The sequence below is a fragment of the Lactuca sativa genome, chromosome 6 (genome assembly GCF_002870075.4).
Source record: "Lactuca sativa cultivar Salinas chromosome 6, Lsat_Salinas_v11, whole genome shotgun sequence".
Lineage (NCBI taxonomy): Eukaryota > Viridiplantae > Streptophyta > Magnoliopsida > Asterales > Asteraceae > Lactuca > Lactuca sativa.
Window position 1 is genome coordinate 9,288,820 of NC_056628.2, and position 72,089 is coordinate 9,360,908.

A 72,089-nucleotide genomic window follows, 5' to 3' on the forward strand; every position below is an offset into this window, starting at 1 on the left:
ATTTTCAGCAAGGAATCACAACATTCACATCATTATTTCATAATTCTAAAACCAAATAACGATTTTTAGCACATTCAACAACATTTTGAAACAATAAAGACCATTTTCAGCAAGAATCACAACATTCACAACAATATTTCATATTTCCAACACAAATTTTCATATTTTAATCAAGAAAAAAAAACTTGATTTCATCATTGTTATAGATTTTCAACAACATCCAACAAGAAACTTATGCAAGAAAGGAAAAGGAATCAATAAATTTGAGAAAAAAACAAGCATTTTTAGCAATATCTAAATCAAATTTAAGAAAAAACAACCATTTTTAGCAAAAGGAATAAAGAAATTTGACTAGATTATAGATTTTTCAGCAAGAATAAACACCAATTCTATGTAAGATTTGAAAAAAAAGGAAACAGTGCGTACCTTTGATAGCTACCAAGTCCGACAACCAAGAGAAAGAATTAGCGCAACGCTGAAGTCCGGTGTTATGGTCGGCGGAGAGCACCGGTGGAGTGCGGCAAGGAGATCGGTGGTGAAGCGATGGTTGAGGCATCGATGGTGAAGATGGGTTCGTTCAAGGAGTCGACTGGAATAGAAGTAGCGGCATTTTTTTAGGTCAAAAGTCCGCAGATGTGAGAAGTGGGTGGTCCATGTCTGTGTGGTGAAGACCTCGGTCAGACGTTTTTAGATCTTAGCCCTTCGAAAAAACAAACACTATGCGAGGATAAAAGTATGCGCGTTGTTTGCAGGGCGCAGACAAAAGTGGTGCTGCAAATCTTTTTAAAAAAACAAACGAATCCTAAGTCTTCAAGCACGTGGTTAGACCAAGTCTTCTAGGTTGACCGATGCATGTGTAATGTGTTGATCCAAGGAGGAGATCGTATCAAAAACTCACACAAACAAATCGAATTTTGGGGATGAACACACACATAAATCGATTGCTAGAAACTTTTTTAGTTTTCAATTTTAGATTCAGAGTTGTGTCTATACATACGATGAAAAAAAGAACACAAACCCACAAACTAAGTTCAATATTTGTTGTAGGTTGTTGAGTTCTAGAGTTTCATGTTCCTGAAGATCTTCAAACGGTGTACACAAAAAAAGGACACACGGGTGTTCGACTTTTCCTTGATTGATGTGGGTGGTGACGGTGAGAAAAAAATAGATAGATAAATAGATGGTGGAACCCATCATCGGGGTGGTTATGTTTACTTATTTATTATTTTATTTTTTATTTCAATTAAAACCATTAAAAAAATAAATTAAATTAAAATTATAGATATGGATGAAAGACTAACCAAACAATATACCAAAACCACATGCACCATACATGTAACCTTTATTATAATTATTCTTAAAGTGATAAATGTGTCAAACGTGTAACGTTTATTATAAGTGTTCTTATAGTGTTATATAGATAAATCATAATTAAATCAGATAAATCATGAAGACGAATCACATAATTTTATTTTAAAAAAGAATCCTTGATATACAATTATTCTTAATTAAAATTACAATCAAACATAAACTCCATTAGCATGAAACATAAACTCCATTAGCATGTTTAGTGTTTACAACACATGGTCAATATCCCTGGGTTATCCAAAACACTCTTTTGTACTTTAGTTGGAGGCACATGGTTTCACATGACGATAGCTACAGATGAATGGTCGTGATCTATTGTCCGCCGAATTGAATTGTTCGATATGTGACAACTGGACATTTTATTTATTTGCTTTTAAAGTTAATTACCGACAAACTAAAAGATGGTTGTTTTATTACAAACAGAGTAAACCGTATACATGTCTAGTATTCAGGGGGTGTTTGGCTTGGCTCCAAAAGATTTTTTCTGAAAAGTTACAAAAAATCAACTTTTTTGATTTTTTCAAAAAATTGATTTTTCTTACGTAGCTTTTTGAAGTTTTTTGCCAAATATCTTTTGCCTATGATCTTTTTCTAAAAGGACTTTTGGTCATTCAAAAGCTATGTCAAACACCCCCTTAATATAGTTAAACGAATTGTTTTGTAAAAACATTTTTGTTGTAATTTTTTTGTTCTAGTTTTGTTTCATCTTCAAACTAAAATAAATATACTACCATTTATACGTAATTTTTATACGGCTATTTATTTATTTATATAAATACTAGTGAGATTACATCAATCACGGAACGTGATTATGCAATTAGAAGCTCTTCTAGTTTGTTGTCCATAGGATGTCATAGTTTGGAAGTGACATTCCTTTCAAAATAAAAATTTCAAATTATTTGTTCGTTATTATGATAACAATTAATTCCTAGATTTTGTAGCCTCAAATGACGGTCATTGGAACTTCTTGTCTTGATATTGAGCTTGTTACGCAATCCACAACTCGAAACAACATTTATTTCCATATAATATTTCATTTTGTCCAAAAGTTTAGCGCATTCACAATGCATTGAATTCTTTAGATTGAATGAATAGACACATGAATTGTTATATAATACATTGAATCCATTTCATCCACTAACTTTCAGGCATACCACATTAACATCAAGGATGTTGGAGATTGTAATGCAAACTAATAGCACCGAGATTATGTCCTTGCATGTATACTGTCAATTTTGTTTTCTCGTATTTCTTCAAAATCTTACCCACAAAAGGTCTCCAACCCTCCAACAAGTCACTGTTATTATGTTATAATAAAGACAAATTTCACAAAATACATAGGTTTTCGGAAAATTTTGATTTGAGTTGTTCGATGAGCGGTATGCCGCTGTGTCTGAGGCTACTGGTGCTGCAGCTACCACAACCGTTATTACTCCAGGGTTTCAGGGGAAAGGTTTATTCAGGTACCAGTACTTTAGCTATACGAAATCCCCAAAGTTGGATGGGATCAAGGACTCGATCATAGCCATGAGATAGATTTTTGACGTGGAGGGTTGTTTCTTCAATTGTTCATGTCTAGAGGACTGGAAGGTCAGCTGCACCTTGAACCTTCTTTGACTAGGCAAGAAGGAATGGTGGAAACTAGTGACCGGTTCCTATACTCCTGAACAGAGGACTATTGTTACTTGGGAGCGGTTCTAGGAGATGTTTTTCACGAAGTATGTTCCCCAAGTGGAGAGAGAGAGAGAGAGGTTGACTCAGGAGAATGTGTCATTGAGGCAGACGACATAGTCGTTGAATGAGATCACTAAGATGTTTATTAAGAGGGCTCTTTTTTGTCCTAAGTATTCTGCCTTGGAGAAGGCTCAGATGGCACCGTACTTGAGCATGCTCAAGATTGAGATTCGACAGTTGGTGTCTACCCGATGTTATAGTACCCTTTCCGAGCTTCAGGATGCCATACGGAGGCGGGTGATTGAGATTGAGACCCAGGCGAGGGAGGATAGGTAGGCTTTGGTGCGGCCGCAGCCTGCGACAAATTGGTTCAAGCTCGTTGTTTCACGATCCGGAGTTCAGAGGGGTCGTAGTTGTGGCAAGTGCGGGAAGGTGCATGAGGGTCTTTGTCGATCAGCTACTCGATGCCACAAATGTGGCATGCAGGGACATTATGTGAGAGATTATCGCCAGCAGGCCCCATGTAACACTTGGTTTCGAATCGCTTCATTATTCGGGGTTGTAACTCGATCATTAGTTATCTTAAGGCTTCAGACCTTGGGGAAGAGAGAATTAGCCCCTTTTGGATATGGGTATTATAGATTAAGTGATCCGAGTGGTCGATTGTGTTTCGGGGCCCAAGGGTATAATCGTAATTTGGCAGTTTGGGCCTTTATGAATTTTGGGTTTTTTTTCGGGAAGTCTTAAGGCAAGGGTGAGTTGTTAGAAGTGTAGGGCTTATCGTCACCTTTCAGTGGATATAAAGTTTGTCTAAATTGGACTTAGATCGAGGGAGTTATGGCCAAATGAAGTTTAAGTGTTTTGGAGCTTGGTCGAGTACGCAGGGTGTACTTACCAAGTACATTGGGCGTAATGGCTGGTCTGATTGCGGGTTGTTCTTGAGTACGTCGGGCGTACAATGGGGTACGCGGGGTGTACTCCCTTCAGCTAGAAACCTTTATTTAAGCTTCTTTTATTCTTTTAGCCTCATCTCTTATCAGTCTCCATTGTTGGATAAGGTGTCTAAGTCCATAACTTATTTGGTATATACTTGACCCGACCCGGCATGGTCCATTTGGGTTGCACTTCACCCGAACTATTTATGGATAATTTTATGAGAGTTATACACATATGTTTATTAATATATTACAAGTTATAATATATTAATATGAAGTCATGTTATTTAATTAGTCTTAGTCTTAAATTAATTATGAATTAATTTAGAGATTAAAAGGAAGACTAATTAGATTATGGGCTATTGGTTTTATATGGTGTGGGCTAACACTCATTTGTTAATGGGCTAGGCTTGGATGGAAGTCCATGGATGATCCATGGAGCTTTTAACCCATGGATCCTTGGAAAAGGAAAGGTCATGGGTTATTAGGGTTTCACCCTAACCATGTACACTATATAAGCATGCTTATGTTGCATGAAATAGCCACTAGTGTGTGTGGCCGAAAAGTACAAGTGTGTGTACACTCTCTAGAGTTTTCCAAGTGTTTGTGGTGATTTGTGATTTCCATTTGAGGCATTCACACTATTGGTGCTTGGCTCTCAAACTCCAAAGGAATCAAACTCATCAAAAGGTACGTAATCTCATTTAACTCTTTTATGTTTAAATGTTCCCCATGCCATGTTAGATAGGTTATGAACCTTGGAAAATTATTATTTTGCATGTATTTAGACAAACATAGATCCAAGGTTTATTAGGGTTGCATGCACACTTAGGAAGTGTTAGATTGCTCAAAACCCAACAGTGGTATCAGAGCCTAGGCTTGCTTGTTTGATACTTGATGCAAAATAGTGAAAAAGGTTGAAATTGTTGCTGTCTGGCTGATGGACTCGCCGAGTCCATGGGGGGACTCGCCGAGTACAAGGAAAAATTCATCCTACTCGCCGAGTAGGTTCGTGCACTCGGCGAGTAGAATGATCAGAATGCAGAATTTCGACTTTTGCTGCTGGAAATGGACTAGAAACATTACCCTAAACTGTTTTGGTGTTTTAAAACTTGTTTTAGTTGGTGTAATGGTTTTTCTAATCCATTTACAATAGCATGTATCAAAATTCCATGATTTTATGTGTTCATATAATTCTTGAAATTTTGATGATCATGTTCATGTTCTTATGAATTTAGAAGATGATAGGAATTATTTGCTGAATTGTTTAGAATTAATTCTTGATCATTTATGTGTTTTAACGGAGTCCATAATTTGTCCTCAAGTTATGGATATCCAAAGGTCACTTTTCTTTAACACACATTTAAACACATAAGTTACATAAAAATGAAGAGTCTTCATTTTTATGAACCTTTAATTCATAAGTTATGAAATGAAAAGTTTTGGATAGTTACAAAACTTGCCCTCAAGTTTTGGAATTTGTAAAGTTTCACACACTTTAATAAACTTTAATTCCAACCCTTATAGTTTTAATAGTTAAAATTCAACCCTTATACTATTTATAACATTAATGGTTAATTATTATATATATGTATAAGAATAAGTCGTTCTACCGTTAGTAGGCCTCATTCACAAAGCCGGTCTATAAGGTGGGTATAAGGTTGTTGCCTATAAAATGGCAACTTAATGGGTGTCCACTCTCACCTACCGCTTGCTTGACTAGTGGAGGGTCGTTAGCCGAACGGGTAGGACAATGACTTTAAATCCTCATTAAAAGTATAATGATTATTATAAAGTAACTAAACCTTTTTAATTCCCAATCTTAGTTATTTTAGGAAAAATGTGAACATGGTGCTAGTCCATGGAATTCACACTTTGTACCTTACCAAGTCGTTGGTGGAGCGTGTGTGGTTAACCGGCACACTAACTTGGACTAGTAAGGATCACGAAGGGTGACTTAATGTTTGTCATAGATCAATGGAGCGTGTGTGGTTAACCGACACATTGATTAGGTGATAATATTAAGGGTACCAAGTGAATTAGCATGGTTATTCACACATTGTTTTGTGATCCTCGGCATCCCAATCACAAAACTTGAAGGGAACAATCGAGATTGAAACATGCCATTGAAAAGTTCAATGAATCTCAAAAGAATCTAGGAATTTCAAATCCAATTAAAACCTAATAATTCATTTTGTTTTTCATGGTGGAAATTGGTGAATCGTCATTCACCTACCTTTCAAATATATTATTACTTAGATTACGGCATCCCTCTTCTAAGTATAATATATTGTGATTGGATCCCAGCCTTAATATTACATTTGGGTGTCTTATTAAGGATTCTATATATCTAATCTAAACTTGCTTTCTTCTTTCAGATGTCTTTCAACACTAATGCTTCAGGCTCTAACCCAACTGGTTCTTTCTCTCTCATGAATATTTGTGGGAGGGTCATCTTTGATGGTTCCAACTTCATGGATTGGATTAGGAACATCAGGATGGTTACTCGTTATGAGGACAAGGAATATGTCCTCGATAAGGAGTTAAAAGAGCTTGATGAGTCTACTGCTACTCCTGAGGAGATCGCTGAATTCAGGACACATGAGAGAGATGCTACTAAGGTGGCATGCATCATGATGGCCACGATGACAGCCGAGCTCCAAAAGTCCTATGAGGACTTCTACCCTTTTGAGATGCACCAAGACCTGGTGGAAAGGTACCATCAGAGTGCTCGTCAGGAGCGGTATGAAATAATCTCCTCCATAATAACTACCCGCATGAAGGACGGTGAATCCGTCGCGGCTCACATGCAAAAGATGCAAAGGTATGTGGACCGTTTTTTGAAGCTGAATGTGAACATCCCTGAGGAGTTGGCAATTGACATCATTTTGCACTCCTTACCTTCTTGTTATGACCAATTTCGTATGACATATCATATGAACAAGGAGGAAGTTACCCTCAGCAAGCTTCAAGGACTCTTCAAGACCGCTGAAACCGGTCTTAAGGGCAAGGCGGTTGTTACCTCTACTACTCCTACTCCAACATCTACCCCTGTTTTGGCTATCGGGCAAGGCAAAGGGAAAAAGAGGAAGCACCCTTCGAAGGGTACCAAGGGAAAGTCTCTTGAAGGCTCCTCATCGAAGACCAAGAGCGGTTCTGTCACTCCTTCTGCCATTCCCAAGGATGCTGATTGCTACTATTGCCTAGACAAGGGGCACTGGAAGCGAAACTGCCCTAAGTACTTGCAGGATCTAAAGGATGGGAAAGTGAAACCCACCCATGCAGGTATTTACACTATATTGTCTAATTACTCAACATATTCTAACTCTTGGGTGCTTGATACAGGATGTGGTATTCACATATGTTCTGATTTGCAGGGCCTAAGAAGAAGTGAGGATGTGGAGCACGAGAAGATAAACTTGATCATGGGGAATAGGAAGGCTTCACCTGTTTCCAAGATTGGAGTTTATACTTTGTTGCTTAATAATGGGTTAAAATTAGATTTGAATAAATGTGTGTACTCGTCTGAAATGGCGAGGAATATTATTTCTTTTCATGCTTTGTACAAACAAGGTTTTACCTTTTCGTTTGATAATGAATGTGGTGGTATTAATGCGTTCTTTAAAAATGTGTTTTATTTTAAAGCATTACCTTGTGATGGTGTGTATGAAACTGTGTCGATTGTAGACAAATTAGGAAATAATGTGTTGTATATTGATTCTTCTACTAGCCTAGATAAAGAATCATTGTGGCATTGTCGTCTTGGACATGTAAACAAGAAACGCATAGGCCAACTCCAAAAGAGTGGAGTCTTGGAGTCATTCGACCTTAAATCGGATGATAGTTGTGAATCTTGTCTACTTGGAAAGATGACAAAATCACCCTTCACTGGAACTTGTGAAAGGGGTGAGGGTTTGTTGGACCTAATACATACTGATGTATGTGGGCCATTCAAAACCACCACAAGGGATGCTAATCGGTATTATGTGACTTTTATTGATGATTTTAGTAGATATGGGTATGTCTACTTAATCAAACATAAGTCAGAAACCTTTGAAAGGTTTAAGGAATTCAAACAGGAAGTAGAAAATCAATTGGGCAGGAACATTAAGATGCTTCGATCCGATCGAGGTGGTGAGTATCTTAGTACCGAGTTCCTTGACTATCTTAAGGAGTGTGGGATCGTCTCACAATTGACTCCTCCCAGAACACCATAGCTGAATGGTGTAGCTGAGAGGCGTAATCGAACCTTGTTGGACATGGTTCGCTCTATGATGAGTCGAGCTTCGCTACCAATCTCCTTTTGGGGGTATGCCTTAGAGACTGCCGCCCATATCCTTAATCTAGTCCCTACAAAGAAGGTTACCAAAACAACTCATGAGATGTGGACTGGGAAGGTTCCCAATTTAGACCACATAAAGATTTGGGGTTGCGAGGCTTTCGTGAGGCATGAAACTCATGATAAGCTTGAACCCCGAAGTGAAAGGTGTATTTTCATCGGCTGCCCACAGAAATCCTTCGGTTACCTCTTCTACAGACCCAGTGAGAATGTGGTCTTTGTAGCAAGAAGAGGGGTCTTTCGTGAGAGAGAATTTATAAGCCAAGGAGACAGTGGGAGGCAAATTGATCTTGAAGAAATTCAAGAAGCAATTGGTGAAGGAACCTCAGACACTAGCAATCAACCTGAGGAGGAAACTCCTGTTGAGCAAGCTGACATGTCTGTACCTCCGAGGCGTTCCACACGGGTTAGGAACACACCTTCGTTTTATTATGGCTTTCATATTACTACGGAGGGTGATACGTTTATCAGCGATAGTACACTGGTAAATTTGGATGAACCTAGCAGTGTTAAGGAAGCCATGGCAGGCCCGGAGTCTGCTAAATGGAAGGAGACTATGGACAGCGAGATACAGTCCATGTATGACAATCAAGTTTGGAACTTGGTTGACAATGTACCAGGCCGTAAAACAGTCGGGTGCAAATGGATCTTCAAGAAGAAGACCGACATAGAAGGAAAAGTGCATACTTATAAGGCTCGACTGGTTGCGAAGGGTTTTACTCAGACTCAAGGTATTGATTATGATGAGACCTTCTCGCCGGTAGCAAAGATTAAGTATATTAGGGTTATGCTAGCCATTGCTGCATTTCATGATTATGAAATATGGCAAATGGATGTCAAAACCGCTTTCCTTAATGGAAAGTTGGCTGAGGATGTGTACATGAATCAGCCAGAGGGTTTTGTCAGTGCAGAGTACCCTAATAGAGTATGCAAGCTTGAGAAATCCATTTATGGATTAAAACAAGCATCTCGCAGCTGGAATCTTTGTTTTGATGAGAAGGTCAAAGAGTTTGGCTTCTCGAGAAGTGAAGATGAGTCTTGCGTGTATGTCAGAGCTAGTGGGAATATAGTTAGCTTCTTGGTACTGTATGTGGATGACATACTACTTATAGGAAATGACATCCCAACCTTGCAGGAGGTTAAGTCCTTGCTTGGGAAGTGCTTTGTTATGAAGGACCTAGGGGAGGCTGCCTATATCCTAGGGATAAGGATATTAAGAGAAAGGAGTAAAAGACTAATTGGACTTAGTCAGAGTACCTACTTGGATAAGGTGTTGAAAAGGTTCAACATGCAGAATTCCAAGAAAGGAGATTTACCGTTCCAAAGCAATGCCAAAATGAGTAAGACTCAGAGTCCGAGTATAGAGGCAGAGATAGCTGAGATGAGCCAATTACCGTATGCTTCCGCTGTTGGCTCGATCATGTATGCTATGACTTGTACCCGCCCTGATGTGGCCTTTGCTTTGAGCATGGTCAGCAGGTATCAGGGGACCCTGGCAAGGCTCATTGGACCGCGGTAAAGAACATTCTCAAGTACCTGCGGAGGACTAAGGATTGGATCCTTACCCTTGGTGGGAGTGATGACTTGAGAGTGTTAGGGTATAGTGATGCTAGTTTTCAGACTGATAGGGATAACTTCCGCTCTCAGTCGGGCTGGGTCTTTACCTTAAATGGAGGGGCAATTTCTTGGAAGAGTTCCAAGCAGGAGACGGTGGCTGATTCGACTTGTGAATCAGAGTATATAGCAGTGAGTGAAGCAGCGAAGGAGGCGATATGGCTGAAGAACTTCATCGGAGACCTTGGAGTTGTACCGGCTATTAAGGAACCTATGGAGATTTTCTGTGACAGCAATAGTGCGGTTGCCTTAGCCAAGGAACCAAGAGATCATGGCAGATCCCGACACATTGACAAAAAATATCACTTCATTAGACACAAGATTGAAGAAGGACTCCTCGTGGCAAAGAGGGTATCGTCAGATGAGAATCCTACAGATCCCCTTACGAAGGGACTGACGAGGGTTAAGCATTTTCAGCATGCGAGGCGCATTGGGTTGAGGGACGATATTAGTTTTACAGATTATATAGTTTTCCTAAAACTTGTAAAATGTAATCGACATTTGATGATGAATAAAATTTGTGATTTATTTATGAGTAAAGTGTTACTATCATTGTCAATTATTTACTATTGTTTCAGTTTTGCATGTTTTGACTTCCAGAATAATTAATTTATTCAAACCTCCACAATCGGTCATACGTCGGAAGTAGGTATGAATCAAGATTGTCATGAATTGGGTTTGTAGATGGCTAAAGGTGTTTAGACATGGCAATGGTTGCTGCAACGTTCATGAGTACCCATAAGTTATGAGTATTGGTATAAATCCACGCTCACTTGTATCACTTCATGGAATTTATCTCGAGTGATCGTGAGACGATAATATCATATAAGTCTTCAAACCTAGAGATATGAGTTGTTATCTATGAGTTGGTTATGCATTGATTGCACGTAAACGCATCAGTAACTTGATGTTATAAAACGTGCCTTTGTGTACAATTTAACAAGTAGTAGAACAAGCATATGAGTCGAAGTTTATCTGTTCCTTCTAGAAATAGAAGCGATATCTAGGCCCCTTGATGATTTTGTGTTGACCCATGCACCGGGCCTGGTCAGAACTAAACTGATGTGTTCAGTAAAGTTCTTTGTCAAACAAATCGGAGATCGAGAAACAACTGCCAGAAAATAAGCAAGACATAGTTCCATGTGTTTGTCCGGCTGATATCATGAGAACAAAGGATTATATGATCACTTGTCTTAAAATGGCGCTTCATAGTTCAACAGAGTTTTCGAGAGCTACAATTGTTGGTTGGTTCCTGAAGTTATATAGGCAAATACAGTTATTAGACTTATCCAAGTGGGAGTCTGTTGGATAAGGTGTCTAAGTCCATAACTTATTTGGTATATACTTGACCCGACCCGGCATGGTCCATTTGGGTTGCACTTCACCCGAACTATTTATGGATAATTTTATGAGAGTTATACACATATGTTTATTAATATATTATAAGTTATAATATATTAATATGAAGTCATGTTATTTAATTAGTCTTAGTCTTAAATTAATTATGAATTAATTTAGAGATTAAAAGGAAGACTAATTAGATTATGGGCTATTGGTTTTATATGGTGTGGGCTAACACTCATTTGTTAATGAGCTAGGCTTGGATGGAAGTCCATGGATGATCCATGGAGCTTTTAACCCATGGATCCTTGGAAAAGGAAAGGTCATGGGTTATTAGGGTTTCACCCTAACCATGTACACTATATAAGCATGCTTATGTTGCATGAAATAGCCACTAGTGTGTGTGCTTGTGTGTGGCCGAAAAGTACAAGTGTGTGTACACTCTCTAGAGTTTTCCAAGTGTTTGTGGTGATTTGTGATTTCCATTTGAGGCATTCACACTATTGGTGCTTGGCTCTCAAACTCCAAAGGAATCAAACTCATCAAAAGGTATGTAATCTCATCTAACTCTTTTATGTTTAAATGTTCCTCATGCCATGTTAGATAGGTTATGAACCTTAGAAAATTATTATTTTGCATGTATTTAGACAAACTTAGATCCAAGGTTTATTAGGGTTGCATGCACACTTAGGAAGTGTTAGATTGCTCAAAACCCAACATCCATAACTCCTAAACCCTAATGTCGACCCCCAAACACCATCTTGGAGTTCTTACGCTCTTGTGAATGATTTTGGAGTGTTCTTGAGCATTTTGAAGAGATTGAAGGTTGGTGAAGGATCATCACTTGGAGTTGGGCTTATAGTTCCAAAGTTTTCTCATCTTTTGCAACCTATTGAAGGTAAAAAGCTCTCATCTTGGCATCTCTTTACTTAGAACTTGTTTGGGGTGGTTTATGGCACATTTTGGTCCCTTTGGTTTGTATTTATGAGATTGAGCATGCCCCAAGAGTTTGGACACTAGATCTGGACGTTTTAGGTGTTCCTAATGCATAAAAATGTGATCTTGATAGTTGATATCAAAACATACATGTGTATTAGCCTATTTGTTGAAGTGGTAAAGTAAGAACTTGGATTTGGGACCCATTGAGCCATGCAAAAGATCAAAGTTAACAACTTTATGGATTAAGGCTTGTTTCGGAACTAGATATGGGAATTAGACATTTTGGCTTAAGGGATTAAGACACTTTCTAAGTTTGTTGTGGGCAAAGTGAGTACACGGGGCATACGTCCTAGTACATGGCGCGTACTGAGCCAAGTTGTAGTACGATGAGTATACCAACCGAGTATGCGGGGTGTACTCAGTCTGTTGGGATTTTGTTGATGTGATGACTTTTTGACCTTGGACCATTGACCAGGGTTGACCATTGGATATTTTAGGCCTTTTAGGTTATTGGGGCTTCTCGGGTTAGGCCCATGATGGGTTTGGGCTCAATATGGATATTTGAGCCTTATTAGGCCTTGTGGTGCCATTTAAAGGGATTTGGGCTTATGATGCTAGTGGATTTGTCCTTGGATTTTTTTGGCAAAATAAGGAAAGGGGTAAAATGGACTTTTACCCTAAAGGTTGGTCTTTGGATAGAATAACTGTTTGGGTCAAGAATCAATTATTAATGGAATGTTATTTGATGATGTCAGTGCAAGGTCTCCGGTAGCAGCAGTTCGAGTGTTCGGTTATCTTGGTTCGAGATGAGTCTCCTCACTGTATCTATGGTTCGAAGGCACCAATGCCGACCCATTGGCTTATGTATTGTTGAAAGACCAAGGGGTGGCCCTTGGCATTGAATAAAAGACCTAGAGGTGACTCTTGGAAAATCTGTATGCAAGACTAGGGTTCGAACCTTGGAAGTTAAGTAAATTGTATGCTTGTTGTCTTTGTAATGCTTGAATAGAAGACCAGGATGTGGCTCTTAGAACTTCTCTGTAAGACCCAGGGTATTAGCCCCCGGGTTGGCAAGGAAATACCATTACACGGCTCGTGACACAATGACAAGACTACGTTTGGCACATAGTAATCTCTATTGTATGTATGATATGTGTGATATGTATGGTATGTGGTATCTTGGGGAAATCACTAAGATTTGGGCTTACAGTTTGTTGTTTATGGTTTCATGTACTTCCGGTTCAAAAGGGAAGGGCCCAACTTGATTGCATTGCATACACCGATGCTTTTCTGCAACATAGAGATTTTAAGACTGTACTCTGATAACTGTTTATTTATGAAATACTTTTAAATGTTTGAGAAAAAGGGAATTGGTGTTTTGATTATGTTAAAAATGAAATTCTTTACCTTGAGGTTTTGGAATGTTACACCCCAGTACCGAGAAGCAGGATTTATTACCAATATGATAAGGTGGGCCACATGAAGGCCCAATATACTTTGCTTGCTGTCGGGCCGGTGCAGGCAAAGCCATTGAGACGATGTGGTTTATCTAAGTCTCCACCTAGAAATTAGAGTTTTTCGAACGAGTTTCTGCCCTGACGGGTCGAAGGTCAGGTTTGCTCCCTGTCTTCTGAAAGACAGAGCTCGAGATTGGTGTAAGGAGATAGATTTCGTTTTGGGAGGCAAAGCCATTGAGGCGATGACTTGGGATGAGTTTGTGACCCACTTTAGGGCAGAGTTTGCACCAACTCTTAAGGAGCAAGAGTTGGCGTGGGAGTATCAGAACCTTCACTAGACAACTAAGACTGTGGCGGAGATCACCTCCAAGTTTAGGGAGTGAACTTATTTGGTTCCATAGTATGCATCTGATAAGGAGATGAATAAGAAAAGGTACCATGATATGCTGTGAGATGATATTAGGGAGTTTGAGAGCTTTTCAGCTTGTCAAAATTTGGAGGACATGATTGCTAGAGCTCAAGAGTGAAATATTGATTTGGAGCACCTGGGAAAAGGAAGCCAGAGCAAGTGTAGACAGTTAGGGTCCTACGAAGAGACCCAAGACTTATGAGTAGAGATTGAGGGGCCAGTAAGGCCGAGGTCAATGCAGAACTTGTGGGATGCAGTGATGGGGTTTGTCGATCTAGGGGTATGGGTTGCTACAAGTATGGCATGATTGGTCATGTCAGCATAGATTGACCCTAGAGGACGAGTCTGTTATGTATTCACTGCAACCAGGTGGGCCACATACTGGAGTTGATGAGAGGACCAGTGAGGGAACATGCTACATCCACTCTGAGGATGACTGATAGTCACGAGGGTATAGTGGAGGTTCCTGTGGTGAGGATTCGAGCATTGCAGTCATAGGTCGAGGGGATTCGGGTTTGTGACATCCCCAAAATCTCGGCCAGAAAAAACCGATTTCATTTATGCTTTTTAAAATAATTTCAGAGTAAATCCTTTTGATTTAAAAGATTTGCGGAATTTGTTCCCCAAAACAAAATATGATAAAATAATATTTATTAAAGCATTTCATCAAGAGATGCATTTTCATTATATAATCAAAACGCGGAATGTCATGTTCCGATACAGACCATAAAGCATAAACGATAACATTACAAGTCATTCAACAAATATATACGTATACAGACTTGTAAACAAAACAACTCGATGATTCATCCAACTTATGCCCTTGCGCCACTTCCTGTAATACAAATAAAACTGAGTGGGTCAGGCTTGGGAGCTTGGTGAGCATATAAGGTTTTCAACCCACAATAAATAATTATATTTAATTTCACCAACCAACAATAATCCGATTACCCATTCCCGTTGTAAAGCCCCAACTCTGGTATATTGTTCTAGCGGCATTTATTTAAAAGTTTTATTGAGGGACTCAGCGAGTCTATGGCCTGACTCGTCGAGTTTTCGTGCACGTGTTAGACGGCAACTCGGCGAGTCCATATTCGGGACTCGGCGAGTCTGCCTGCCTAGAAGAAACCCTAAATCCCCGGGTTGCTCACTATTTAAGCAATGCTATGTGCCCCAAACTCGCCTCCTTCACCCTCAGAGAGCTGTGAGAAAACCCTAATCCATCCCTTATTGTTTTAAGTGCTTTTGTGTGTGGATTTTGAAGGCTTGAAGAAGAAGAAGAAGAAGAAAGGAGCAAAGAGAAGAGGTGTAGAGCAAAGATCCAAGGGCAAAATCAGAGTTCATTGAGCCGGGGAGATACCGGAGCAACAGCAGTTAGCTTCCAGAGCCATTCACACAGCAGCCAGTTCACGAGGTGAGTTTCCTTTCAGTAGGAGCGGGTCTACGGCCACAATGCCGGCCCGTTAAGTTAGCAGTAGTCTCGGACTTTAGTCCGATGCAGTAGTTAGAGTGCTTGATGTCTTTGTGATTCAAGCATGTTTGTATTATGTGTTCCGGACTCTGTTCCGATGCAGTATGCAGTATATGTGTTTATATTAGTTGATATGTGTTATGCTATGCCATGATCAGCCAGTTTCGGACTTCGGTCCGATGCAGGGGACAAGGTCCCAGTCAATTCCGAACGTCGGTCCGATGCAGTCAGTTCCAGACCTCGGTCCGATGCATTCAGTTCCGGACTTCGGTCTGATGCAGTCAGTTCCGGACTTCGGTCCGATGCAGTTAGTTCCGGACTTCGGTCTGATGCAGCTAGTTCCGGACTTCGGTCCGATGCAGTGGGAAAGGCCCAGTATGTGTTTTATATGTATTGTTTGGTATGTGGTAGTTTGGGGGAGCTCACTAAGCTTCGTGCTTACAGTTTCAGTTTTGGTTTCAGGTACTTCCGTAAGCAAAGGGAAGAGCTCGGGATGATGGCATCGCACACACCACAGCTTCAGTTTTGTCCTGGGAGTTGATTTAGTTTTTGGATACAGTTGTGACACAGTTTTTCTCACAGTATTTTATTATGGTTTTTTAGACACGCAGCATATGGTTTTATTATGTGATACTCAGTCTCGTGGGTTTTGTTATAATAAAAATCGAAATTTTTGGGTGGTATTTTTGGGTTGTTTCAAGTTGGTATCAGAGCCTTGGTTTGAGGGATTCGAATACACCTCCGAGTGCATCTGAACTCAAACTAAGGGAAAGATAAAAAGATTTTCAAAAAGAAAAAAAAAATGTTTTCGAATGAAATTTTGAAAAGCACTTAGAAAGAAAAGAATTTTCAAACAAGATAAGGGTGTGGTGCATGCGATCAGCCGAGCTCAAGTAAGTACTCCCAAATTACCAATACAAGTTTTATTATTATGATTAATTGTTCCAGTTTCAGTAGAACATCATGCTAGTATAGGACTAAGGATCTAGGAGGATGCCTTATGTGCCTGCTATATGTGTTATAGCTTTATGAGAATTGCATGCTAGTATTGAGTAGACAGCAGTAGGATAGCCTGTTTAGGTTATGCCTGGTAGCGCGAGCTTAGCATTGTATGCTAGTACAGTTTCTTGCTATGAGAATAGTTTTGCCTGAGTATGTTTCCTTTATCCGAATGCTGCTTGCTTTGTGCTTTGTGGGACTCTGAGTGGTGGGAGTTAGCCATTAGGTGAATACGTCACATCACATGTGAGCAGGGTTGAATAATCTCAAAGTGCTGGATTTGGCCCTATTGCGCAGCTCTTGTCTGAGTCCAACCGTTGTAGGGACGAGTCTTTTACTCAAAGGATTATCCGAGCCTCATTGCATGTGATGGTATTCAGGTGGTGGCTAATTAGCATTACAAGGAGGCCTTCAGCAGCTGAGGACTGGTTTGAGTGGAGTCAGAGATTTCCCTAGGGCAAGCCTAGGATGAGAGTAGCAGAGATCAGTAGTAGTAGAAGTGACTTGGTGGAGTCAAGGCAGTTCTTGAGGAAAGTACGGATAGATGTGGAAGGTAGTATGGGCCCGTACTACTGAAAGCAGAGGATCCGTACTCGAATCAAGGAAGGCCGAGACAAGACCAGGAAGCTAGTAGTAGTATCAATGATCCCTTGAGATATTTCAGTTTTCTGATGTTGCTAAGATGTGTTTCAGAATGGTGGTTTTGCGTCCGAGGACAGCAGCCGGCAGTGGAGGTGCCGGGGAGGGATCAGGATCAGGCTCGGGGGACGAGCGCATGGATGAGCAGACCAGAGAGTTTCTTTCTTCAGAGATTACTCGTATCATTTTAGAGCAGACTCCTATGATCTTCGGTTCGATCAAGGAGGGTATCCTAGAGCTGATGGATGAGAGATTGGGCACCTTCCGTGCCGAGGTGGCGGCCATGATGGGGTCGCGTACACTTACATTCAGGGAGTTCAGGGCATGTGGAGCTCCAGACTATCATGGGGCGTGGGACCCCATAGCGAGTACTAGATGGTTGGCGGATGTGGCCAACGCGTTCCGCACTAGCAGGTGTCCCGAGGGGGACAAGGTCAGATTGGCGTCCTGTCTTCTGAAGGACAGGGCACGGGATTGGTGGGAGGAGGTCGGACATACCATTGGAGATGATGGAGCGTTGGATGCCATGACCTGGGCTGATTTCTCTACCAGGTTCAGGGCGGAGTTTGCACCAATTATTGAGGTGCAGTTAGCCAGAGAGTTTCAGGACCTCACCCAGACTACAGAGACCGTGGCGGAGATCACCGCCAAGTTCAGGGAGAGGGCTCTTCTTGTTCCTCAATATGCGGCCGATGAGGAAACGAAGAAGGCCCGTTATCATGAGATGTTGCGGAGCGATATCCGTCAGTTTGTGAGCCGGTCCAGCTGTAAAACGCTGGATGACATGATTGCTAGGGCTCGGGAGAGGGAGATTGATCTCGAGATGGAGAAGAAGAGGAAACCGGAGGCGGTTTCGGGTACAGGCAGTTTGGGCAAAAAGCCCAAGGTTTCTGATCACAGATCCAGGAGTCAACAGAGCCACGGTCGATGTGGCAAGTGTGGGAGATTGCACGAGGGGGTGTGCAAGGCAGGGAGTTCTGGTTGCTACAAGTGCGGTCGGACTGGGCATTTGAGCAGGGATTGTACGGCCCCTGCTACTGCCGTTGCAGCATCAGATCTGATTTGCTTTCAGTGCAATCAGAGGGGACATAAAAAGTCCCAGTGTCCGAGTTTAGCTGCAGTTGGGAAGGTGGTTGCACCTGCCCCTGCTACTTTGAGGATTACAGATGGCCGGCAGGGCCGAGCCGAGGCGCCAGTGGCGAAGAGTAGGGCGTTTCAGATGACAGCAGAGGAGGCGCGAGCGACTCCTGATGTGCTGACGGGTATGTATCTTCCCTTCATCTCTTTATTATTATTGATTGATTTTTGCTTATGATTGTATGTTTTATATAGGGTCGTTCTCTGTGAACGACATTTCTGCTATGGTATTATTCGATTCGGGGGCTACCCGATCATTCGTATCGCTTGCGCTTAGCAAGAGATTTAGCAGAGCTCCAGGGGAGCTGGATTGTCCACTAGAGATTGAGATAGCATATGACAGGACCGTGAGGGTCGCCAGAGTGCATAGAGGGTGTTCTCTTCAGTTGTTTGACGAGCAGTTTTCGGTGGACCTGGTTCCTATTCCCCTGCGAGGGAATAAGGTTATTGTGGGCATGGATTGGCTAAGCCCCAATGGGGCGGTGATTGATTGTGAGCTTCAGCTAGTGAGGGTTCGCACTCCCAGTGGGGGAGAGTTAGTGATTCAGGGCGAGAGGCCACAGCACGGACCGACCTTTTGTTCCACCGCAAGGGCGAGGCGCTATTTTCAGCAGGGTTGCGCTGGTTATGTAGCTTATCTCTTGAATGCCCGGGAGAAGGGCAAGACGACAGTTGATGATGTTCCGATAGTGCGAGACTTCCCGGATGTATTTCCCGAGGATTTACCGGGGATACCTCCTGAGAGGCAGGTTGAGTTTAGGATCGACCTGATTCCTGGTACGGCTCCGATAGCCAAGGCACCGTATCGCATAGCTCCCCCCTGATATGCAGGAGTTGTCTACACAGCTGCAGGAGCTGCTAGACAAGGGTTTCATTCGGCCGAGCAGTTCGCCTTGGGGAGCGTCGATCCTATTTGTGAGGAAGAAGGATGGGTCGCATCGTATGTGTATAGATTACTGGGAGTTGAATAAGGTAACGGTGAAGAACCGTTACCCACTTCCGAGGATAGATGATTTGTTTGACCAGCTTCAGGGAGCGTCTTGGTTCTCCAAGATCGATCTACGCTCCGGGTATCATCAGATGCGGGTTAGGGATGAGGATGTGCAGAAGACTGCTTTCAGGACCAAGTATGGTCATTAAGAGTTTGTGGTGATGCCATTTGGGCTCACCAATGCCCCAGCCGCGTTCATGGATCTCATGAATCGCGTGTGTAGGTCGATGTTGGATCGGTCAGTGATAGTATTCATAGATGATATCTTGGTATATTCCAAGACGCAGGAGCAGCACGAGGAGCACCTGATGGAGGTGCTAGAAGTTTTGAGGAGGGAGAAACTTTTCGCAAAGTTCTCCAAGTGTGATTTCTGGTTGCGCGAGGTGCAGTTCCTTGGTCACCTCGTCAACCAGAAGGGTATTTTGGTGGATCCGGCCAAGATAGAGGCCGTGATGCAGTGGGAGGTCTCGAAGTCTCCATCTAAGATTCGGAGCTTCCTAGGGTTGGCAGGGTATTACCGGAGATTCATTCAGGATTTCTCCAAGATAGCAGTGCCGCTCACCCGACTGACCAAGAAGTCGGTGGTATTTCGTTGGGGGCCCGAGCAGCAGGCAGCGTTCGAGACCCTCAGGCAGAGATTGTGCGAGGCTCTGATCCTTACCTTGCTAGAGGGAGTAGAGGACTTCGTAGTCTACTGTGATACCTCAATCACATGTATGGGAGCAGTGTTGATGCAGCGAGGCCATGTGATAGCTTACGCCTCGAGGCAGTTGAAGCCTCACGAGGCTAACTATCCTACCCATGATTTAGAGCTGGGGGCGGTTGTGTTTGCCCTCAATATTTGGAGGCATTATCTTTATGGGGTCCGTTGTACTATCTACACGGATCATAAGAGTTTGAGGTACCTTATGGATCAGCCGAGTCTGAACATGAGGCAGAGGAGGTGGTTGGATGTGCTGAAGGATTATGATTGTGAGATCCTTTACCATCCAGGGAAGGCCAACGTGGTGGTCGACGCCCTAAGCCGCAAAGTGTCGGCAACCCCTATCAGAGATTTGTGTTTGAGGATGACAGTGATTACTCCGTTGTTGGAACGGATCAGGGAGGCTCAGGTTGAGGGCCTCAAGGAGGAGAGGTAAAAGTGTGAGAGGATATTGGGCCGAGTATCTTCATTTGATTGTGATAGTCGGGGATTGCTGACACTTCATGGGAGAGTGTGGGTACCGTACTGGGGTGGGGTACGGCAGGTGTTGATGGATGAGGCTCATAAGTCTCGATTTTCTATCCACCCAGGGGCGACGAAGATGTATAGAGATCTTCGACCCGATTATTGGTGGCCCTGCATGAAGCGGGATGTCGCTTGGTATGTTGAGAGGTGCCTGACCTGCAGGAAGGTCAAGGAGGAGCACCATAGGCCTCACGGCTAGATGCATCCGTTAGACATTCCCGTGTGGAAATGGGAGGACATCACCATGGATTTTCTCACCAAGCTTCCCAGGACCGCACGAGGAGTAGATTCGATATGGGTAGTAGTGGATCGATTGACGAAGAGTGCTCATTTTATCCCGATCCAGGAGAGTATATCAGCAAAAAAGTTAGCCGATATCTATGTGCGTGAGATCGTGGCACGTCATGGAGTGCCGGTATCGGTAGTGTCAGACCGAGATGTCCGTTTTACATCCAGATTCTGGAAGCAGTTTCACGACGAGATGGGTACTCGTCTTCATTTCAGCACCGCTTTCCACTCTCAGACGGACGGGCAGAGCGAAAGGAGGATTCAGACTCTCGAGGACATGCTCAGGGCGTGTGTTTTAGACTTCGGTGGCAGTTGGGATACGTATCTTCCGTTAGCGGAATTTTCATATAACAACAGTTATCATGCGAGCATTGATCGACCTCCCTTTGAGATGCTTTATGGGAGGAAGTGTAGGACCCCGATTTGTTGGGGCGAGGTCGGTCAGCGAGTCGTTGGGAGCACAGAGGTGGTGCTTAAGACGACCGAGTTGATTCAACAGGTCCGTAGTAGACTGCAGACTGCGCAGAGTCGGCAGAAGAGCTACGCCGACAGGAGGCGTTCAGACTTGGAGTTCCGGGTGGGCAATATGGTCCTCCTGAAGGTCTCACCCTGGAAGGGTGTCATCAGGTTTCGGAAGAGGGGCAAGCTGGGCCCCATGTTCATTGGTCCTTTCAGGGTTTTGGCCCGAGTGGGTCGGGTCGCTTATCGGTTGGATCTTCCTGTAAAGCTTAGCCAGATCCACAACACCTTCCATGTGTCTCAGTTGAGGAAGTGTTTGGTGGATGAGTCTGCAGTTGTTCCCCTAGAGGATATTCAGGTTGATAGTAGCCTGAATTATATTGAGAGGCCGGTCGTGATTCTGGACCGGAAGACAATGACCTTGAGGAACAAGGCAATTCAGTTAGTGAAGGTTCAGTGGCAGCACCGGAAGGGGTCTGAGTGGACGTGGGAGGCTGAGGAAGAAATGAGAGAGCACTACCCGGAGTTATTTGCAGATTCAGCCGTAGCAGACTTCGAGGACGAAGTCTGAGACAAGTGGGGGAGAATTATAATGCCCCATCTCTGGTATGTTGTTCTGGTGGCATTTATTTAAAAGTTTTATTGAGGGACTCGGCGAGTCTATGGCCTGACTCGTCGAGTAGGGTCGAGTTTTCGTGCACGTGTTAGACGGCGACTCGGCGAGTCCATATTCGGGACTCGGCGAGTCTGCCTGCCTGGAAGAAACCCTAAATCCCCGGGTTGCTCACTATTTAAGCAATGATATGTGCCCCAAACTCGCCTCCTTCACCCTCAGAGAGCTGTGAGAAAACCCTAATCCATCTCTTATTGTTTTAAGTGCTTTTGTGTATGGATTTTGAAGGCTTGAAGAAGAAGAAGAAGAAAGGAGCAAAGAGAAGAGGTGTAGAGAAAAGTTCCAAGGGCAAAATCAGAGTTCATTGAGCCGGGGAGATACCGGAGCAGCAGCAGTTAGCTTCCAGATCCATTCACATAGCAGCCAGTTCACGAGGTGAGTTTCCTTTCAGTAGGAACGGGTTTATGGCCACAATGCCGGCCCGTTTAGTTAGCAGTAGTCCCGGACTTTAGTCCGATGCAGTAGTTAGAGTGCTTGATGTCTTTATGATTCAAGCATGTTTGTATTATGTGTTCCGGACTCTGTTCCGATGCAGTATGCAGTATATGTGCTTATATTAGTTGATATGTGTTATGCTATGCCATGATCAGCCAGTTCCGGACTTCGGTCTGATGCAGGGGACAAGGTCCCAGTCAGTTTCGGACTTCGGTCCGATGCAGTTAGTTCCGGACCTCGGTCCGATGCAGTCAGTTCCGGACTTCGGTCCGATGCAGTTAGTTCCGGACTTCGGTCCGATGCAGCTAGTTCCGGACTTCGGTCCGATGCAGTGGGAAAGGCCCAGTATGTGCTTTATATGTATTGTTTGGTATGTGGTAGTTTGGGGGAGCTCACTAAGCTTCGTGCTTACAGTTTCAGTTTTGGTTTCAGGTACTTCCGCAAGCAAAGGGAAGAGCTCGGGATGATGGCATCGCACACACCACAACTTCAGTTTTGTCCTGGGAGTTGATTTAGTTTTTGGATACAGTTGTGACACAGTTTTTCTCACAGTATTTTATTATGGTTTTTAAGACACGCAGCATATGGTTTTATTATGTGATACTCAGTCTCGTGGGTTTTGTTATAATAAAAATCGAAATTTTTGGGTGGTATTTTTGGGTTGTTTCAAGTTGGTATCAGAGCCTTGGTTTGAGGGATTCGAATACACCTCCGGGTGCATCTGAACTCAAACTAAGGGAAAGATAAAAAGATTTTCAAAAAGAAAAAAAATGTTTTCGAATGAAATTTTGAAAAGCACTTAGAAAGAAAAGAATTTTCAAACAAGATATGGGTGTGGTGCATGCGATCAGCCGAGCTCAAGTAAGTACTCCTAAATTACCAATACAAGTTTTATTATTATGATTAATTGTTCCAGTTTTAGTAGAACAGCATGCTAGTATAGGACTAAGGATCTAGGAGGATGCCTTATGTGCCTGCTATATGTGTTATAGCTTTATGAGAATTGCATGCTAGTATTGAGTAGACAGCAGTAGGATAGCCTGTTTAGGTTATGCCTGGTAGCGCGAGCTTAGCATTGTATGCTAGAACAGTTTCTTGTTATGAGAATAGTTTTGCCTGAGTATGTTTCCTTTATCCGAATGTTGCTTGCTTTGTGCTTTGTGGGAATCTGAGTGGTGGGAGTTAGCCATTAGGTGAATACGTCACATCACATGTGAGCAGGGTTGAATAATCTCAGAGTGTTGGATTTGGCCCTATTGCGCAGCTCTTGTCTGAGTCCAACCATTGTAGGGACGAGTCTTTTACTCGAAGGATTATCCGAGCCTCATTGCATGTGATGGTATTCAGGTGGTGGCTAATTAGCATTACAAGGAGGCCTTCAGCTGCTGGGGACTGGTTTGAGTGGAGTCAGAGATTTCCCTAGGGCAAGCCTAGGATGAGAGTAGCAGAGATCAGTAGTAGTAGAAGCGACTTGGTGGAGTCAAGGAAGTTCTTGAGGAAAGTACGGATAGATGTGGAAGGTAGTATGGGCCCGTACTACTGAAAGCAGAGGATCCGTACTCGAATCAAGGAAGGCCGAGACAAGACCAGGAAGCTAGTAGTAGTATCAATGATCCCTTGAGATATTTCGGTTTTCTGATGTTGCTATGATGTGTTTCAGAATGGTGGTTTTGCGTCCGAGGACAGCTGCCGGCAGTGGAGGTGCCGGGGAGGGATCAGGATCAGGCTCGGGGGACGGCAAGACTTTAAGCAAAACCGAATCTCCAACTTCAAAATTCATCGGTCTTCGCTTGTTGTCAGCATAGCTCTTTTGACGATCCTGAGCTGCTAACATTCTTTCCCTAATTATTCTCAACTTTTCAGCAGTTTGATGGACTATCTCCGGTCCCATAAACTGCTTTTCCCCAGCCTCAAGCCAACAACACGACGTACGACAATTCTTTCCATACAAAGCTTGATAAGGTGCCATCTTAATGCTCGAGTGGAAACTATTATTGTAGGAAAATTCTACCAAAGGTAAGTGTTCATCCCAGTTACCTTGGAATTCCAGGGTACATGCTCTCAGCATATCTTCAAGTGTTTGTGTCATCCGTTCGACCTGACCATCAGTCTGTGGATGGTAAGCCGTACTTAAATACAACTTGGTACCCAATTCCTCCTGTAGACTTTTCCAAAATCGCGAGGTGAAACGGCTGTCACGATCTGACACAATCGTTAATGGAACACCCTGAAGCCTCACAATTTCCTTCACGTAAGAATTTGCAAGCTTATCCATAGACCGTTTCTCCTTGGCTGCTATGAAATACGCACTCTTAGTGAATCGATCAAAGACCACCCAAATCATGTCGTGACCATTCTTTGTTCTGGGCAGTTTAGTGACAAAATCCATAGCAATGTCTTCCCACTTACCCATAGGCACAGGCAATGGTTCTAAACTCCCGTACGGTTTCTGATGTTGTGTCTTGACTCTAGCACAAGTCACACACTCAGCCACATACTTTGCTACATCAAGCTTCATCGTTGGCCACCAGTAGTAGGGTTTCAGGTCCCTATACATTTTAGTGCTACCGGGATGAATCGAGTACATGGTCTTGTGATCTTCTTCCATCAGAAGATCTCTAACTCCTCTTGACTTAGGTATCCAAATCCGATCTTGGAACACCTTCAATCCATGACTGTTTACACCGAACACCAATGTTTTGCCCAAACGTTCCTCCTTTCGGTCATTCTTCTCAGAAGCTTACTCTTGAGCTTTCTTTATATTCTCCACAATGGTCAAGACAACTTCAATTCTCAACGCTCTTGGCCTTTTCCTTTCAAGAATGACTTTTTGACTGAGAGCATCAGCAACAAAATTTGCTTTACCGGGGTGGTAAAGTATCTCACAGTCGTAGTCCTTAAGTAATTCTAGCCAGCGTCGTTGCCTCATATTCAATTCTTTCTGATTAAAGAGATATTGGAGACTCTTATGATCAGTGAAAAGTTTGCACTTCATGCCATAGAGGTAATGTCTCCATATCTTCAGAGCGAAAACTACCGCTGCCAACTCCAAATCATGAGTCGGGTAGTTCTATTCATGCTCTTTCACACCCCCGAACCAGACGGCGGAAACATCTGAGGGCTCTTGTGACTTAAATTGAATACCATCACAATGAATATACATGAATCATAACATCATTCATCACCATGCATTGAAATAATACAACTGATATTGTTTATGATGGGTTTGAGCCATAAGAACTTTCCTATGTGCACATGCAAACCCTAATGCTTGGATCTAGGTTTCTCTAATTGAACATGCAATATATCCAAGACTTCTATTGATAGATATAGTATAAACATTCAAATCATAACGTATGAAATTAGATCTAAAGGAATACCTTGAATTGCTTGCTTGAATCTTCTTGTCTTTGGAGCTTAGAGTCACAATTGTCACTCCTCTAATGACTTACAAACACCAACTAGTAAGAGGATGATAATAGAGAGAGATGAGGGTGAGAAAATTGGCTCTAGGGTTTCTTGAGATGCAAGAGTGCCGATTTCCTCCACCCTAAGGGTCTATATATACTATTGGCTACTAGGGTTACACCTTAAACCCTAATTGAATAACTTAGGCCCTAAGCAATCCAATAATCCCTATGTACTAGGCCTTGGACGATTTCTAGGCTTCTCCAAACCCTAAAATCGTCCACCGTCTCATCCATAAAGATTCATAGCCCAAAATACAACTATCACACATTTGACAGTTTATGTCCCTTTATTCAATTAACCTGTTTAAGTCACCAAATTAATTCCTAATTAATTTATGACTTATATTAATCAAATAGCAATATTATTATTCCTTATATTATTCTCATAATATATTAATAATATTTCTTCTCTCATTATAAATCATCCTGTCAAGTTGCTATGGTGAAGGCAACCCAAAAGGACCATGCTCAACCGGGTCAAGTACTTACCAAATATAGTTATAGCCTTAGACACTAATCCAACAGTCTCCTACTTTGATAAGTCTAATAACTATAAATGCAAACACAAACCGATTAGCAATCGTAGCTCTCAAAGATGCTATCAACTCTGATCTTATCAATCTTTTGTCCTTTAGATAAGGGATCGTATAGTCCTCTGTTCAGATATCATGCGGACACAATCGTAGTCCAGCGTTTAGTTTCTCGATCTCAGATTTATTCGACATAGAACTTAATCGAACACATCAATTCAGTTTAGACCGGGCCCGACACATAAGTCAAATCAAATCATCGAGCGACCGAGATATCGCTTTTACCCTCTTAGGATAAAAGTAACAGATAAACTTCGACTTATATGCATTTACTTATTCGCCAATCAATCATACACAACAATGCGTTTTATAACATCAATTTACTGATGCGGTTTCGCATCATCAATGTACAACCAATTAACAAATAACAAACCATATATCTAGGTTTTAAGACCATATGATGTTATCATCTTGCGATCACTTACAATATATATATATATATATATATATATATATATATATATATATACCTCAAAGTGATTCCAGCAAACACGGGTTTGTTCTAATGCTCAAAACTAATTCATAAGCACTCATGAACGTTGCAACAAACCTTTGCTATGTCTAATACCATTTAGACAATCTACATACCAATTCATGACAATCTTCTTTTATATCTACTTCCAACATATGAACGATTGTGGATCATTTGAATAATTCAATTATTCTTAACAACTCAATTATTCAGGAAGTCAAAACATGCAAAGGAAACAATAGATAAACAATTAACATAAGACAGTAACTTTACTTATAAATAATACTCCTTTATTTAACCATCAAATGTCAATTACATTTGTCTATTACAAGTTTCTAAAACTATCTAATCTAAACTAATATCATCCTTCAGCCCAATACTCCTTGCATGCTGCAAGTGCTTAACCCTACTCAGTCCCTTCATAAGCGGATCTGCTAGGTTATCTTCTGATGATATCCTCTTAACCACGAGATGTCCTTATTCTACTCGATGTCTAATAAAGTGATATTTTCTGTCGATATGATGAGATCTACCATGATCCCGCGGTTCCTTGGTCAAGGAAAACGCTCCTTCATTATCACAGAAAATCTCCATAGGCTCCTTTATGGCACTTACAACTCCAAGGTCACCAATGAAGTTCTTCAACCATATTGCCTCCTTCGATGCTTCGCTCGCTGCTATGTACTCTGATTCGCACGTTGAATAAGCTACTGTTTCCTGCTTGGAACTTTTCTAAGTTACTGCTCCTCCATTCAAGGTAAAGACCCAGCCCGACTGCGAACGGTAGTTGTCTCTGTCGGTCTGGAAGCTGGCGTCACTATACCCTCGCACCTTTAAGTCATCACTCCCTCCGAGGACTAAAAACCATTCCTTGGTCCTTCGAAGGTACTTAAGGATATTCTTGACTGCAATCCAATGGGCTCTGCCAGGGTTCCCTTGATATCTATTGACCATGCTCAAAGCAAAGGCTACATCAGGACGAGTACAAGTCATAACATACATGATTGAGCCAACTGCGGAAGCGTAAGGTACTCGGCTCATCTCTGCTATCTCGGCTTCGGTACTTGGACTTTGAGTCTTACTCAACTTGACATTACTTTGTATCGGTAATTCTCCCTTCTTCGAATTCTCCATACTAAAATGTTTTAGTACTTTATCTAAGTAAGTGTTCTGACTAAGTCCTATAAGTCTCTTATTTCGTTCTCTCACTATCCTAATACCCATGATATAGGAAGCCTCTCCGAGGTCCTTCATAGCGAAGCACTTCCCGAGCCAGGACTTAACCTCCTGCAGTGTCGGGACATCGTTTCCTATGAGCAGTATGTCATCGAAATACAAAACGAGGAAGCTTACTATACTTCCACTGGCTTTGACATATACACATGATTCATCTTCGCTTCGTACAAATCCAAACTCTTTGACTTTCTCATCGAAGCAAAGATTCCATCTGCGAGACACTTGCTTAAGTCCATAAATAGACTTCTCAAGCTTACACACTCTATTTGGATGATTCGGATCAACAAAACCCTCTGGCTGAGCCATGTAAACATCCTCAGCCAACTTCCCATTAAGGAAAGCGGTCTTGACATCCATTTGCCAAATCTCATAATCATGAAAGGCGGCAATAGCTAGCATCACTCTAATAGACTTTATTTTCGCAACTGGTGAGAAGGTCTCATCATAGTCAACTCCGGGAGTTTGAGTAAAGCCCTTCGCAACCAATCGCGCCTTATATGTGTGTACGTTTCCATCCATGTCGGTCTTCTTCTTGAATATCCATTTGCACCCAACGTTCTTACGTCCGGGCACATTATCAACCAAATTCCAAACTTGGTTGTCATACATGGATTGGATCTCGCTGTCCATTGCCTCTTTCCATTTTGCAGACTCCGAGCCTGCCATGGCTTCCTTATAGCTATTAGCTTCATCTAGATTTATTAGTGTACCATCACTAATATACGTGTCCCCTTCGGTAGTAATATGAAAACCATAAAACTGGGGTTGAACTCTAACTCTTTCGGAACGTCTAAGTGGTAAGGACTCGTCAATCGGTTCAACCGGAGTTTCCTCCTCGGGTTGAGCGCCAGCGGTAGAGGTTCCTTCATCAATCGATTCTTGAATCTCTTCAAGTTCGATCTGCCTCCCACTGTCTCCTTGGCTTATGAGTTCTCGCTCTCGGAAAACCCCTCTCCTCGCAACGAAGACAACATTGTCATTCGGTCTATAGAAGAGATATCCAAAGGATTTTTGCGGGTAGCCTATGAAAATACATCGCTCACTTCGAGGTTCGAGCTTGTCGTGAGTATCTCGTCTTACGAAAGCCTCGCAACCCCAAACCTTGATATGTGCCAACGAGGGAGCTTTCCCTGTCCACATCTCGTGAGGTGTTTTGGCAACCTTCTTAGTAGGGACTCGGTTAAGGAAATGGGCGGCAGTCTCTAAGGCATACCCCCAGAATGAGATAGGTAGTGAAGCACGACTCATCATAGAACGAACCATCTCTAACAAGGTTCAATTACGCCTTTCTACCACACCATTCAACTGCGGTGTCCTAGGTGGCGTCAATTGCGAAACTATTCCGCATTCTTTGAGATAGTCGTGGAATTCAAGACTTAGGTACTCTCCTCCTCGATCGGATCAAAGCATCTTGATTTTCCTGCCCAATTGATTCTACACTTCATGTTTGAATTCTTTGAACTTTTCAAACGTTTCTGACTTAAGCTTGATTAAGTAAATATACTCATATCTATTATAATCATCGGTAAAAGTCACATAGAAGCGGTTCCCATCCTTTGTGGTGGATCTAAAGGGTCCACATACATCGGTATGTATGAGATCCAATAAACCCTCACCCCTCTCACAAGTACCAGTGAAGGGTGACTTGGTCATCTTTCCAAGTAAACAAGATTCGCATGTGTCATCTTCCCTAAGGTCGAATGACTCCAACACTCCATCCTTTTGGAGTTGGGCTATGCGCTTCTTGTTGACATGTCCAAGACGACAATGCCACAAGGATGCTCTATCCATACTATTGGAAGAATCCATACACAACACATCATTTCCTAGGTTATCTACAACCATAACAGTTTCATAAATTCCATTACAAGGCATTGCTTCAAAGTATAAAACACCATTTAGATAAGCATAAATAGAACCATTCATATTATTAAATGAATATCTAAATCCTTGTTTAAACAACCCATGAAAAGAAATGATGTTTCTTGCCATATCTGGTGAGTAGCAACAATTATTTAAATCTAAATTAAATCCATTACTAAGCACTACAGAATACACTCCAATCTTGGTAACAGGCGATGATCTTCTGTTCCCCATGATTAGATTTATTCTTCCGAGCTCCACATCTCTACTTTTTCCTAGTCCCTGCAAATCAAAACAAATGTGGTAACCACATCCTGTGTCAAGAACCCAAGAAATAGTGTGGGATGAATTACTAGATTTAATTATGTATATACCTGCAAAAGATGTCTTGATCTTTCCATCCTTGATGGCCTGCAGATATTCCGGCCAGCTTCTCTTCCAATGCCCTATTTTGTGGCAATGATGGCACTCTGCCTCCTTCCGGATAGGGTTGGGTTTAGCAGGATCAACCTTGGTCCCACTAGAAGAGGAACCATATCGGGACTTTCCCTTGCGGTGGCTCTTTGACTGAGCCTTCCTCTTTTTGCCCCTTCCCTTCCCTATAGCCAAAAGCAGGAGTAGCGGGTGGATTGGGAGTTTGTGCAACAGACTTGTCCTTAAGGTTGCTCTCAGCAACCCTTAGGAGCCCTTGGAGCTTGCTTAGGGTGACCTCTTCCTTGTTCATGTGGTAGGTCATCCTAAATTGGTTGTAACACGGAGGCAAGGAGTGAAGGACCATGTCGATAGCCAAGTCTTCCCCAAAGTCAACATTCAACTTGCAAAGACGATCGACATACCTTTGCATCTTTTGCAAGTGCACGGTTAGCGATTCTCCACTTCCCATTTTAGTAGTGATCATGTTAGTGAAGATCTCGTAACGCTCCTGCCTCGCGTTTTGGTGGTATCTCTCCAATAAGTCTTGATGCATCTCGTACGGATACATGTCCTCATAGGACTTTTGGAATTCGGCATTCATTGTGGCTATCGTGATGCAATGAACCTTCGTTGCATCACGCTCATGAGTCTCAAAAGCAGTCATTTCACCCAGAGTAGCGATTTTTGGATTGATCTTTTCGAGCTTCTCATCAAGGACATACTCCTTGTCCTCGTAGCGAGAAATCGTGCTAATGTATCTTATCCATTCGCTAAAGTTCGTTCCATCAAAATTCACCTTTTGGCAAAGGCTCATTAACATGAACGAGCTAGCAGCAGCGTTGTTGGCGCTCGACATCTACAAAATAGAAAAGGACAAAGTTTGATTAGAATTGAATCCCTAATTATCACCCAATATGAAAAATTAGGGCTAGGATCCAACAACATTATTTACACATTAGAAAAGGGATGCCGTAATCCAACGTGCAAATAGTTTGAAGGTAAGTGAATGACGATTCACTAATTCTCCATCATGAAAACAAAACCTTAAGTTTTAAGTGCATTTAGAATTCCTAGATTTCGATGAGATTCATTGAACTTTTCAATGGCATGTTTAAATCTCGATATGCCCCTCTCGTTTGTGACTGGGATGCCGAGGATCAAAAAGTGGGTGTGAATAACCATGCAAATTTACACGGTGCCTTCATTGTTACAATCACCTATTCGATGTGCCAGTAAACCACACACGCTCCACCGAACTATGATAAACAATGAATCACCCTTTGCCACCTTTGCTTAGAACCAATTAGTGTGCCGGTAAACCACACACGCTCCACTAACTTCTTAGCAAGGGTGCAAAGTGTAATTTCATGGGTTTGCATCAATTCACTTTTCCTAAAGTAACTAGGATTGGGAAATTGAAAAACATGTAGTTACTTTGTATTTTAATATTATACTTTTAATGAGGAGATAGGGTTGCCCTATCCTACCCGTTCGGCTAACGACCCTCCACCAATCAAGCAAGCGGTGGGTATGAGTGTACACCCATTAAGCGCCATTTTATAGGCAGCAACCTTATACCCACCTTATAGACCGGCTTCGTGAATGAGGCCTACTAACGGTAAGACTAGCATTTTAATTATACATACATATATATATATATATATATATATATATATATATATATATATATATATATATATATATATATATTAGGCTTGTAATCATATAGTAGTATAGGGTTGAATTTTAAACTTGCAAAATTCTAGGGTTTGAAATTTAAATTGTCTAAATTAAACTTTTAATCACAAAACTAAATTTCAAAACATGAGGACAAGTTTTAAACTTTTCAAAACATAAGGGATCAAATGAAAAATAATTTAAATTAACCATTTAATCTCATAATTATCCATATTTGATTTATTTAAATGTTTCTTGCAAAACAATTTGCCAATTTAATTAACAATAATCAATTAATATCATATAAGGAAATTATTATTCAACTTATTGGTAAATATATTTAGTTAGGTCAAGAATATACTCACATATATGTTAAAATTCGAATTTTATTGACCCATAAAGATTCAGGCAAGTTTCCATAAGAAAATAGCAAGAAATCCCGAAACTAGCTCCTTCTGACGCTCGAACTCGCCGAGTACCACAATGGACTCGCCGAGTTGAGGCCTACTCGCCGAGTCCACTATGGAACTCGTCGAGTTCATCAGGCAGAGGGACAAAAATCGAATTTTGCACTCAACAAGCAATCAACCAATGCATTAATTCAATAGAAACCAATCAAGGCTCTGATACCACTGATGGGTTTGAGCCATAAGAACTTTCCTATGTGCACATGCAAACCCTAATGCTTGGATCTAGGTTTCTCTAATTGAACATGCAATATATCCAAGACTTCTATTGATAGATCTAGTATAAACATTCAAATCATAACATATGAAATTAGATCTAAAGGAATACCTTGAATTGCTTGCTTGAATCTTCTTGTCTTTGGAGCTTAGAGTCATAATTGTCACTCCTCTAATGGCTTACAAACACCAACTAGCAAGAGGATGATAATAGAGAGAGAGGAGGGTGTGGAAATCGGCTCTAGGGTTTCTTGAGATGCAAGAGTGCCGATTTACTCCACCCTGAGGGTCTATATATACTATTAGCTACTAGGGTTACACCTTAAACCCTAATTGAATAACTTAGTCCCTAAGCAATCCAATAATCCCTATGGACTAGGCCTTGGACGATTTCTAGGCTTCTCCAAACCCTAAAATCCTCCACCCTCTCATCCATAAAGATTCATAGCCCAAAATACAACTATCACACATTTGTCAGTTTATGCCCCTTTATTCAATTAACCTCTTTAAGTCACCAAATTAATTCCTAATTAATTTATGACTTATATTAATCAAATAACAATATTATTATTCCTTATATTATTCTCGTAATATATTAATAATATTTCTTCTCTCATTATAAATCATCCTGTCAAGTTGCAATGGCGAAGGCAACCCAAAAGGACCATGCTCAACCGGGTCAAGTACTTACCAAATATAGTTATAGCCTTACACACTAATCCAACAGTTTACATCCAGTACATTGTTTTAGACATTACAATTTCATAACATAAACTGTTCGATAGATAATCTAAGCAAAACACCATGACATAATTTGGTACTTATTCTTCGTCTTACCTGTTACTTGAGAATACAAGTTATTATGAAAAACGTCAACATATGAAATGTTGGTGAGTTCATAAGTAATGTTGTAGTAAAATGATTTGGTGTAGTTTGTAAAACCCAGAAAATCCGATATTTTCTGAAAAGATCATTGTTTATAAAAAGTGTGAAGATCCGTGAATATATGCTTGTTGATTGTTAAAACATGTATAATTGTTGAACTTTTGTATAAATCACGCAAGTGAAATTGTTGAACTTCCCGGGAAAACCCGACGTTTTCCCAACACATAAAATACGGTGACTTGTCTATTGTTATACCAATACGTCGAATGATTTTGATTACCCGGGTGGCATTGGATTAATTAGGGTTGTGAGTTGTTATAATCACGCATTAGAGAAAATGACTAGTTTGTAACTATTGTTTACGAACGATCCTTAAAGGCGTCGACCGTTACTACTCACTTAATCCACCCACCATGATTACTCTTGTTTATCGTCCTGAATCTGTTTACTTTGATTTCTCATAAGCCCAACAACCGAGGAGATAGGAGAGTACGAAGTCCCTTTATTTCCATGAGTTATTCAAGGCTACTGGGAATGCGAAAGACACTTGGCCCCACTTGCATTTGACTTCTCCACCTCGCTAGCAGTACTAATGAGCCATTAGGGCCCAATAACACATTAGAGCTATTGAAAGTCCTTTTACGTGGAATTGGGTTATAGAAGGCCTAATATCACGTAAGCATATTCCCTTTGGGCCCAAAGATCATGTTGATAGGCTAGCAAGGTCCAACAAGCATGATTTGAAACTTCTAAGCCCAAAGTTTGTAAGTTAGTTCATCATAATTATCGCGTGTTCATTGAAATGCATGGGTTTATCGATTTTGTTTTGTTATTGATTCGAGACCGAATCAATTTGTTTTGTAACGATATTTGTTGTTGAAAGTTTAATTGTTTTCCGTTTCGTCGATAGTCGTGGATCTTGTATTTTGTATTATTGACTTAATTTGTTTGAAAATGGAGCTTGGTCCTTTTCATTTCCTTCCTTTTATAAAAATAACACTTTTGGTCCTTTTATCTAAAAGAATTTCATTTTTAGTCCTTAAAACACTTTTCTTGACACTTTTGTATAATTTATTTGATGAAAACACGATTTTAACCCAAAGTTTATTTAGTTGACAGCTTTAGCCCCTCTAGAATAGTAATTCTCGGTTAAGGACCCATTTTTCACAACTTTTACAGTTTTGGCATAAAATATAAAAAGTTTGCATTTTTAGTCCTTTTTGATAATGAAAAGCATTTTTGAACCTTATAAACATTTTGTTATGTTAATTACCCCCTGTTTTATAGAAAATTGCATTTCCAGCCCCTCAAACTTATAAATTTCGCATTTTGAGGCTTATTGGGCCGAGAAGCCCATAATTTGCCCATTAGGTTAAAAATTTACATTTTAAGTCCCTAGAAATTTCTAATATTCAGAAAAATATTTATAGAAACTATTTTGAATCTTTTTAACCTTCAAGAAACCGTGACTTGTTGATTTTTACTCCAAGTTTGTATTTTTGACATTTTAAGCCCAAAAATGGGTTTTATGTTATAGTATGTTCATCACAACCTTATCAACTTATTTTTCTTGACTTGTTTAGTGTAAAATAGCTTAAGTTATGTTTATTTCCTTTCTCATGTCTTAGATCTCGGGTTTACACCCTTTTTGGTAACATATTCATCACAATACACAAGAAATCACACCCATACATGCATCAAATCACACATAGCATACATATACACATAGATCTACACATTTTCTTGTATTCTCCCCCATAAAAATCATAAAAACCGAAAAGAAAGGGGTATGAAGCTCACCTTGAGTGTGGTTTCGGTTTTTGAAGAAGATTTGGAGAAGTTTGGTGCTATTTTCGGCCCTAGCAAGTTCCTTGGATGGATCTCGAACTTAGTGTGCTCTAAGATGCAAGATCATGAGTTTGAATGGATTAAGAGATGATTTTTGATGAAAAGAAGTGAGTTAGATCATAGATTTGTGATCAAATTACCTTAGATGATGAATTACTTGGTGAAAGCCTCTTGAGACACAAGAAATTTTGAGATTTTGGATGAAGGAGAGTGGATGATTCTTGAGTGGTTTAGAGAGAAATTTAGTTGTGAAGTGTGTTTGTTTCTCTTGATCTCAGTCGAAGAAAAGAGAGAGGGGAAGAAGAGAGAGTGTGATGAGATGGTGCATGGAGATTTGGGTCAATTGCATGGATAACCTCCATGTAAAAATGAGGTGGCAAGCATAAGTCAACTCTTCTTCATGGATTGGGCTTAGGCCGACAATGGAGAGGGAAGTAAGAGTATTTGGGTCTTAAATGCTTAAGCCCAAATTTTATGGTTATGATGAGTGATTTTTGGCCCAAATAAATATAAATATGATTTTTATGACCTATTAGGGCTAAATTAGGTTAGTTATGGCCCAATAAGGTCTATTTAAATATTTTGTTTAATTCTAGGCCCAATATGGCCCAAAATATTAAAATAAATGAAAGTGGGTCCAAATTAGAGCCCATTCAAGAGTTCTAAGCCCAAGATAGTCCAATTGGAAGCTTATTGGTCCATTGGGCCCAATAAGGAAATCCTAGTCTAAAATGGACTCAAACAAGGATTTCTAGGGTTTCCAATTGTTTGTTGGCTATTTGCAGTGCATCTATGAAGTGTTTGATTGAAATTTTGTTGTTATTGAATAAGCACCTTACATGCTTTCACATTGTTGGTTCACATTTGTTATCATTGCTCAATGTTTACAAGGCTTCAAATTCCTAGTTGTGACACAATCCAACACCAGACGCATCGCTATAAACAACAAAGTCTTCAACTCCATCAGGTAGAGAAAGTGTCGGTGTCTCACATAGTTTCTTCTTTAGCCTCTCGAATGTTTCTTTATGCTTATCACTCCAAGCATAAGTAGCTCCTTTGTGGGTCAAAGCTGTCAATGGACTATCGATCGAAGAAAAGCCTTGGATAAACCTTCGGTAATATCCGGCTAATCCTAAAAAGCTTCTGATCTCCGTGGGACTTTTAGGTTGTTCCCACTTCATCACAGCTTCGATCTTCGCTGGATCAACCATTATCCCTTCTTGGTTGACCACGTGACCCAAGAATTGGACTTCTCGAATCCAAAAATCACATTTGGAGAACTTTTCATACAGCTTCTCCTTCTTCAAAACTTCTAACACTTCTCGCAAGTGTCGGCCATGCTCCTCTTGGCTTTTCGAATAAATCAGAATGTCATCTATGAACACTATCACAGATTTATCTAGGAACGGATTACAAACCCTGTTCATTAAATCCATGAATGCTGTTGGAGCATTGGTTAGTCCAAACGACATAACCAAAAACTCGTAGTGCCCATATCGTGTTCTGAATGCAGTCTTCTCTATATCCTGATCTCTTACTTTCAGCTAATGATATCCTGACCTAAGATCGATCTTCGAGAAATAGCTCGAACCTTGAAGTTGATCGAACATGTCATCAATCCTCGGCAATGGATATCTATTCTTTATTGTTACTTTATTTAGCTCTCTGTAATCAATGCACATCATCATGCTCCCGTCTTTCTTCTTTTCGAATAACACCGGAGCTCCCCAGGGCGATGAACTAGGTCTAATGAAACCTTTGTCCAATAACTCCTGAAGTTGCATCATCAGCTCCTTCATCTCCGTCGGTGCTAATCGGTAAGGTGCTTTTGCTATTGGGGTCGTCCTTGGTAACAAGTCTATTCTAAACTCTACTTGTCTATCAAGCGGTAATCCAGGAAGATCTTCGGTAAATACTTCCGGATAATCACATACGACAGGAATGCTCTGCATCACCTTTTTTCTCCTTCTTAGCATCTATCACAAATGCTAGATACGACGTACATTCTTTGGCCAAACACTTTCTGGCTTTCATCAATGAAATGATTCCAGAATTTACTCTGCATTTATCTCCATACACCATAAACGACTCTTTGCCTGGCGGGTTTACCTTTACAATCTTCTTCTTGCACAATATCTCGGCGTCATTGGCGCTAAGCCAATCCATTCCCAACACGATGTCGAAACCATTAAGTTCTATAGGCAATAATTCCTCGCGGAACTTATTCCCATTCAAGTCAATTAAGATGTTTTTCATACGATGGATAACAGGTACAAACTTGCCACTAGCAACTTCGACTAATAAAGCATTATCTAGTCTATCGACATGCAAAGCTAGTTTCCTACCAAATTCATGCGAAATAAAGGAGTAGTTGGCTCCAGAATCAAATAAAATTTGGGCAGGCAATGTGTTTACGAGAAAGGTACCTAAAGCGACATCAGCTTCATCTTTAGCAGCTTCCAGTGTCATCTAGAATGCTCTCGCCTTCGGCTTTGGCGGAATGTTGGGTCTAGTTGCCTCCTTCTTCTTCGGGCAGTCCCTCGACATGTGTCCCTCCTCACCACAACCATAACAAAATTTCTTAGTGAGGGTGCATTCATTGGCATAGTGCCCTGGCTTTCCACATTTAAAATATGTGGCCACTACCTCACATTTTCCATGATGCTTCTTCTTACATTTTTCGCACCATTTCGCTTCGCCTCCTCCTCCTCTCGAACTAGACTTCGAGAACTAGTTTTTCTTGTTGGACCCTGAAGGTCCATCGAACTTCCTTTTCTCACCAACATCTATCCTTTCCAGACCCTTTTCCTTCTGCTGGGCCTCCACATTCTTAGCTGCTCGAACAACGGTTTTCATAGTGGTTGCCATCTTGACTGTCGGGCCAAAGTCGGTAAGCAGCCCATTAGCGAACCTCTCAATCTTGGTGAGTTCCGTTGGCACTAGGTACGGAAATAACTTCATTTTCTCAGCGAATGCAGTAGCATAGTCATTTATGCTCATCCTCCCCTTCTTCAAGTTTTGGAACTCATTGTTCAGATCAATCGGATCTATCTCTGAACAATACTGCACCCTTAACTGTTCCAAGAACTCCTCCCATGACATTTTCAGGGCTTCTCCTCGTGACATAGTATCTGCCAAAAACTTCCACCAACTCAAGACTCCATTCTTCAGTTGTCTAACTGCAAAGACAGTCTTCTGTTTGTTGCTACAGTCGCAACTTTCAAATACCATCTCCATTTCGGAGATCCAATCCATAATCTCAACATGCTTCAGGCTTCCAGAAAGACTTGGCGGCTTGGCGCCCAAGAAGTTCTTGTACATTCGCCCATCCTTGTTGTTTCTCCTTTCTGGATCGTTCCTTCGTTCTCCTTGAGTCCCAACTTGACTCACCATGCGACTATTATTCCCTTCCTCCGATTGCTCGGGAATCAATTCAGGTTCCTCGATGGGCATGATAGGTTTGTCCCTATTATCATGCAACATCTGTCGCATCTCATCCCTTTGTTCGGCTAACATAGCTCGAATCATGGCTTGCACCCCAGCCATTATTATTGGTTCTGGTGCTGCTGCTACAACAGGTTCTTGCTCAATCACTGGTGGTTGATTCCTTTTTTCATCCGCGTTTCCAACACCACTTCTAGTTCTTACCATTTTTGATCTGCACACCGAATAAGGTCAAATTAGATCCTCATCCATGATAGATATTTAAATCATCCTTATCACTCCGAAACGTTTACATGCTAGTTCTAATACTGTAGACATACGCTTAGAATCCTACACACATAAGGTTTCCAGATCCGATCGGCAACAGACCATAGATCCGAACAAATATTATCATATATGGCAACATATAACATTTAGCACATAAAAGCATTTTAGGCAACTTTCCTAAAATAAACTAGTGCTCGTGTCTATATTATAACAGACACACATCTCACAATCTCCACTTAGCATTCTAAGTTTAAGTCTAGAAATCCTACAAATTCCTAGTTCGCTTAAACTAATGTTCTGATACCAACTGTGACATCCCCAAAATCTCGGCCAGAAAAGACCGATTTCATTTATGCTTTTTAAAATAATTTCAGAGTAAATCCTTTTGATTTAAAAGAGTTGCGGAATTTGTTCCCAAAAACAAAATACGATAAAATAATATTTATCAAAGCATTTCATCAAGAGATGCATTTTCATTATATAATCAAAACTCGGGATGTCATGTTCCGATACAGACCATAAAGCATAAACGATAACATTACAAGTCATTCAACAAAGATATACATATACATACTTGTAAACAAAACAACTCGATGATTCATTAATCTTATGCCCTTGCGCCACTTCCTGTAATACAAATAAAACTGAGTGGGTCAAGATTGGGAGTCTGGTGAGCATATAGGGTTTTCAACCCACAATAAATAATTATATTTAATTTCACCAACCAACAATAACCCGGTTACCCATTCCCGTTATCCTCACTTTATGTCCCTAAAACAACATCTATCTCAAGGGACCTAATCTAGGATTTTCATCGGGACGGACATTACTGCTAAGGGGTTTCCTCAACAATAGATATCCTAAAGGCAACCATGAGGGGGATAGAGTACACCGGTGAACACATCGTTCACAACACCTACAGGTTATGAACTTGCTAGCGTTCCACTGCACTGTCTAGAAAGAGTCTGTGGTCGTCATCCATACTCTGCTGAATAACTAGATCAACAACAACAACATCGAGGCCTCTCATCTGTTTATCACACATCAACTATCTACCCATGTTCTACCCAACATATTAGTAGATAAAAATATATATTTTTATGCATAGTTTAAAACCTGTATAGCATTCTCATTCAATACATATTCCACATAACAGATGAGGCACACCCACATAACACGTATTTCATAGAGAATAAATCAGATTTATGAGATAGAAGAAAGTGAATATACATTCACACATATAATCAACAAAATATACACATAACATGTATTTTGTACCAAATACTTCATAATTATGTGTTAGAAGAAAGTAAATACACACTCACTTGATCAGAAGATGATTGGACATCACTACGACTTGCAGAAGTAATATTCTTCAGTAGATCTGGAAGATCTTCACAAAGATCGGGCTTTTCGCGATCAGGGCTTCGGCTCGGGAATTGCACTTCTCGGGATCTTCGGGGCTTCGGGACTTGCTTCGGGGCTCGGGAATAATACCGGGGCTTCAGAGTATAAATGGCATGCAAATCGAGGCAAAAACTAGAGAGAAAGGAAGAATTTGGCAAAAGAATAAGGTTGCCCTCGCATGCCCTTTTATAGGAGGCTGAGGCCTCGCATTACGCTGGGCGTAATGCTCTACGCGGGGCGTACTCCTCCGAAATCTTCACTGCTTACGTATCCGAAGAACTTGAGTGCGAGGCGCGTCATGCTTCGCTGTACGCTGGGCGTAACCCGGATAAGTCCGGTGACTCCCCTTCGGATAATATCAGATTAATAATTAAATTTATATATTAATTATTTAATGAACTCCGTTTTCGACGTTCTTTATATCCACGCGTAGGTGAGACTACGCTCTATAACTTTTGTTTAGACTCCGTCGGCTAATTTTGAATTTATTTTTAGTAGGTCGGGACAAGAAAACTCCGTTATAAATTCATAACTTCTTCATCCGACGTCCGTTTTCGCCTATCTTTTCACCAATTCATTACTATCAACGAGATCTTCGATTCTCGTTTAGATTGTTTAGACCAACAATTACTCGATCTCGAATCGAGTATTCGGGCTGCATACTGCTAAGTCGAAACTTCAGAAAATCATAACTTCGTTATAAGTCAGATTTAGACATTCTCTTTATGCACGCTCTCGATTTAACAAACTCTACGGCATTCATTTAGTTCACTAGGGCTAAATATCGCTCTAACGTAAATTTCACTTTTTACGTCATTTAGCGTTGCCGGTTCTTTCGCGAAACTTCGACAGGTCATAACTTCGTCGTTATAACTCGGATTTCGGCTTTCTTTATATATTTGGAAACCTCATTTCAACTACTACAACGTTATCCATAGATATCGAGATTATCTAACATTTCATTTTGACGCTTATTTTTATTCTTAATTCAATTAAGTCACACAGTTAAGCATAAAACACATAATACTCAAATAATACACTTCTATTATTTCAAAACGGGTTACAAAGGTTAACCTAGACTATTATATCAACATTAATGACAAGCCCAGAAACACAGGCGTTACAGGGTTCCATCAGTTGATGTCGCAGGCATGTGTTGTATTCTCTTCCTTCATGCTCTTATTAATAATGCTTATGGCAGTACAATTGTGTGTGAGACAGTATATGTGGTTTATCTAAGTCTCCACCTAGAAATTAGAGTTTTCTTCATGATGGTCTAGACATTTTATCTTGAGAATCTTTTTATTCCAATTCGTATATTGAGAGTTGTGTTTAGGGGATATTTGGGTGAACTAGGATTTCAAGGTGGGAGGCATCGGTCATCATTAGAACAAGCTTAAAGTGAGAAGAGATCAACAATCTATTGGATATTTGGTGGTATTAGAAAGAATTCAAGGGATCCGTGAGGTGGGCATGCTGGGTTTGAATGCAGGATATGTAAGGGATTTTCCTGGCTTCGAGGCAATGAGGGATTGGTTTAATCATGGGTGTAAGATTGGTAGTTTCCAAGTTTATACCTTTAGTTGCAAGTTCGCATGGGAGTTGCTCTTAGTGCAAGTAGGTCATGGAATAGTTTGGGTACCCGTTTCGATAGCTAAGATGTTGTTCTTCGCCATCCAATAAGTCACCGAGGACTTGTAGCGAAGTCAATAGGAAGTACTTGGGGTTGTAGAGCTCGTTGAGATTTCAGTATGGATTCAACCGATTTTAGAATATGTGGGGTCGTGAAGATTGGCTAGTAATGGAATGCTAGTTCTTGCAAGTTTAGGTGGTCGACAGTTTGAATTGTGGCGTTGTAAGGTGGATTGGAAATCCATCAAATATGTGGATTGTAAAGAGTGCAGTCGAATCTAAGTGGGAGAGAATCGTTTGGCCTAAGGTTTGCACAAGAATGAATATTCAGTTAAGGGTGGTGTTAGAGCCTCTCTACATGTTCTTGTCTGATTAAGGCTTTGGGGTTTGAAGCATAACCCAACCACATAGTTGGGGTATAGTTGGATGCGGGTTCGACTCAGGATGGCCATTGTTGGTATGGTATGTGAGCGGTAAGACCATGGGTTGGGACCATAGCAGTATAGAAGTGTTGTAAGACTGTGGGATGGTCATAGCATTCACTAGATTGGCAGGTAGTGTGGTAGTGCTGTAAGACTGTGGGGTGAACCGTAACATTCACTTGGTTCTTGATTAGCTGTTAGAGCATGGTAAATCTATGATTTGGCTCTTAGTTTCCTCTAGGTGGTATTAGACAATGGTAGGACAATATTGTTGGATGACTTCTCTTTGTGTTGGTATGAGAATCGTTGGACCCGAGGCGAGGTTAAGCTAGTATATAACTCGATTGGGTGAGAACCATAGGCGAGGTTAAGCTAGTATAGCACCTTTGGTGATGCTAGGGGTTACATTTATAGTGTGGAATTCCTAGGGTTTCACTTGTAAACCCTAATTCACTTCCTTAGGCCTTTAATGCAATAATCCATATGATAAGCCCTTTGGACTAACTTTTCATGGATTCCCACATAAAATTAGTCCATCCTAATCAACACGGATCATTAGCCCAAACTATATGTATTATTGATTTACTTAATCAGTCCCCGTTAATTTAATCAGTCTCTTTTGATCACTAAATTAATTCCAAATTAATTCTTGACCAATACCAATTTAAATAATATGATTCTCAATTAATATATTATTCTTATAATATATTAATAAATCACAAATAACCTCTTTCTCAAATATTCATCCTATCAAATTGCTCCGGTGAAGGCAACCCAAAAGGACCATGCTATTATCGGGTCAAGTAAATACCAATTATAGTTATGGGCTTAGACACCTAATCCAACAGTCTCCTACTTGGATAAGTCTAATAACTATAACTGCCAGTGTAATTTCAAAATCCGATTAGCAATCGTAGCTCTCAAAAGTTGTTGGCGAACTCTGATCTTATCAGTAATGCGTCATTTAGATAAGGGATCAAATATTTCTCTTTTCTACTAGATATAATATGGATTGAGACATGGATTATAATCATTCTATCTGTCCATGTGTTGTTTCCCGATTTCCGATTTATGACGACTGACAACAGACTACAATTGAACACATTAAATTAGTCCAGGCTTGGCCAAGCACTTAGGGTGTCATCACTAAATCATCAAGGGGCCAACATATATCGATTTTATCCCACTTTGGGTAAAAAGAATGGATAAACTTTGACTCATATGCTTGCTCAATTTACTCATCAAATCACACACAACAATATGTGTTATAACACCAAGTTACTGGTGCGTTTACATATCATCAATGTGTGACCGACTTGTAAACAACAAATCATATGTCTTTGTTTTAAGAATATAAGATATTATCGTCTTATAATCACCCGTGGTAAAATCCATGAAGTGATTCAGATGAGTGTGGGTTTAATCCAATACTCAAATCTTATTACAAGAGTACTCATGCACACTGCAACAAACTTGTGCTATGTCTAAGAACTTAGACAATCTACAGTCGGATTCATGACAGTCTTACCTCATTACTTACTTCCAAAGTATGACTGAATGTGGAAGTTTGAATAATCTTATTATTCGGGAAGTAAAACATGCAAAGAGAAACCCAATAATAATCCAATCCAATATGGTCTCAACCATATTGATTACACATTATTCATTGTATAATGTTTCGACTATTCAACTTAATAGTTGAATTAAAACACCAGTTATCCCATGCTCCAAGCATGCACACTATGTTTGCATATGATCCTTACCTCGTGAAATAGATCAGTTGAACACATTTCCAATGATGCTCATTTCACAATTCCCTAATCCTTATTATAAGTGTTAGAATACAAAATTCTTGCCACTATTAGAATCTTGTCAGATCTAAACTCACATGCAATTATCCTTTTGTAATGTCAAGGCACCAAAGTCACAGAGACTTTGTCAATGATATTACAAAGTGCTCCATTTGGAGATTGTTACAAGACAACTCCATAGATATAAAGTCTCACATTCAAAGTACATTCCTTTGAACATCCTTCTTGCATAAAAGTTTCTAACCTACACATAGATTCTTAACATCCAACTCCCATTATGGAAACATTTCCATATTTACCATATAACAACTCATTTTTAATAGAATCATATCTATTCATAATAATGTCAATATGATATATTCATTACTATACTTCCAACTGCCCACAAGTGACCAATCCTTAGCGAACCTTAAATCGTCCTTGACAGTTGTTTAATTACTTTAGTCATATCCGCTTCTGGTCCTTTTCCCTCTTAATGCCCTAGGCATTTGGAATAGACAGAAGGGTTGAATATTACAGCATATCTGCATATGTAATCGATCCTATACCCGAAGCATATGGAATACGATTCATAATGTTTTACATAAAGACATGATACTTGACCAGTCCTTTGCTATAATATTTCCATATATAAAATTTCTTATGTTGAAACATTTCAATATGACATATATGTCCAAGTCTATTAAAATTTCAATTTAAGCTTTTAGATTCGAAATGAAGTATGATTGCTTATCCTTTAAATCCTTCTATAGCGAAACAACTTTTCATACTTTGCAACTTTGCAAATCAAACTTTCTTTCCTTATAAATAGCATTGCCAACTCGCAACACCTATCGTAATGATTATGCTCCCACTAGCACAATAATTATGTCCTTACCAGCATAACACTTATGCTCCCACTAGCTTTGATATGTACCCAGAAATCAGTTGGACTTCTATAAATCAATACTTATTGAATTTCTTACCAAAGTTTAGATTTCTGATACAAGGTGCTTCGATAAGACTTTATCTAGGCTTCTCAAACGCATACACCTTTCCATAGATAGCTCATATATGCATCTAAACTATTTCAGAATTTACTACAGTAAGTCTCGGATGTTCATAATATTTTCCCTTTCTCACAATTCGAACTATGAAGAGGGATTCCGTAATCATAATCGAATTTGAGAATGCAATTAACACAACTGCTATTTCTTTAAATCTACTTAGTGAAAGCGTTTCCTCGCATTCCTTTTATGAGGCAAAGAGAAACCTTTGCCACTTAGATTTTATGGTGCATGTGCTCCTATCCATGTGAATTTTTCATAACCATAATCACAAGACAAGCTTTATGACAAATTCGAACTCATATGGACTGAACTTGTTCAATCTTAATTTCTTGCCATTTGGTAGCACAAGGGCCCACCATTGCTTCCAAGTTTTTGAGCAACTCACATATACTGGTTAATGTACTTTCATTGATTAAGGTGCTTTTCCTTATGTGATCAAATGAGGAGTCATAGGACTCACACGCATAGTATACTTAACTAGAATGGGCTCATAAACAAGAATATGTCAACACGATGGGTTACAAACCTCAAGTCATGTGCTAGTGATAAACAATAGGTTTATTCTTGATTAGTTCTTGAAGCTATTCAAGATCATTAAGACTCCCACTGACCTCTTGACATATAAGATTCTTTTGTCAAGAAATATTCATTGACAAACAAATATTCAAGAGTTAGTGCGGGTTCTTATCAAGACAAACACTAAACATAATTGGTCTTAGTTGGTCTTTGAATTATTTAAGACATCACAACTTACCAATTTCAAATGCGCAAGAGTAAGAAAAATTTGTACTCCATATTTGATGAATGTTATAAACCTTCTTAACATTATGTCACTCAAGGCACAATCTTGGAGTGTGACTCTAAGACTTGATTTTGAAACGAAGTATGACTCGTCTTCTTGATTTAACCATTTCAACAATTCTCGATTCCTCTTCTTATCCATATAAACGCACTAAGGTATCCTTAGAGGATCAATTGTGACATGGTTCCATAATCATTAGGATGCTCATAAAACATGATACTAAAGTACTCTCCTTTCCTTTCAGATTGGAGAAACTTTTATCTTTCCGCGTAATTGATTCTTCTTATTCGTTTTGCTTATACTTTGAAACTTTTTAAGGTATTAGAATTATACTTAAACTTGTAAGCATAACCATATTCACTGATCCATTAGCAAATCATGATGAATAACCTTTATCATTCTTTGTGGTGGATCTTACTTGTACACATCAAAGTGTCCTAGATCCTTTAGTCCTTTACTTGACTCACATACATATGCGAACAAGGAATTTGTGTCAATTTTCCCAAGTACCAAGATTTTCATACAACATATAATTCAAATCACATGATTCCAAGTTTCTGTCCAATTAAAACTCGGGCGATGAGAATCTTTCCGTACTTAGAAAATTACGACACTACTACAATCGATATAACTAAAAATCAAACCATTTTCAATATTGCTATTAATAGAAACAAACAAACAACAATTTTCACAAATGTCATTGCAAGGAAACATAAATAATATATAATCAAAATTTTCTTTATTTATAAAAATGCGGAAAACTTGTCCTTACAGTGAAAATTCAAATGAAAACTATGTTACTAAATATTCCTAAGCAATCTATCATAATTCCTAAGCAGCAGCTCAAAAATCTGATCATCGAATCATGCGATCAAAATACATTTCTTCGCGACCAGACTCAACTCACTCTTCCTTTAAGCTTCCTTTCCTTTCTTTGATCCTACAAAACATCAAAATGCAATCTTATCACATCATGTATTAAGAATCTACAAATAAGAACTTAATAGAGTTAGATAGTGGACTTACCTGAAGCAGAGTCATACATTTTGACTTTGCCATCCTTGTGATCCTTCAGGTAGATACGACAGTTTCGGATCTAATGCCCCTTCTCTTGGCAATAGAAACAAACATACTCTTTTGGAATGGTACATGGGGCAATCTCATACTTAGTCTTTCTCTTTACCATTTGGTCAAACGGTTTGACCTTGGCCGATCCCTTTCAATTGGGAAGAGAAAACTTTTCTGGACTTCTAATGTTGCCATTGTTAATATCCATGGAAGTTTGGGAGATTGATCTTCCAATCAAATTTGCTTGACCAGTGCAACAAATCATTACTGATTCAGCAGCAATTTAGCAAATAGGTAAGATCGATAAGGGTCACGTCGTGTTCTGTTATATAGTAATCTTCAACAAACTGACTATATGACTCGGGAATTCACTAAAGAACCAAGTCAACAACCAACTTCCTTCGGAAAATGACACCCAACATTCCTATCTTGTCAATATGCAAACTGACTATATGACTCGGGAAGTCACTGAAGAACCAAGTCAACAACCAACTGGGATATCGAGGATCACAAACAAGGTATGAATAACCATGCAAATTAGCTTGGTACTCTCGATGTCATTAATCACGTAATCAATGTGTCGGTTAACCACACACGCTCCGTTGATCAATGATAATTCATGAGCTACCTATATTGTCATCGTTCATTAGTCCCATATTAGTGTTCCTATTAACCACACACGCTCCACTAACGACCAATAAGGTGTAATGTGCAATTTCATGGGTTAGCAACAAATTCACATTTTTCCTAAAGTAACTAAGATTGAGAATTTATAAAACATTCAGTTACTTTATATTTCATTATACGTTTAATGAGGATTTAAATGTCCTATCAAACATATTCGGCTAATAACCCTCCACTGATCAAGGGTGTGGTGGGTAAAAATGGATACCCAATGGCGGTTATTTTACAGGTCACTTCCTTAAACACCCCTTATAGACCAGCTTCGTGAATTATACCTACTAACGGTAGTACTGAGTTTTAACTTATACATATATAATATATAAGACTTTTGATGTTATATAGTATAAGGGTGTATTTTATACATTTAAAATACTAGGTGGTTTAAACTATAAATTATACTTTTAATTTAATTAAACTTAAACCATATTATTATGGATTTATTAATTCTCTCTTTTAATTAAACATTTAATTAATTTAATAAACTCCATAAGGGTGTAATTTGAACTATTCAAAACATCAAGGTTCTACATTTAGGATTTCATAATTAAAGCTTTTTAATTAAATTTTAAGTTATAAAACCAAGAGGTGCACTAATGAGACTTTTTCAAATTACAAAGGTTTTAGAATTTAATATTTCAAAATAAATACTTTTAATTAAATCTTAAATTCCAAAAGTTGAGGGCAAGTTTGAAACTCTTCAAAACCTTTTGGATTCCAAAACATGACGGCAAGTATTGTAATTCTTCAAGACTTTTTGAATTCCAATGATTGATGGCAAGTTTTTCAACTGCATTTAAAACATTTAGATCAAATTTAAACTAATAAAATAATCATATAACTTTATCTTTTACCAATTTGACCTAATCAAATTCATATAGCAAGACAATTCTTACACTTAGGCTTATGATCCAACAATTGATTTGTAACATCCCTATGGTGCACATACAGCCCTAATGCTTTGGATCTAAGTTTTCTCAAGTTATACATGCAATAAAATTAACCAAAGCATGAAACAAACAACTAGCATACAACTTTGATATTTGAAACATAAAAACTAGTTGGATGAATACCTCTTTGTTGTAGCTTGTAGAACTTGACCTTTCAAGAGCTTAGCACCTCAAATGTGATGTCTCAAATGAGTCACAAACAACTCCAACAATGGAGGATAATGAGAGATAGGCTAGGAGGCACACAAAAACGGCTTGGGTTCTTCTTGGAACTCTTAGGAACATTTTTGGTGATGCTAGGGGTTACAATTATAGTGTGGAATTCCTAAGGTTTCACTTGTAAACCCTAATTCACTTCCTTGGGCCTTTAATCCAATAATCCATATGATAAGCCCTTTGGACTAACTCTTCAGGGACTCCCACATAAAATTAGTCCATCCTCATCAATATGGATCATTATCCTAAACTATATGTATTACTGATTTACTTAATTAGTCCCTGTTAATTTAATCACTCTTTTTTGATCAATAAATTAATTCCAAATTAATTATTGACCAATACCAATTAAATAATATGATTTCTCAATTAATATATTATTCTTATAATATATTAATAAATCACAAATAACCTATTTCTCAAATATACATCCTATCAAATTGCTCCAGTGAAGCCAACCCAAAAGGACCATGCTACTATCAGGTAAAGTAAATACCAATTATAGTTATGGGCTTAGACACCTAATCCAACAATATTGTAGAACTTGACCTTTCAAGAGCTTAGCACCTCAAATGCGATGCCTCAAATGAGTCACAAACACCAAAAGCAAATTGAGGAATATGAGAGAGAGGCTAGGAAGCACCCAAAAACGACTAAGGTTCTTCTTGGAACTCTTAGCACCTTTTTGGTGATGCTAGGGGTTACATTTATAGTGTGGAATTCCTATGGTTTCACTTATAAACCCTAATTCAATTCCTTGGGCCTTTAATGCAATAATCCATATGATAAGCCCTTTAGACTAACTCTTCGTGGATTTCCACACAAAATTAGTCCATCCTAATCAACATGGATCATTAGCCCAAACTATATGTATTAGTGATTACTTAATCAGTCCCCATTAATTTAATTAGTCTCTTTCGATCACTAAATTAATTCCAAATTAATTCTTGACCAATACCAATTTAAATAATATGATTTCTCAATTAAGATATTATTCTTATAATATATTAATAAATCATAAATAACCTCTTTCTCAAATATCCATCCTATCAAATTGCTCCGGTGAAGGCAGCCTAAAAGGACCATGCTACTATCGGGTCAAGTACATACCAATTATAGTTATGGGCTTAGACACCTAATCCAACACCTTAAACCTATGAATTCGTAACCCTGATCTCCTTTGAAGCTTTTGAGCTCATTTGGGCCTTTGTGATTGGTTTTTAGCTCCTTGTTGAAGAAGAAGACTTCATTGGTGTATTGTTTAGAGCAAGAAAGTTTATTTCCATCATCATGTGTTGTTGTTGGACCTTTAAGTTTGAGAATAGGTCCTTGTTTGACATATAGGTGACTTGTAGAGTTAGCAGTTGGATTTGTGATCTGTTCAACTATATTTTTCAGCGGATTAAGGTGAGTCTCCTCATAGTACTTGCGTGTCGAACGCAACAATGTTGACCCATTGGATTATGTTATAGTATGCTAGTTGTCTTTGTGACTCCTGCATGTGTTGTCTATGTATGTATGTATACCGGGCGAGGTCGGATTCCAGGCGGGGCATGATGAATGTATTGGGGGGGCTGATGAATGTATCAAGCGGCGCCCAATGCCGGATGCCAGGCGGGGCCTGATGAATGTATCAGGTAGGACCCGATGACGGGAGGGGCCCAATGTATGTATGTATACATGATATGTATTGTATGAGGTATTTTGGGGAACTCACTAAGCTTTTTGCTTACGGTTTATGTTTATGAATTCAGATACTTCCGGTTCGAAAGGGAAGGGTCCGACGTGAGTGCACAACATCCCCAGAGTTTAATTCCGCATTGATATATTTTAGCCTGATGCTTAAATGCTATTTTTATCTTGAATGGTTTTGAGAACAATTTGTCATCTAAATTACTGTTTTAAAAATTAAAATGTTACCTTAGATTTTCAGGACATTACACGCAACCTATAGGTGTTTGTGAACCATGTTTTCATCAGATGTACTCTAAAAATCCATTGACATGTAATGTATGTGGACTCCCTAAAATAATACTATCAATAAAGAAGATGCTCCCATACACTTAGTGCCTAATAGATAAACACTGGAAGCTATAGACTAAGTTCCTAGTAGATAAACACTGGCAGCTATGGACTTAGTGACTATTAGATAAACATTGGTAGTTATGAACTTAGTGCCAAATAGATAAACATTGGTGGCTATAGACTTAGTGCATATTAGATAAATCTGTTGGATTAATGTCTAAGTCCATAACTATTTTGGTATGTACTTGTCCCGATGGTGCATGGTCCTTTTGGGTTGGCTTCACCAAAGCAACTTGATAGGATGAATTATGGAGAGATAGGATTAATTATGATTTATTAATATATTATGAGAATAATATATTAAAGGAGAAATTATATTGTTTAATTAATATTAGTCAAGGATTAATGATATTTAATTTTGTGGCTAAAAGAGATTAATTAAACTTAAGGGACTAGAACTATCAATTATGTGATAGTTGAATATTGGGCTAATGGACTCCATATTAGAGGAGTGGATGAATTCTATGGGGAAACCTATTAGAAATCGTCCAAGGCCTCTAAAGAGGGAGTCCATGGACTGCTTAGGGCATAAGCAGCGAAATTAGGGTTTCCTTGTTAGATAACCCAAATAGTCTCACTATTTAAGGACCCCTAGGGCACCAAAAACGTGGCTAACTGATTCCTTAGGGATTCTAGACGTTTTTGAGTTCCTCTCCTCTTCTCCTTCTTTATCCTTTTGCTCTTGGTGTTTGTGAGCCATTAGAGGAGTGACACTTGTGACTCTAAGCTTTCAGAAGCCAATTACAAGGAGGATTTGAGATTGTTATTGCTACATAACAATCAAGGTAAGATCTAAACCTTATTCTTATGTTAATATTGATTAGCACATGCTAGATCTAGGGTTTAAAGTCTTGGATGAATGCATGTACAATAGAGAAACCTAGATCCAAGAATTAGGGTTTGTATGAGCGCATAGGATGTTCTTATGGCCAAAACCCATAAAAACCCTAGCGGTGATGGACTCTGTGCCTATTCCTTAGGATAAATCCTTAGGGATAAAAATAAAATAAAACCTACTTAAAAGTACCATGGAGGAATCCCTGAACCAGTACTGTTAGCATAGATGATCCTTAAGGTAGATCCTTAAGAATAAAAAAGATAATGGGGATGGGAAATTTGGTTAATTGTTTAATGTTTAAACATATTAATTATATTATTATGGGTTGAAAACCCTATGTACTCACTAGGTTTCCCAACCTGACCCACTCATTTTATTGTATCACAGGTAGCGATATAAAAGATACATTATGCTGAAAGATTCGAGGAGTATTACACCACTAGTTTAATTACTATAAGGCTTGTAATATTTTGTTATGCTTATGTTTCTGTATTGACAATGACATCCCAATGTTTTAATATAAAAAAAATACATTTCTTCGTAAATGCTTTGATAATATCATTATAATGTTTTTTGGGAACAAAGTCCACAATATTATTCTTCAAAAAGGTTACTCTGATTTTAAATAAGCATAAACAAATCAGTTTTTCTGGTCGTGACATTGGGGATGTCACAGTTGATATCAAAGTCGTATTTAAAGCGAACTAGGAGTAAGGATTTATTTCTAGACTTAAACTAAGAATGCTAAGTGATGATTGTGAGGAGTGTGTCTAAGCACTAGCTTACTTTAGGATTAGATGCGTAATTTGCTTATTGTGCTAAATGACTTTTGCATGCTATATCTATAAGGTGCCTTGAGGTGCCTTAGGTAACCTATCTAAATTGATATTAGTATATTTAAGGTTTGTTGCCGACCTAGAGTTAGGAAATTTTATGTGTTCAGGTTTCTAAACGCTTAATTATGATATTAGAACTGTCATATAACTTCTTAGAGTGATAAGGAGGATTACGTGTCTAAACCTTCTCTATCTACCTTCTCATATCGGCACACTGAATGCTTGTCTTGGTATACAGAAGTCATGGTGAAGACTCACATCGGACTAAGAAATATTAATGGAAGTCGACAACCTGAGCCTAAGCATATGACGGTTCAAGCATAAGTCGTTTCACCTGTACCCGAACCTATCACAAAGGCAGAATTTCAGACAATAATGTGAACCATGTTAGACTGAGCAAATGGAGGAAATAAGGAGTCTTACAATAGTGAATGATACATATCGGAAGATATCGATGATAAAACTTTTGGTGTAATTCTAGAAGTCGTCCTATCGTCCTGTGTTTCCACCACCAACTGAGTTGAAGCATAATTGTTGTTGAAGATACACATGAAAGAAGTCCTAGTAAAGTCTAGGGAAAATTTTATGATTATTTGGACACATTAGTATGTGTTAAATCATTTTGTGATTTTAGGAAATAAGATCGTGGGAACTGCGAGGCAATTCTTGGGACGAGTATGAGTAGGTATGTAAGGTAGTAGAGGCCTATACTACCGGAAGCACATGACTCACACTTGGATCAGGGAAAGTCACAAGGTTACTAAGGCATTAGTAGTTGAGTTTGGTTCCGTCGTTACCATCTTTTTTGTAATGACTATAAATATGACTACTATTCCAACCCTAGTAGTCATATCAAATCAAATCCAACTTGAGAATAAGTCTGTGAAATAAGTTAATAGTTTCAGAGAACCATGTTCGATGTAGTATCCAACTTAAGTTAGGAGGTTAAATGAAAGGATAATCAAAGCAATCGATAGAAGTGTCAGGACCGTCGGTAAAGCTAAGCAGACTGTAGCTAGAATTGATATTTGCAATAATGTGATTATATCACATACAACGTGAAGGAAGGTGTCATCCATATTGGAGATTGACTCAAAAGACCTGAGTCTAGCCATTTCCTCGTACGACGAAAGGTCATTAGATGCATGACCCATCGGTATGTTACGATGGTCGAAGTAAGGACCTTAATTTAGGTTAAGTCTATTCTAGAAAGAGCAGGAGTCTCTGATGGAGATCAAATTTGGAAGGAAGAGTAGGGGAAACACTATCAGTGATCAAGAAGTCTAAGAATTAGAAACTCAATAGAAAGGATATGAGAGTTATGATTACCGCCTTGGATGGAAAGGTAACATGTGGAGTAATTATACAAGCCTTGTTTTGTTGATGGCTCGGGGACATAATCATCCTAAGGGGGAGATAACTGTAACGCCCGTAGATTAGGGCGAGTCAATTAAGATATAATAAATGTTAAAAATGATTTTTTATAGAAGATTATTTAGGATAAATAATCTTAACCAAGGTTATATTACATATCACAAGGATTCTGTACATATAAAGAATGCTGAAATCCGACTTTGTATGAAGAAGTTATGCTTCTTCGAAGTTTCGTGATTAAACCAGCACGATTCTAGGTATCGTGGGAGGTCCCGAAATCTCCTTCGGAGATCTGGAGTTTTTTGGGCTTAGAGGGGTATTATTGAGGATTTATTTAGGATTTTTCCAAGGTTGATGTATCTCTCATTCGTTTGACGAGGGAAACTATGATGCTTCAGTTATGTAAGTGCTCAATACATTGGATTATATTTTATGATGTCAGCATTCTATGGATAGGGTAGAAGGATTACATTAAAAAAAAAAGTCTTTCACAAATGAAAATATAATTAGCACACTTTTTTCATTACTTTCCATTACATTCCTTGGTGATTAAGTGTGTGGACAAATTACCACAAATTCATTTCTTCCAAAACCGTATTCATTTTTGAAATTACAATAGTAACTTGTCAATTATTGATGGTTTTCTTTTTTATGTCTATGGATTCCAATGGAATTCTAATATCCAATGGAATTATAATTGTATATTCCATTTCATGGTGTCTTTGGTTGTTGTTTGTTTCATAATCATTCAAATTCAATGTTTGATGATTTCACCATTTTTCGTTATTTATAAAAAATACCCTCATTAAATATATTGAAATAGATAAAAAAAAAGTTTATATATATATATATATATATATATATATATATATATATATATATATATATATATACACACACACAACAAAAAAAGTCTTCAAATAAATAAAAATATAAATACTTCTATTAAATACCATTATATTCCATGCCAATTAAGTGTGTCAGAAATTATAACAAATTCCATCACTTCCAAAAATACTTTTATTTCTTGTATTACAACAGAAAGTTGTCAACTATTGATGGTTTCCTTTTTTTATTTATTGGATTTAGATCATTCTAGAATTTCATGTCTCAAACGGATCCAGAAACCCTGCCATCCATGGGTGGTGGAAAAGTCCAAAGAATATCTCTTAACATAGTCAAATCTGCCTCAAATTTAATCAAAAATTTGTAACCTGAAGAATTTCAAACAATGCTCAACATAGATACTTTCTTCCAGTGGAAAAAGAGTCGATCAAACCCCTTTAATCGTTAACATGGTATGCCAAATGTCACACCCGATATACTCAAAACAACAACTAATATGATGAACAAGATGCCACAAAAATAGCTGCAAAAAATGTATAAAATGGAATTAAATGGATCCTGAATGAATATATAGTTAAAAGGTCAAGAAAGACATGAATTTTCAATCTTTAATGAGGATATTGGTGAGAGTAACACTTCTAGAAGGGTTTCAAATTACAGAAGTGCCCCCAACCTACCTTCCCAATTTCAAGTTTTGATATGCAGGAACAATTAAACAACCAAATAAAGAATCCAACTATGTGTGAGGTATGTTACAACACACTTTCTTGCGAAGTCATTTTTAACGGGTTAAATACAAGAAATAACAACATACTTGTATTGATTTGTTTATTTTAGCATGTTACTTTTTATAGCATTGTACTTTGAAAAATCTATACACTTATAGAATTGTCATTCAGATACGCAAAATGTTCTCAATGCAATAATTGAGTAGTTTTCCAAAGTACAATACTGTAAAAAAATGAAAATAGTATGCTATAGTTGGGTAGATTATTTACAGTACTATGTATTAGTAATACAAAATTTGGAATAACATTGCGATAATAGAATATACTATGATCCAAATTCTTTTTTCCTGAAATTAGCATCCCACTTTCATGTTTTGTTTAATACAACATCCTACTTTTACAATTTCCTATAATAGTATTGTACTTTATATTTTCAAAGTATGTCTTAATTGAAAAAGAAGCAACCTACTCTGCTTTGTTTGTTTATCATAACATTTTATTACTAATGTTATATGTTATATAAATCGAAGCTACTTGCATTTTTTTTATCAAGAAGTTGTGCTAATGCTTGATAAAGATTCTCACTATGTTGTTCTGCTTTTGCCATATATCGTGGTAAGTTTCATGTTGACTGTGTGCATATTGTGGAGAAGCGTGATACAATTATAGTTGTGTCTATATATAATTGATTGATATTCATGGAAGGTTTATGTTATACAAACATTTGGTAAATTAGGTAATCAAATTTCAGTTGTAGTTTATAAAAAATCGACTTTTGTGAGTAGGATGTCTTTGAACTTAGGTTTTGTTTTGTTGAGAACCACATTTATTTGGTGGCAAAATTTACAACTATTCTTTAAGTATTACTCTTTTTTATCACAGTTTTGGTCCCCATGGTTTAAATAAATTACACAGTACATCCTTGGTCCATTTAAGAATATCATTTTACCCTAAAAATTCTTTTATCTTTTTGTTTTTCTTTTATCTTTTGACTAAACTGCACAAATGGTTCCTATGGTATGTCGAAAAATGTCACTTTGGTCCAAAAAGGTTTGGACTAGCACCAGTGGTCCAAAACTTTTATTTTTTTGCGTCTTTGGTCCAATCTATTCTGATTATTTTCAAAATGACAAATTTTCCCTTTTTAATATGATTTTCTCTTTTTTCTTATTTCTTTTTCTAATTTTCTGATTTAAAAAAAAACAAGAAAAAAAATAAAAATAAATCTCTCTCTCTAAAACAAGAAAATAAAAATAAAAATCTCTCTCTCTCTCTCTCCACATCATTGAGTTAGTGTAGAGGATTGCTTTTGGTATGATAAGAAATTGCATAAATTATAAAGTGAAAGAGAACAGATTCTTGTTTGTTGTTCTTGGACTAATACCCACGTTCACCTTAAATCCACACACTTCCACCATTGTTAGAACAAACATCACCAACCTCCACCTTCCACCTTGGACCGTGACTAGCAGCCACCAAGGACCACCCTTAGCCACCATCGAACTGCTGCTAAGGAGTTCCGACAACCAGCCACCAATAGTGAGGCAACCGAAAAACCATCAGGGACCACCGGAACATCACCGTTGCCACCACCCATCTACCCTCCTGCCATCGCCGATCAACCCACCACCCACAACCCTTTCCTTCTCCTTCCTTCTCGTTAAACCCGTCGGAACAAGAAAAGCAGCAGGGCTGCCATCGCCGCCCTCCGTCGTCGTTGTTGTGGAATCTCGTCGGACACCATCAACCTCTTGACACCACCACCATTCTCTACCATTAGTAAGCCACTACCTCTCTCTTTCTCTCTCTCTCTCTCTCTCTCTCTCTCTCTCTGTCTTTATATTCTTTCATTGAGCCCCATTGTCGATTACAATATATATGTAGCACGATTTTTAGATCTATTCATATCATTTTTTCAGATCTATTCAGCGTCACCCCCATTCTCGGTTCATCCTCGTTGCTACCCTTGCTGCCTCCTGTTTTGCTTTCCTTCCGGCAAGAACGAAGAGAAGGGAAGGGTGTTGGGTTGGGTTTGATCGGTAAAGGAAGTGGGGGAGTAGAGGGTGGTGGGTAGCTGCGGTGGTGATGTGGTGGAGCAAGGTGGTCCTCGATGGTGTTGGGGTATTTCTTAGTGGTCAAAGAATGAAGCAGCAACAAGGGGAAGAAAAGAAAGTGAGAGAGAGAAAAGGAAGTGGTCGTTTATGGGGAATAAGAGAGAGAGAGAGAGAGAGAGAGAGAGAGAGATTTGTCTTTTCTTTTAAATTCTTTTTATTTTTTAGCCAGTCAAATATTTAAATAAAGAAATAAAATTGAAAAATTAAAAGATAAGGGTAAAATTGTCATTATAAAAGAGTTCAAAGCAAATTGGATCAAACTTGCAACAAAATGAAAAGTTTGGACCTCTGATGCTAGTCCAAACTTTTTTGGACCGAAGTGGCAATTTTTGACTAACCACAGGGTCTATTTGTGCAGTTTTGTCTTTATCTTTTACTCTAAGAAAAACAAAAATATAATAATAATGTACTTTCATTTTGCTACCAATAATGACATTGTAATGTAGTTTGCTATTATCAATAATATATGTAACTACAATAGTAATATATGCAAAGAAAATACAAGTATGTTGTTATTCTTAGTTAAATATTGCTATTATCGATTGAAAACCTAATTATGTTGTTATTATAAAGTTTTCATATTTTGCCCACAAGATTTTCTTTTGTTCGCAGGTTTGGTCCCTGTGTATGTAATAAATTAAAACAATCCCTATAATTTACAGTAAAAGACCCTACATGAAACGGTTACACCCTGCTTCCGAGTTCATTAAAGGAAAGAAAAGGAAAGAAAAGAAAAGAAAGGAAGAACAAGGAGAGAAAAGAAAAGAAAGGGAACCGGAAATAATAAAGTATTCAGTGCTCCCGAGTTCGAAAGAAAGGGAAAGAAAGTATTCATATTATGTGCTCCCGAGTTCATTAAAGGAAAGAAAAGAAAGTAAAAAAAGACAATTATACCCTTTTATGTTATTGAGTAAATATTACGTCTTCACATCCCCACATACATTCTACCGTGTACCCCCCCCCCCACCTCCCCCCCTCCCCCCCCCCCCCCCCAAAAAAAAAAAAAACGCTCTCCCTTCCTCCTCTCTACTTAAAACATTAACAAAACAATTTTATTTTAATATAAAGTAAATTGTAAAAAGGAAAATTGCATGTTATTCAATTGTTTTCAAGATGCAAAACGAAAACCACAAACAACTAAAAAAAAACAAAATCATAAACGCATAAGATCAATCCAGTAACAATCACCCAAGGTTATTCAATCACGTGCGCCCATCATATATTTGAAGACACCCATTCGTATCTGAAGGGGACAACTGAACAATGTTCTAGCTTTTGCTTGATTTGCTGCCAAAAAATTTAGAGCCCTCGGTAATTCATAGGGTTCCAAACCCGCCAACTCCAATTCTCTATAAATTTCTTCCCCTATATATTCCCGAGGATAAGCTCTATCAAATATTATATTACCCTCCCTAATAGCACCAGCCACATTATCAACCGATTTCATTATCTTTGAGTTAAAATCTTCTTCTTCTTCTTTGTCTTCAAATTTCCTCTTTTTACTGTGATGACATCAAAAGGAAAAACAAGCCTATTTCCAATTTGATTTTATTTCCAATTTTACCCTTTTTACTTGAAATATGAAAACGGTTGTTGTTTATAAGAAGAAATTACGTACAGAAGAAATTAGGTACAGAAGAATAACCAAAAACAAAAGACATGGAAGACGATCAAGAACAGAATATCTCCAAAAAAAACTAGTTTGAAGCTGTTTTTTTATCTCCATATAAAAGAATAACAAAAAAAAAGAACGAACATAAGAATAAGAAGAAATTGTCATACCAGTTGTAGTTGTTACAGAGAAGGCAGAAGGCAAGGCGATCATGAAGGTAGAACATAAGACGGGGAACATATCCTTTTATCATCAGTCTAAGGGTATTTTCGTCATAAGGTAACTTTTTATCTTCCATGCGTTTCTTTCTCTCCAATTCCTCCCAATTTGGGAGGAAAGTTTGGAACGATACAATTCCTCTGAAATCCGTTCTCTTCTTCTCTTCTCTTCTAAAAAAACTAGGGAGCAACCAAACTTCTCTGTTTTCCTTCCAAATCCTCTCAATTCCGTTGTCTTCTTTCGTTAAGTGATACTCAAGAGCGGGGCGTTAATCTTTTCATTTTCTGGCTATTTTTATTTTAATCATTTTAATACTAGAATTTACGTTCAGGTGCATATATTTTAATTGTTGCAGGTTCCAATATCGTTCGCTGAATCTAACATGCATACTTTACCAACTTTATATAAACAGTTTGTTCTATCTTTTGCACAAGGGATTTTATATGGTTATGAATGCAAGTATTTTGTAATAAGATCTGTGACATTTTATCCTTTTGCCGATATTATATGCTCTACCCTCCAACTTAATATTACTAACTAGTTGTGAAACCCGTATATTATACGGTTGATTAAAACAAAATGTTAAATAGAAACGATGAGAAGTTTATTTGAATTTGAAATAAATAAAAATTATGAGAAAAAAAACATGCAAAAAATAAATAAATAAAAATTATTGTTTAGTTATCAGACCCGTAAACTAAACAGGTTAATTATAACAAAATGTTAAACACAAATGTTTAAACTGTAAATTTATTTAAAATTGAAATTGAAATTTAAAATTTAAAATTTGAAATTAATATCATTATGGTAGGTTTAATTTATGGAAACTAATTATTAATATATTAGAAATGGAAAATGAAATAAATGACAAGTGGAAAATAAATATATCTCTAAATTATAACAAAATGACATGTGGCAAATTGAATGAGAGAAGGTCATGTGGCAAAATCATTCTTATTTATTAGGGTAGATTTCTTTTTCCAACTTTTGAAACCATGGTTATTAATGTGACTTACTCCGTGAATTACTAATTTCATCAAGAGCTCCTAAAAACGAAGTTGTAACATCACACATAACAGTTGAATTGCAATAAAACAATAAATGTGATGGATATAAACAATAATAACCGGCAATCTAATAGTATTTCTTAAGACGGGTTGGGCCGAGTGTAACATTAAACTAATTTTAGTATTAGGTTTTACCCTGTATCAATATCGCACCGACAAACTGCCAAGTAGGGTTTGAAAAAACTACATCCATAAAACAAACCTCAAAACCACACTACATGACTAATATTAATAAGTAAAACAATGGCCATTAGTCCATTAAGTTAAATCAACGACGTGTCCATATTTAATAAATTCACGGTTCAATAAAATTCACAACCTAAACGAAATGAAACAGTAGCATATCGGTTTTGTGACTTTAAAAATCGATCTTATATAAAAGTTGCATCATACCTCCTGTGATTTATAACTTGAATCAAACTCGATAAAACCGAAAACTAAACCACCCACTAAAACCGAACCATACGGTTTTACCTGATCTATGTGTTTTCTGTTTTGTGTAAAAAAACACACCACGTTGACCCTTAAATTTTGTAGCCTAGCATTGTCGGCAATAGTTTCATTATTTTGGTTATAATGATTTTGTTCCATGTTAGAATTTAAAACCCAGATGAAATGGGTATGTAAATATATTTTTCAGGAAATGAAAATGAATTTTACTAAATTTTGTAAACAATAATGTACAAATTGTACATTATATAATGTGTGGCCCAATAGCGTTTTACATGTATAACTGTATAAGGTATAAAAACCAGCTCTCTAATGGCCCATTGTAACATTAAAGAGGTATACCGGATTACGGATCTTATAATCAAATAAACAAAAATAAATAAATTTAATTTCTAAAAATCATAAACTACGTTCGATATATTTTTAAAACAAAAAAAAAAAAAAAAAAAAAAAGTTTATATTACAAATTTAAACTGAGAATTTATAACAAAATGTTTCAAAACATATCAATATTGATTTCCCAACCAAAACTCATTTTACAAGGAATAACCAAATATGATAAAGAGCAAGTGAAAACCAACCTTTGCCTTTATCAAGGGTGGTCGGAGTGGCAGTGGGTTTAGTGGGATGCAAAATATACTATTTTTATATGTTGTGCTTTAGGAAAGACAATAAAAATAAGATAAATATGGAGATCTCCTTCCTACACCCTAACATAGTTTACTTTCAAACTATGATAAATAAAGAAATTAATTCGACAATAATAAACAAATACTATAAATCCATAACAACGATTAAAAAAATTATGATAAAAAAGATTGATAATGCATGTAACATCTCAAAAATCATGGTAAAGTAAAATAATTGTTGCAATCAAAACCCAAGTCATAAAACCAAGTATCATATACAATTATTCCAAAATCAGAGTATTATAAAATCTCAAAGCATATCACTGAAGGATGTGTACGATCAAGCATTCTCATTATCCTTGTCCTCAAAAGTACCTTAAGCGTAATAATCAAATTGTAAGTCAAAGCTTACTAAGTTCCCCCAAAGTACCACACACAACCAAACAGATAACAATATGCATATATGAGCCTTCAACCTGAATGGACCGCCTCCCAGGAACTACAACCTATCTGGACCGCTCTCTGGGTCTTCGGTCTGACTGGACCGCCTCGTAGGCCTTCAGTCTATCTGGATCGCCCCGGTATCTTGGCCTTTAGCATAAAGCAGGACCACCTCAACCCAACAAACCATAACATGTCGGCATATATAATAACAATCAATAACCAATAAACACAGGTAATCCTACGGATCTACCAGTCTAAGGCATATCCAATGAACACAGGTAATCATGTAAATCTACCAGTCTAACACATATCCAATGTACACAAGCAATCATACAAATCTACCAGTCTATCATATAACCAACATAACATCATCCAATATACCAAGATACATAATCCAGTGGGCCATCATTAGTGCATTTGAGCCACAAGTACAATGAAGAAAAACTCACCTCAATGACAGAAAGATAGCATAACTGAAAGCTACTCCAACTATCGGCTTTAATGGTCACCTGTACAACTCCCAGGGACCAAGCCTCAATCTATTACTAAAAATATCCCAAATGACCTAAATTCAAACTTGGTCAAAGTCAACGGTTAATAGTCAAAATCAAAAGTCACTCCAGCTGATCGCCACGTCGTGGCTATCCTTGGCAACATCGTGGCCACTAAATGATAAAACAAACGAGTCTTAGCCTAGTCGCCACAATATGGAAACCTAGGCCACAACATGGGCACTAGGTTCCTAACAGCTTAATGGGTTAAGTTGTCTTCTTCGATTCTAAGGGCTCCAAAGATCCTATATGGTCCATACCATGGCCTAGATGGATAAAGTTTCCAACTTTATCCCTTTAGACTCTCCAAGAGGTAAGGGTTTCACTCCTAGGTCCAAAAAGGGGAAAACACGACTTAGCTTAATCCATTAAGCACTTAATCTTGAAGACTTCTAGTTCAAAATTTCTAAAAATGTTTCTAGCATCATAAAACAACATAAAAACCCTTACTTTCCAGACATGCATATCCAATGCATGGCTTGGGATCTTATTAGGTCAAAATGAGGTTTTTTGACCAAAAATCCATGCATGATACCAAAAGTCACTACAACTCCAGATCCAAAGCACCAAACACTTTAAATGGCCTAAAGATTCATAAAGTTGCAAACTTTATGAGATCTCACCACTCCAACAATCAAGAACATGAAGATTTAAGGACAAAAATCAAGATCTAGCAACCTATCATGATAAAAATCGGGTTTTGGACACTTGAAAAGGTCCACAAGAATGCTACCACAAAGGAGGAGGTCTTACTTGTTGGATCTTATCTCACTTCTTTTTCTTTCTTCCTTCAATGGCATCAAAGATCACCAAAACAATGGTTAAACAAATGAGGAGGGAATTTGGGTTTTCTCATATCTCAAAGAGGTTGATGGAGGCTAAGGGTGAGCGAACCCTAACCTCCTTATTCCTTTAAATAGGGAGAAAACCCATAAATAGCGTTTTGGTCATTTTCCAGCTGCCACGCCGTGGCCACATACTATCACGCCGTGACGGCTTAAAATGAACCCGGGATGCTTCTTGATTTTCTATGTGGTGCTGTCTCCCCCACACCGTGGAAAACCTTAAAATGCCAAAAATTGGAATTTGAATTACCTCGGGATCCAGGTGTTACAATTCTCCCCTACTTGAATCAAACTTCGTCCTCGAAGTCTGATGCTACGAATAATTTGGGGTGGTGCTCCCACATCTCAGCATCGGGTTCCCAAGTCCATTCGGAAACCTTTCGAAGCTACCACTAAACCTTGACCAAAACCACCTTATTGCGCAAGGCCTTCATCTTCTTATCCAAAATTTCCACCGGTCTCTCAACATAGTTCAGACGCTCATCAACATGTATGTCCTCCAAATTAACCAATGTTGTATCATCAGCTATACACTTCCATAGATGAGAAAAATGAAAAGTGTTGTGAATCTGACTAAGCTCCTCTGGCAGATCCAATCGATAGGTTACCCTACCTACCATGGAAACTACTCGAAACGGCCTAATAAAACGGGGTCCCAACTTGCCCCTCTTCCTGAAGCATATTACACTCTTCCAGGGTGATACATTTATTAAAACCAAATCGACAACCTGTAATTCCAATTCGGATCGAAGTCTGTCAGCATAACTTTTCTGCCGACTCTAAGTTGTCTACAACCTCTGCCTGATCTGCTGGATAAGCTCTGTCATTTAAAGGACTGACCTCCCCCCAACAAACTGGGGTACGACACTTCCTCCCACAAATAAGCTCAAATGGCGGCGCACTAATACTGAAGTGATAAATTTTGTTATAAGAGAACTCAAAAAGAAGAAGGTAGGAGTCCTAACTCCCATCAAAATCTATAACACGGGCTCTCAACACATCCTTGAGCATTTGGATTGTCCACTCGCTCTGGCCGTCAATCTGCAGATGATAAGTAGTGCTAAAGTGCAACCTCATGCCTAGTTCCCCGTGGAACCTCTGCCAAAATCAAGAAGTGAACCGAACATCTCGATCAGATACAATGGAAACTAGAACACCATGTCGAGTGACAACCTCACGCACATACACGTCGGCTAATTTCTTAGATGATGAGCTCTCTCGAATAGCTAGAAAGTGGGCACTCTTTGTCAAACGATCCACAATGAGCCATATCACATCAAACCCCTTAGCCGTACCGGGTAACTTGATGATAAAATCCACGGTGATCAATTCCCAGTTCCACATGGAAACCTCCAAAGGCTGCAATTTGTCATGCGGCCTCTAGTTCTAGGCCTTGACCATCTGATAAGTCAAGCACCTCTCAACATACAAGGCTACCTCCTTCTTCATGCAAGGATACCAGTAGCTAAGTCTCAAATTCCTATACATTTTTATGGCTCCAGGTTGTATCGAAAGTCTGCACTTATATGCATCTTCCATTACTGGCTGTCCGACTCCACCAAAGTCTGGAACCCAAACCCGACCGCACCGAGTCAATAATCTGCGACTATCGGTAGAAAACCTATCAATCTCACTCTTGATCCTCTCATGCTTCCATTTTTCCTTCTTGAATCCTCTGACCTAGGCCTCCTCAATCAAATCCAAAAGCGGCGAAATGAGAGAAATCCTCATACATAAGCCCCCGATATAAGTACTAGCCGACTTGCGGCTCAAAGCATCAGCGACCACATTCGCTTTCCCTGGGTGATAAAGAATCTTGCAGTCATAATCATTGACCATGCCAAGCCATCTACGATGTCTCATATTCAGATTTGGATGATTCATCAAATATCTCACACTCTTGTCATCCATGTAGATGGTACAACGGACACCATATAGATAGTGCCGCCAAATATTGAGGACAAACACCACTGCCCACAACTCTAGATCATGCGTCGGATATCGAACCTCATACGACTTCATCTGCCTAGAAGCTTACGCAATAACTTGCCCTCGATGCGTTAGTAATGCTCCCAAACCGGCGATAGAATCATCACAATAAATAACAAAATCCTCCATACCCTCGAGGAGGGTCAACACTGGGGCCTCACATAATTTTTATCTTAGCGTCTCGAACACAACTTGCTGCTCAGGCCCCCAATAAAAATCCACGTCCTTCCTCGTCAATCGAGTGAGACATACAACAACCGTAGTGAAATCCTAAATAAACCTCCGATAATACCCTGCTAAACCTAGAAAATTCCTGATCTCCGAAGGAGACTTCTGGGCCTCCCATTGCATAACTGCCTCAATCTTGGTAGGGTCGACCAAAATCCCATTCTAGTTAACAAGGTGTCCTAAGAGAGAGACCTCCCATAACCAAAATTTATACTTCGAGAACTTTGCATAAGACCTCTCTGTCCTCAAAAATCCCAACAACTCTCGAAGGTTTTCCTCATGCTGCTCCCTGGTCTTGGAGCAGACCAAAATATCATCGATAAAAACAATGATTGAACGATCGAGCATCAGCCTGCATACCTGATTCATCAAATCTATAAATATCGTCGGCACATCGGTGAGCCCAAACGGCAGCACCATAGTATCCACTTACCTTGTGGGAGGTACGCCGAGTAATTCTTCCAGACATACATTTGGAAACTCTCTAACTACAGGCACATCTGAAACCAAAAGTGTAACACTCTGTTTCGGAATCCCTCCGTTGCTAGGAGTTGTGGCCCAGTCATCAGTTGCCATTGTATAAGTGATCAATATATCTGCATGTGTTTTTGGAGCCAAGGGTATGATTATAATTGGGTATCTTGGTATTTTATCGATTTTGGTTTTAATTCGGGAAGGTTTTGAGGCTTGGTTGAGCTATTAGGAGTGTAGGGCTTCTCACCACCTTTTTGTGTGTAACACCTGATTCCTGGTATGCATTTAATTCAAGTAATTCTTATATTTTTCTCTGGGACTCGACGAGTTGGAGGCCCAACTCATCGAGTAGACTCGTGATCCGCGGGAAGTTTGAGTGATCTACTCGACGAGTCGGGAGACCGACTCGATGAGTAGACGCTGTTTGAGTGAAACCCTAAATTTGAGGGTTTGCACCCTATTTAAACAACTTATCTCTCCCCATCTCATCCTCCATCGTCCCTTATACTTCCAAAAGACATAAGCCGGAAACCCTAGCCTTATTTGAGTGTTCTAAGTCCATTTTTGTGCATTTTGGTGGATTGTGAAGCTTGAGAAGAGGAAAGGAGCATGGGAGTTCAAGTTGAAGCTAGAAGATCCATAGATTGTGTTCCATTCCCTCATTTAAGGTAAAAAGCTTCTATCTTGATCTTCCATGTGTTTAATCATCTTCAGAGCTTGAATTTTGGTATATTTAGGGCATTCTAATCCATTTTCGGGTTGTGGAGTGTAATATGGAGTTATGGATTCAAATATTGGTCTTTGGAGGGGTCTCATGGCATAAAGGTGCCAACTCTATGGCCATGAGAGCCCCATGCATCTTATAGGTCTCATTTTTGGTCCTTTTAAGCTTAAAGACCCATGCATGGATGTAAAGTTTGTGACTGTACTTGTTATATCGACCCTAAGAGGTCAGATCTACCCTTTGGATGAGATGAGCTTAGCAGAAATCGAGTTTATGGACATGGACCTTAGTGGACTCGGCGAGTTGTTCTTGGGACTCGGCGAGTTGGGTAGTAGTTCCCCAACCTTTGTTGTTTTGGGGCTCTGGTTGAGTCTAGAGAATGACTCAACAAAGTTGGACGAGATTATAGACTTGGAAATTATGGGACTCGACGAGTGTATGAACAAACTCAGGGAGTCCAAGGCAATCTCCCAAACCATGAAGATGGACTCGACGAGTTGTTCATACAACTCGGTGAGTCATAGACTGAACAAATTCTTATGAGGGAGATGAACTTGACGAGTTCAAGGGGAACTCGGCGAGTCGGTTGAAGATGGTCCTTGTGGTATGATTGAAGGAGAACCCATCGAGTTCTTGCTAGACTCGACGAGTAAAGTTGGGAGTTGTATTGAGTTGGAGGAGTATGGACTAGATGAGTTGGTAGACCAACTCGGCGACTCAAGTCAACTGGATGTTGACCAAAGTTGACTTTGACCGGATTTGAGTCGAGTCAGGTTAAGGGTTACAAGTACAAATTGATAACTTAGAAGGGTTGTCGTGTAGGGATTAAGGAGTCGAGGAGAGTCGATTTTCACGCCGAGGACAGTTCAGACACTACGCAACATTGAGGTGAGTTACCTTCCAGTAGAAGCGGGTCTAAGGCACCAAGGTCGACCCATTAGTAGTTGAATACAATTAAGATGATTATCTTTGTGATAATTGTTTGGTTTGCTATTAATTGATATGCTCTATGTGCCAGTATGCTATGTTCTATGTGATAGTGGTAGTAGGAGGGGAATAGTCCCCCGATCAGTTATTAGGACCGAAGGGTAGGTCGGACATCGCAAATATGTATGAAAACATGTTTATGATACGTTATTATGTGATAGTAGTAGGGGTGAAATTGTCCTAGTGACCGGGTGAGATAGACCGGAGGGTAGGCAGGCACCCAAGAATGGCCTGACATGGGTAGTCAGCACCCCAGAATGGCTTGACACGGGTAGTCAGCACCCCAGAATGGCTTGACATGGGTAGATCGGGCACCCCAAAATTTCCTGGCAGCATGTATGATTGTATGGTATGTGGTATGATGGGGGAACTCACTAAGATTGGATGGTATTTGGTTTCAGGTACCTCTTCATCCAAGGGGAAGGAGTCGGCGACGTAGCAGGGCATCACACACACATGATTTTCATAATGAGTTTCTGGGATTGTACTATGATTTATATTGTTGTTCGATGTTTTGATTTTGGAGACATGTTCATGATGGTTTATGGATTGATATGATATTGACAATGTTTTCAGTAAACGAATTTATAAATTACTTAATTACAAACGAAATTTTTGGACTCGAAATTTTGGATGTTACATCGTGGATATAAGGTTCGTTGGAAACGGACCTAGAATGAGGGAGTTATGGTACATTGAAGGTTTTGGCTGAATTGGACCCTAATGGAAATAGTTGGCAGATCAGTCCCATGCATGCAAGGATGCATGCACGTGTTCGGCTGGGTACGCCCAGTGTAAAAGTCTAAGTGGTTGTGGGTGGTTTGTCAGTATGTCAGGCGTACTAAGATGTACACGGGGCGTACTCCCATCAGACCAAAACCCTAATTTTGGGATTCCTACCCTATATAAGAAGCATTATATCCTTCCTTGCATCATTTTATGTCAGCCTCCACCCCTTTTGCGTCCATGAAACCCTAGAGTTCCTTGGGTGAAGTTTAAGGCTTGCTAGAAGATTCTTGGTGGTTTTTAAGAGAAGAAGAAGGTGAAAAACTCAACTTGTGGAGAAGAGCTTGGAGATCCAGTGTTAACATGTTTATTTCGAGACTTTCAATGTATAAAGTCTCTATCTTGGCTGTTCATTTCATAGATCTACTTTGGGTTGGTTTTTGGCCAATTTAGTCCTTTTTTCTTGGTCTTGGTGAGCTAGGGTCGTTATAGGGGCTCAATCTAGTAGATCTGGGTATTTTACGGTTCCCTCTCTCATAAAGGTGCAAGCTTTAGGGAGTTTTTGAGTTCAAGCATGAGTTAAGACCATCCATTAAGCTCTTTTGAGCTCTAGAGTCCCATTAAGCCATGCATGTTAGTAAAGTTGCCAAATTTAATTGAAAAGTCACCTTTAGGAGTGCTTATTGGAGAAGTTTGTAATCTAGGGGAGTAGGTTGGGTGTACCCACCTGGTATACAATGCGTATTGGCCCCAGTGGGTGTATGCTTGGCGTACCACATGAGTACGCATGACGTACTCGGCCTGGCTGACTCATCTCGTTTTGTTGACTTTTTGGGATTTGGACCATGGATCAGGAGTTGATTAGAGTTGACCATTTAGTATTTCAGACCTTTTTGGATATTGGGCCTTCTCGGGGTAGGTCCATGATGGATTTGGGCCTTATTGGGCCTTGTGGGCCATTTCGGGTTTGGGCTACCTTATGGGCTTGTAGTGCATGGACTTTGTCGGGCTAGCTATGGTCATCGGTATTGGTTTAGAAAAGTAAATGGGCTTTAGGGAAAGGCCCATGTAAGGGTTTGGGCCCAATTTGGAAAATTGGGTCATTAATCGGCTTTTATGGATCTTATAGTTTAGGCTAGGTTTGATTTAGGCTTGGGCCGAGGTTTAAGTCTTGATGGGCCAAGGTAAAATGGTCATTTTACCCCAAGTTTGGTTTATGGATCATGGTTTGGAATTCAGCTGCTAATTGGATGTTGTTTTGGTAATTATTAGTTTGGAAATCGTCAGGGCAGCAACTAGGGATTTCGTGCAGTGAATTTCAGCATTCGGGTGAGTTTCCTCACTGTTGTATGGGTTGAGGCACCAATATCGGCCCATTTAGTTTATGGATTGTAGGAAGACCCGAGGGTTAGCCCTTGGCATTATGTATGAAAGACCAGGAGGCGGCTCCTGGCACACTATATGCTAATTAGTTAAGTAGAGTAGATTGTATGCTAGTTGTCTTTGTGATGCTTGCATGGAAGACCCGGAGGTGGCTCCTGGCACTTGTCTTTAAGACCCAGGGTTGTGGCACCTGGCTTGGCAAGGAAAACCACAAGGCGGCTCGTGGCATAATGGCAAGACTATGTGCAGCATACAACATCTTTATTGATTATGATATATAAATGATATGTATGGATCGCGGTTATGTATGACTTGTATGGATCGTTGGATATGTATGGTATGTCGTATTTGGGGAACTCACTAAGCTTCGTTCTTACGTTCTTCAGTTTTTGTTTCAGGTACTCCAGTTTTCAAATGAAAGAGCTCGGGATGATCGCAACACATACACCCATGTTTTCCGCAATACGTTATCTTTGAGATTGGACTCTGATAATTGTTTTATCTGAAATGCTTTTCAATGTTTTGAACAAAGTTACAATGTTATTTTAATTATATTAAAAATGAAATTTTTACCTTGGATTTTTGGGTCATTACAAAAATCCCCTTTTCTACTCGAGTGTCAACCACATACACAACATAACCCATACACCCATGATGTAGATACAGTCGAGCCCAGGTAGCAGAACAAAACTCTGATCCAACCCTGGTATCCTCCACTTGGGGTTCAAAATACTACTCGCTACCCTTCACAGTCTATCATGGAACCAAACCTACTCAACCAGTCCATCCTTACTATCATGCAGACATCCCCCATATGGATAAGGATCAAATCGATTGAGTAAGACACCCTGGAAATCTCCAAGGTACAATCCCAAAAGCTAATCGATAGAGGCCCTCATGCGCCTTCCCGCACTTGCCACAAGTGCGGCCCTTATGACATCAAGATCATGAAACAGCAGGCTTGAACCACTTTGTTGTAGGATGTGGCTGCACCGGAGCCTGCCTCTCCTCCCTCGTATGGGTCTTGATCTTAATCTCCAACCTTCGCACGGAATCCAGAAGCTCGGAGAGGGTACTGTGAAATTGGGTAAACACAACTATCGAATCTCAGTCTTGAGCATGCTCAAGTACCACACCATCTGGGCCTGCTCTGAGGCGGAATACTCAGGATAGAAAAGGACCTCTCAGTAAACGTCTTGGTGATCTCAGTCACCGACTCTATTGTCTGCCCCAATTCCAGATACTCATGAGCCAACCTCTCCCTCTCCACCTGGGGAACATACTTCGTGTGAAACATCTTCAAGAACTATTCCCAAGTAACAACAGTCCTCTGCTTAGGAGTATAGGAAATGGTTACCAGGTTCCACCAGTCCTTCACTTCCAGTCGAGGAAGGTTCAGGGTGCACCTGATCTTCTAGTCCTTCGAATAGGAACAGGTGAAGAAACGACCCTCCACATCAAAAACCCATCTCATGGCCACGATCGGGTCCTTGAAACCGTCGAACTCCAGGGACATTGTGTTTCTGAAGTCCTAGTACTTGAATGAACCTCTCCCTTGAACCCCCATAGTAGCAATAGTTGCGGTAGCTGCAACACCAGCTCCCTCAAACACAGCGGTGTATCGCTTCATTGAACAGATCAATCATCGCGGTCTTAA